This window comes from Pan paniscus, chromosome 18 (genome assembly GCF_029289425.2).
Source record: "Pan paniscus chromosome 18, NHGRI_mPanPan1-v2.0_pri, whole genome shotgun sequence".
Taxonomy (NCBI): domain Eukaryota; kingdom Metazoa; phylum Chordata; class Mammalia; order Primates; family Hominidae; genus Pan; species Pan paniscus.
This window is the reverse complement of record NC_073267.2, coordinates 11,064,384-11,131,190: the sequence shown is the minus strand read 5'-3', so window position 1 is coordinate 11,131,190 and position 66,807 is coordinate 11,064,384. Positions and strand designations below refer to the sequence as shown.

Here is a 66,807-nt window from a genome sequence, read left to right as displayed (position 1 = left end):
TCACTTGAGCCCAGGAGTTCGAGACCAGCCTGGGCAAAATAGTGAGACTTCGTCTCTGCATAAAATAAGAAAATTAGCCGAACATGGTGGCACACACCTGTAGTCCCAGCTACTCAGGTGGCTGAGGCAGGAGGATCACTTGAGCCCAGGAATTTGAGGCTGTGGTGAGCTATGATCTCACCACTGCATTCCAGCCTGAGCCACAGAGCGAGACCTCCATTTCTAAATAAAATAAAATAAAAATTAAATTAAAATTTAAAAGACTAATAGGAACACTGGTTGTTCACCCACTGTGTGAAGACATTGGTGGAAAAGCCACGGGTAAGATAAGATGAAACCTCTGCTCTCGGTAAGCTTGTGTTCTATTGGGGAATGAAGACAATAAGCAAGAAAGCACACACTTGAAAAAAATACAAATCTAATTACAGATTGGAAAAAGCATTATGGAAGAAAAGCCCCTCACGTGAGCATCTCCACTGTGCTGGTTGCTGAAGGCAGAGGCTGGAGTCTGGAGGCTGAGGCTGCCTTATCTTGGACCCCCACCTCTCAGAGGACATCAAACAACGGAGGAACGAACAAGAGCAAACAGACATAGCCTGTGTCCAAGAGGATTTTAATCCCACATTACGAGGGAATTCCAGAATGTCAACATATAAGGCCTTTAAAATCAAGAATCTCATTCATCCAGAATAGTTTACATACCTTCCTGCCAGGAGGAGAGAATGGGGAGGAATTCCTAGGCCTCCTCCCACCACGTCATTCTTTGAATTTTGAACTGTTGGACCATGCATGGGGCAGTAGGGTAGAAATGGAAGGCATCCTCACTTCCCCAGATCCAAAGATTTGTAAGGATGCGAGAGTCTGGCCAGAGTCCTAAGGTTGAAGTTGCCTGCGGCGGGGTAGGCAACTGAGGTCACTTGGATTAGGAAGATATTTCCATGGTTTTATAGCCTAAGAGACACCTCACAAAAAGATACCCGGCAATCTTGGAAAGAAAAATAAAACACATATCGGTATGAAGAAGGATAATGAGCAGAACTGACCAGGGTTGGCTAGTGAGTTCCATCAGATCAAGGGGTTTTGGGGACAAGTTGGTTCACTCACTGCTATATTCCCAAAGTCTCCAATAATGTCTGGCACATGGGAGATTCAAAGTATGTATACATTGAGTGAATAATTGGAAAAAAATCACCTTTTTGGCAGAAGGGAAATAATTTTTTTGTAAAATTAAAAAAATATATTTAGAAAAGTACAAGGATGGCGCAGTGGCTCATGCATGTAATCCTGGCACTTTGAGAGGCTGAGATGTGGGGACTGCCTGAGCTCAGGAGTTCGAGACCAGCCTGAGCAACATAGTGAAATCTCGTTTCTAACAAAAATGTAAAAATTAGCTGGGTGTGGTGGCAGGTGCCTGTAATCCCAGCTACTCAGGAGGCTGAGGCACAAGAATTGCTTGAACCTGGGAGGTGGAAGTTGCAGTGACCTGGGATCATGCCACTGTCTCCAGCCTGGGCAAACGAGTGGGATTCTGTGTAAGAAAGAAAAGAAAAGTACAAGGATGCTCTCATAGACTGAGGGATCGCTTTTATGACTGTACTTGGGATCCTGGGAAAATGACAGCCCACTCCTGGGACATTATTAACAACAGAAACATCTTTTTTTCTTCTTCTTTGCAAAACTTTTTAGTGCCAAACTGTTCTTTTCAGAAGACAGGCCAAGAGAACTGGCCTCCATCCTCCTTGCCACTCTGGGGACACCTGGGGACTTTCTTCTGTGACTTGCCAAGAACATCCCATGAGCCATGCTGGGTTCCAGACGTTTGGGTAGTAATGACTCTGGTGATGGAGCACAACCCCCACCCCCTGCTTCCTGTTATCCTTTCTGACCGTATTTCAGGGAAATTCAAATCTGGGAGAGCTCTGAAGCTCCATTCCTGTGGTGCCAAACCTCCTGATGAAAACAGAACCAGAGTCAAGCAGCCAGATGTTTCTATAATGGGAAAAACCCGGGCACAGCCACTTACCTTTGTTCTACTCACAGACATTTGCATTCATTTCATGTGATGGCTTTAGGAGACACGAAACAGCCTAAAACAGCATGGTTTGGGGCTGTTTCTCCAGAAGTTTGGAAATTCTGTGGTTGTTGCCTTTGGTGCTTAGTCAAACCTTTGTCATAAGTCAAACGGACACTATTTGTACTGTTCATTCTTATTGCATTTGCAGGATGTTTTATGACAGCAGTTTGTAGGTATTTCTGTGACAGAAATCAGAGACAAAAGGAAGCAGGAAAGGTCAGACTCAAAAGGTATGGCTTTACCCCCTGACTCCTGGTGAGAAGCTATGAGACCCAGAGCTCTGAGCTTTAAGTCGGACGATACTAGGGCTTGAAATCATTATCCCCATCCTTCCCCCAACCCAGTCAGTGGAGGTGGGTGGCAGGGAGGAAATGGCCTCAAGAAAGCATGTTTCTCAGGTCCCACTCTAAGGAATTCAGATTTCCTGACTCTTCATACAGTAAGGACTTGGGGGCTACCCAACCATCTGTCTCACACCAAGATGGCAGCCAGCTGAGCCACACTTAGAAGTGCCTTTGTGGCTGGGCGCTCTGGCTCACACCTATAACCCCAGTACTTTGGGAGGCCGAGGTGGGTGGATCACCTGAGGTCAGGAGTTCGAGACCAGCCCGGCCAACATGGTGAAACCCCTGTCTCTACTAAAAATACAAAAATTAGCCAGGCATGGTGGTAGGTGCCTGTAATCCCAGCTACTCGGGAGGCTGAGGCAGGAGAATTGCTTGAACCTAGGAGGCTGAGGTTGCAGTGAGCCGAGACTGTGCCACTGCACTCCAGCCTGGGCAAGAGAGCAAGACTCTGTCTCAAAAAAAAGGAAAAAAAAAGAAGCAAGTCATTAGGTGCAGCCCACTCTCAAGGGGAGAGAATTACACAAAGGCATGAATACCAGGAGGCAGGGGCATGGGGGTCATCTTAGCAGCCTATGAACAGTTTGTTTTCAGTGGAAGCAGCCACTGAATGGAAGTTAGTAAAACCCCTGGCATCTGTTAAGATTCAGCTAACCCACCAACTAAAAGTGGGTTATGATGGTTGAATCACATTCATATTCAATCTATTCCCATCAGGAGTTTGTGGCTATTTGAAAATATCTCCATCCTTCTTAACAAGAGTCCACGTTGTCTTCTCCATGACCTATGCTGCTACAACGTTGAGTTCTGTTTGGCTTTCTTAAGGTTGGGGATCAGATTTGCACCCAGGCATGGGCACCCCTAGTCATTCCTTCTAAGAACAAGAAAGAGTGAACAGGATCCAGGTACAAGAGACTGCAGAACCCTAAAATGTTCAAGCCAGGAAAGACACATGAGAGATCACTGCATAATCAATTATCTTCTATCCCACCCTGAACCAAGCCCCCATCCTTGATGACTTTCCATACCTTCAAATGCCTTCCTTACAGTTCTTTCTCTCTCTCCATATAGAACAGCTACTGCTGTGAAACAAACAACCATGAGCTGCAGTGGCATGCAACAATTAGCATGCATTTCTCATTTACATGTCTGTGGCTTGACTGGAGTAGCTCTGTGTCTCTGACAGAAGTTCTGTAGGTCCTCTAGGGTAGCTCTACTTCACATGTCTTTCATTTTCTGGGACCACTAAGCTGCCAGAGGTATACTATGCTCATGGAAATGGCAAAAGAGAGAGAGGGCAAATCCTACCACCCAGGCACCCTTTCTTTCTTTGTGTGTGTGTCATCTTTGCTAATATCTCATTGGGCAAAGCAAGTCACATGACCAAGCTCAAGATCAAATTGAGGAATATATTCCTCTCATCACAAGGCTATGGCCAGGGTCAGGATGTATACTATTAGTATAAGGGGCTGAAGGACTGGGACCAGAACTCCATCAAAAACACTCTTACTTTCCCCCACACCAAGTTCATTATGGAAACACCAGAAGCAGGAATACAAGCAGGTATGAGGCAGGTTTCTGTCTCCCATCTTCCTAGAGGGACAGGAGTATATTTAAAGACAGAAAACAAAGAATAGCAAGTAGCAGGTGAATGGGACAGACAGGTTGGGCTCTGGAGAGGGTTTAGAAACAAGGGAGAGGAGCAATTGTCCTGTTTTTTTCTCTGGGTCTTGGAGAGGGATCTTGGGGGTCTGGACGGGTTCTTTCAGGTTGGGACACACCCCACCAGCTGGTGGCTTGGGAGACAGTACAGGGAGGAGGCATCTCCTGGCTCTGAATCAGAGTGAGAACATGACTGTCTTTTCCAATGATCTTGCAATAGTTCTGATAACAGAAGAAAGACTTCTCTGTGTTAGCATGCTTTTAACATCTTACTGATCACTCCCACTGTTTTTTTAAGAGACAGGGTCTTGCTATGTTGCCTAGGCTGCCTCGGAACTCTCAGGCTCAAGCGATCCTCCAACCTCAGCCTCCCGAGCAGCTGGGATTACAGGTAAGCACCACCGCACCTGGCTCCCTTTTTAATAGACCCTAAACCTCAGACTCATGGACTCTTTCGGGCAACAGTATCTGGCTACAATTTACTAACACTGTTTTATTTCAATAGTGTTTATATTCATAAGTTTGTCTTCTATTTTTGGCAGATGGCACTGGTTTCCTGTTTACCATGGCAATATAGGGCTTTCTTTTCAAATAAACATATTAAAATCAACGGAGTTAATTTAAAGAAAACAATTAAGTGAATACCAGTTCAGGTGGAAGGTGGATATGGCAAAAATTAGAGCTTGAGTGTGGTTAGCATTTGGTAAATAGTGATAGAGTGGAAAGAGGAGAATGGGGTTTGCTGCAGTGAGTCTGGGTTCAAATCCAAACTTTATCAACTGCATAGAGACTTTGGGTAAGTTACTGGTGTAGCTTCTCTGAGCCTTAGTTTCTTCATGGATAAAATGAGGGTAACTTGTTTTGCAGGGCTGCCGTGTTCTATTGAAGGTTATGTTTGTAAAGTAACCGGCACACACTAAGCCCTCAGCAAATGCAGAAACCTGCCTGCTCCATCCCCTACCTGGCCTTTCCATTCTGGGAGACTCTGGAGTTTTCTCTGTCCTCCATATGGCCATAGGCAGGTAGGTGGGCCCTTCCTGGTCCTCCTCTATAGCAACCAGACCTCACCCTCCTCCCCTTTTATGGAGGAAGAGGACTCAGTTCATATTAGTGCCTTCCTGTCCCCTCTCCAGCTCCAAACACACACACACACACACATACACACACACACACACATACACACACACAATTATCTTGGGGGATGGGAGTCTTGGTTAACTGTAGAATTAAAGGAGATTTGGCAGGTCAGACCCTAGGCCAACTTGGGAAGCTCAAGGCCTGGGGGAGGGGGTGGCCCTTTAGAGGGGATCTCAAATCCCCCAAGGATCTCTAATTTAGAGCCAACAAGGCCCTCTCGTGACAGAGCTCCTCAGCAGGATTAAAAAAAGATGCTCAACAGAAAATACAAACATGGAGTCCAACCAGAGCACAGGATTGCACAATAAATTAACATTTCTTAAAAGGGTTTCTCATTCTCTTGTCAGTAGCACAAGTCAATTGCCTTGTATTCTGGGGTATGTGCAAGTAACATGAACTTGTTAAATTAAAAGTTTAAAATATACTGTTATATGTTGTGACCCTGTTTTGGAATTTCTTCAATTTGTAAAAATACACTGACTCCCACTCCCTCCTTCCACACACACACGATGGGGCTCAGGCACCTCTGGTCTCCTCCCCCATCCTCCCAAGAGCCCCTAGAGCAGATCAGCCCTCCCAGTTTCCAGATGGGGAAACTGAGGCTGGAAAGAAAGGCAGTTCCTTTGATGTCATTTCCAGGGACACTAAATACCAGGACTGTGGGTTGAAAGGCTGTGGGGAGTGCTTTGTGTGAGTGTGTGTGTGTGTGTGTGTGTGTACTGGTGGGGTGGGGGGAGTGAACGGGGGGTCCTGGAAGAGTCTGAAGACTGGTTGCTGGGCATCTCGCACCAAGGCCAGGACTCCAGGTAGATGATAAAAATAACAATGGCTGACGTCTACGGAGCAGGTACCATGAGCCAAACATTGTGGACGTATTATCACCTTCCGACCTATAATCACTCCCATTCCCAGAAGAGGAAACTGAGACAGAGGAGATTATGGACGAGCTCAGGAAGTTCATAAAAGGCCACAGAAGGGGTTCTAGAGCAGGGAGCCCGGATTCCAAAACTCCTTAGGGAAGAGGAAGAAAAGGGGAGAAGAGGAGAGGAAAGAGAACGAGAGGGATGTGGAAACCTGCAGAGAAGGGAAGCCCCTTGCTCCCAGGAGCCTCCCTTTCTCCCTTTTCCCCCGGGCCCGTGCCACCGGCTCCGCCCCAAAGTTGGCCACAGAGCCGCAGGGAGGCGGGCGGGGACGGTGGTGGGGGGGCGCCAGGGCGCTCCCGGCCTCGGCCTTTCCCTCCAGGGCCCCCTCCTTTCGCCGGCGGCCCCTCCCACTCGGCTCTCCTGGCTCCTGGCGTCACGGCCCGGGAGGCGGGATCGGGGAAGGAGGGGCCCCGCCGCCTAGAGGGTGGAGGGAGGGCGCGCAGTCCCAGCCCAGAGCTTCAAAACAGCCCGGCGGCCTCGCCTCGCACCCCCAGCCAGTCCGTCGATCCAGCCGCCAGCGCAACCGCCAGCGCCGGGTGAGTTGTGGGCGCACCCAGGGCGCGGGGCGACATCGGGGGGCCCCGGGATCGTGTACGCCCGGGCAGCAGGGACGCGACCCCTCCACTTACTGGACCGGGAGCAGCCCCCGGAATTGGTGACAGTAACGGGAGGGCCGAGGTGCCACCCATGCCGCCGACCTCTGGTCTGCGCCACGCTCGCTCCGGCCCCAGAATTCCACTTCGCCATCCCGGGACAGCTTCCCACGCCTTTTGAGCCGAAGCAGGCGGGAAAAGTTTGGGGAGGAGTCAGGGCGCCTCCCCTCGCCCCGCCGGACTTACACCCGGGGCTCTCGGAGTCCAGGGAGATCCCCAGGTCGCGTGAGGGATTCCCGGGCAGCGTCCCCAGACTCGCCTCGCGGGCAGGACTGGTGCGCCAGGCCGGGCCAGCGGGTCCTCCTGGGCTGCGTACCCCTCTAGGCCCCCGCCGCTGCTCCGTCGCGCCCCCGAGCGGCGAGGAGCGACTTCTTGGGGGTCAGGAACGGTGGAGGAGCCGGGAAGCGCTGCTGGGATGACACCTCTCTCCCTGCCAACTCTAGTAGGGCTTGGGGGGCTTTAAAGAGGCGAGACCACACCCATGGGTTCCAGAGGGAGGAGTGGCTGCAGCTCGTAGTGTGTATTCTACGCCCTCCCCAAATCCAGAGATCTGAGCACGCTCCAGGGAGGTCTTTTAGGTGAAGATGTGGGGCTGGACATGGGGACTCCGAAGACACCACAGGGCAAAGCTCTCCCTCCAGGCCAGCTTCAGTTTTGGGGAAGGGAGCACTGCCCCTCCCAAGCTTTGAGGGTGTGTGTGTGTGTGTGTGTGTGTGTGTGCGTGCGTGCACCTTGATCTTATAATTCAGCTGTGTCTAAATAAGGGGCTTGGAGAGGGACTTAAGAAGCCTCCAGTTCAAATACAGTGTGATTCCACTTTTATGAGACACCTACAATAGGCAAATTTTATAGACAGAAAGTAGAATGATGGTTGCCAGGGGCTGGGGGTACCTGGGAACCGGGAGTTACTGTTTAATGGGACAGAGTTTTTGTTGGGGAGGATGAAGAAGTTTTGGGTATACATAGTGGCAATGGTTACACAGTATCGTGAAGGTATTTCATGCCACTGAGTTGTATGCTTATCATCGGTTAAAATGATGATTATGATGTTATGCATATTTTATCATAAAAATTTTTAAAAGCCACCTTTAGCCACCTCTGCACTCCAGTCTGAATCAGAGAGAAATCTAAGAACCGACACATTATTGCTGGGCACCTCTTCCTGGAATTCGGCCTTCAGTTAAGAAAGCTTAAAGAGGACGAGGAAGGGACGGGGTCCTGGTTTCCCAGGAGTCACACAAGGGGAAGGATGGCGACCTGAGCTGCTGGAGGTTTGCAGTTGGCTGGTGCTCGCCCTCCATCTCCGTTTCTCCCTGGGAGCCTCACCCCTGAGCTGTTTCCAGCACACTCTCCTGTTGCAAGTAGGGAAACAGGCTAGAGATCTAAGTCAGTTTGCTCAAGGCCACTGAGCTGGTAAATGCAAAGAACTAGACCTTGAACCTCCATCTGCCTCCCAAGCCCTCCCCTTCTTTCCACCTGGAGATGCCCTGCTGGTTTGCAGGGAATGAGGGGAGACCCTTCTTGGGAAAACAGGGCGTGGATGCCCACGGGGGCCTTGGCAAATGCCAAGACCACAGCCCAGGGAGAGGCGTGGAGGTGGCAGGAAGGTGCAGAACCTGTTTTCCCACTGAGGGTTTTTGGATCTCACCACCTCCATCCCATGGGGAACCAGGGAGTCGAGTAGGAGGCAGAGGGCTGGCCACATAGCCTGGAGCCTCCTCTGCCCCTCAAGTGGAGAGACTGAGGTGCGCCTGAAATCCAGAGAATGTGTTTGTGTTGGAAACCACGGAGTCGACCAGCTGAGTGGGTGAGGGCAGGGCCAGGCGGAAGCGTCCCTGTGAGGAGGGTGAGGCTTGGGGCTGACACTGCCCCACCTCGGGCCGGAGGAGGGGGTGCACCTGCTCTGGCTGGCACCACCCCAGATTAGGGTCTAGCTAATGAGGGGCTAAAAGGGCTTGGTGGCATTTTATTGTGGCTATGGAGCATATCCATTTAGCAACCCGTCCCTGCTTCTCCACCCCTACCCCAGTAATGGCACTTAAATCCTTTCTTCCTGGAATGGAAGTGAATGTTTCACCTCAGTTTCTTTTCTCTGCCTCTCACATATCTTCGTAGTAGGAGCTAAAACCACATGCATATGTGCACAGACTCCCTATTTTCCAGCAACAGGTAATTAACAGGGAGGATCAACCAGCCCATTTTTCACCCTAGGCATAGAGTGACACTCTCCTGCCCTCGCCTCTGATATACAGCCTTCCAGGTCAGTGAGGGCACAGCAAAGGCCACTTCTTTGTCATAGTAAACTCCGCCAGACGGGACCAGGAAGGGAAGTCTGTCGAGATGAAAATATATAAATGTCCTTCCAGGCCAGATGGGCTGGCGCTGGACTGCTGGCTGCTTGGCGAGGTTTGTTTGGGAAGCAGAAGTCCAGCCTCCCTCCTTTTGCCGGGGTAGGGGGTCAGATAATTGTGTGTGGGGGGGTGGGGGGGGCAACATTGGCTGCTTCCCAGCTCTGTGGCCAAGTGGGGACTCTGACACAGGCTACAGGGGCTAAGGTGGGGACAGGGCGGGGCTCTCCAGCCACGGGAGTTCCAGAGGGGAGGCGGTGATGTTACTTACCCAAAGGTGGGGTGGGGCCCAGGCACTGGGATTAAGGGAGCAGATCTCTCCCAGAGGAGAGAGTTAAAGGCCAGCCTCGGGATGCCTGTGCAGGAGGGGTGTGTGTGTGTGTGTGTCGGGGTGTCTCAGGAGGGCAGGTGATTGGCAGCAGCAGCTGGAATGAAGGAAGAGGGCAGTTGGCATCATAGAAGGGATGGAGGCCTGACTCTTGGACGATGGCCTCAGCATGTGCAGGGAAGGAATGGGGATTGGTGTGGTGGTGACAGGCAAAGCAGTCTCCCCTTCTCACCCCAGGAGTGGTGAAGCCTGGCTCCCTGCAGAAGTTAGCCAAAGAATGCAATTTCAGCAGCACTGTGGCAGGAATCAGATGCATCTGGCTCTTGTTAGGGACAGGCCAGGGGGGAGTCTAAAAATATCAGAGGCAGAGCTGCCACCCAGCCAGAGAGTGCCGGGCTGGTAACCTGACACCTGAGCAGAGGCTGGTGGTGGTGATGAGGGCACCCGTCCTGCACGGCTCCAGAGGTACTCATGCTCCTTCAGGTGCCTGAAAGGGTGAGAGCTCACTGCATTCGGGACAGCCCTGGGCTAAGATTGGAGAATTTCAGGGCATAAGGACCTTAGAAGTCCCAGTATGACACTGACAGCTAGGGACACTCAGAGAGGTGGAGTGACTTGCCCAGGTCACACAGCAATTTGGCAGCCGACCCAGGACTAGATCTAGGCCACAGCTGAGGGGAGTTCAGTGGGATTCCAGGCCCAGGTCCCCGGGGCCTGGGACCCTTATAGCACGTGTCATCTGTCCAGGATGCTGGATTTCCGTGCTCCCGTGCTGATGGGACAACGGTGAGCAAGAGCTCCGCTCAGGCAGTAGGTCACTTCCCACTGAGCACTGGGTCGCTCCCGGGCAAAGCTGTTGAACCCTGGGAATGCTGGCCCATCTTGGGGCAGGATATAAGGAGGAAGGAGGCTGGAGGAGAACTGGCCAAATGAGTCTCTCCCTCCTTCCTGTGCAGAGACACTGTTGGTTTTGTTCATGCAGTATCTCCGGTGCTTAATGAGTAGTTGCTAAAATGAATAGTTGAATTCCTGGGGCCCTCATCTTCCTTGGCAAGCTGGCCTTCTGTTGATCTAAAAGGGACTGAGGATGAAGAAGAGACTTCTCCAGTTCCTGCTCTTTAGGGACAGGCTAGATGACATCAGCTTCTAGAAGCTTCCTGGAACTCTGGGTCCAGAGCTGAGGGAGGGGTCACCAGGGTGATATTTGACGCCATGATTGTCCTGAGAAATCTAGGATGCAAAATCGCCATCACCATGCAGGATATACAGACAGACAAGCCAAGCGTCTCAGTGCACACCGCTCATGGTCTAAGATCAAGCAAGTTTTTCCCAATAGCAAAGTCGTGCACTTTGAAGATTTCTCTTTTGATGACCTGATCACAAACTTCTCTGAACTGTCTTTCCTCAAAATGCAATGAATTTAAGAAATTTGCAGTGAATAAATAAGAACCAAAGTTTTTTTGTTGATCTTATGAATGTTTTCCAAAATGTGCTACCACTGGCGGCACACAAGATAATTCTCAAAGGCCCATGGCATAAAAACAGAAAAGAATAATTGTGTCTTCTTCTTGATTGGTATTGGGGGAAAAAATGTAAGTAGCACACAAACCCATGGTTTCACAGATACTTCTGCTTGGGTTGAAACAAAAGTTGATCCTGTAAACTTTAAAACGTTTTAAGATACTCAAAGAATTTAGTTAATAAGTACAGTGGTCCTTGCTTTTGGCAAAAATCTGAGTACTAGAGTGCCTGCTTTTGGGGAGATGGTTTTATAAGAGGGGCTGGGATGGACGTGTCACACTTTTTGGAAACATGACTCATCCTGAAATATCTGAGAGCTTCCAGACCAAGCCCCTCTTTTGCAAAGAGGCCCCTATGTTCAGCTTCAGACCGAGACCTGCCACTTAGCTTCCAGGGGAGTCCCTTCATCTTTAATGAGGGTCATGATTCCACTCTGATGACCTTTGCCAGTTGTCTGTGGATCATAAGAGATGATATATTGATGCACATGGAAGTGGCTTGATTTGTTTGTGGTTTGCTTGAACCAAAGGAAGGCTGAGGGAGAGGCTGGCTTCCTCACTTTAATCTTGATGGGTTATTATTAAGCAACTCTGTGCAGTGAGCCGCTGCAGGCTTTGGCAATACAATGGGGAATTTTCCTGTCTTCAGAGGAGGTTATCATCTAGCGATGGGGGTGACAAGTCCAAGAATGCAAGCTCCTCACGCCTGTAATCCCAGCACTTTGGGAGGCCGAGGCAGGTGGATCACGAGGTCAGGAGATCGAGACCATCCTGGCTAACACGATGAAGCCCTGTCTCTACTAAAAATACAAAAAAATTAGCCCGGTGTGGTGGCAGGCGCCTGTAGTCCCAGCTACTTGGGAGGCTGAGGCAGGAAAATGGCGTGAACCCGGGAGGCGGAGCTTGCAGTGAGCCAAGATCACGCCACTGCACTCCAGCCTGGGCGACAGAGCGAGACTCTGTCTCAAAAAAAAAAAAAAAAAAAAAAAAAAAAGAATGCAAGCTCCAGGACCAAGGCCACCAGATGTGGTTTCAGGGAAGCCCACCATATGTGGTGTGCAAAGGTTTCCTTAAGCCTGTAGTGTTGGAGATGGGCTTGGGAGGATATTTCAAATTCCCCAAGCAGTGATGGTTTCAGAAAGGTCGGGCAACAAGGAACAGTGAGAGAGTAGGCAGAGGTTAGCTGGATGTGGTGGCACACACCTGTATTCCCAGCTACTCAGGAGGCTGAGGCGGGAGGATTGCTTGAGCCCAGGGCTTCGAGGCTGCCACTTCAAGTCTGCGGCCACTTTGAGGATGCAGTGAGCTATGATTGTTCCACATACTCCAGCCTGGGAGACACAGTGAAACCCATCTCTTAAATTAAAAAAAATACATATACGGGCCGGGCATGGTGGCTCACGCCTATAATCCCAGCACTTTGGGAGGCTGAGGTGGGCGGATGGTGAGGTCAGGAGATCGAGACCATCCTGGCTAACATGGTGAAACCCTGTCTCTACTAAAAATACAAAAAATTAGCTGGCATGGTGGCACGCACCTGTAGTCCCAGCTACTTGGGAGGCTGAGGCAGGAGAATGGTGTGAACCCAGAGCTTGCAGTGAGCCGAGATTGTGCCACTGCACTCCAGCCTGGGTGACAGAGCGAGACTCCATCTCAAAAAAAAAAAAAGTATAATTTTTAAAAAGAAAAGGCAGTGATTGCGAGCAGGGACCCTGCTGGAGGAGCAGTGGGTGCCTGGTTTGTCTTTAGTGCTGAGTGTATGAAGGGAGGGAGATGGAGCAGGGAGGGATGAGGGGGGCCACAGTGTGAACTGGGCTTCCCTTCCACATCCCCAGGAACCTGGCTAAGGAAGCAGGCGTGAGGATGCTCACGGAGCATTACTGGAATAGAATATCCAATGATAGGTAAGAAATAGAGAAAAGGAAAAGTGGAAGCAACCTAAATATCCATCAGCCATTTTGCAGAATATTTTACAGCAGTTAAAAAGAACAAGGGGCCGGGCGCAGTAGCTCAAGCCTCTAATCCCAGCACTTTGGGAGGCCAAGGCAGGCAGATCACTTGAGTTCAGGAGTTCAAGATCAGCCTGGTCAGTATAGTGAAACCCCATCTCTACCAAAAATACAAAAATTAGTTGGGCGTGGTGGTGTGCACCTGTAATCCCAGCTACTTGGGAGGCTGAGGCACAAGAATCGCTTGAACCCAGGAGATGGGGGTGGCAGTGAGCCGAGATCATGCCACTGCACTCCAGCCTGGGTGACAGAGCCAGACTCTGTCTCAAAAAAAAAAAAAAAAAAAGGTTTATCCATTGTACCAATATGGAAAGAGCTTTATGGCATTACTGAATTTAAAAAAAGAACAACCAGGAGAAGTATATGTGGAAAAGTGTATTATTCATATAAACATAAACAGAAATTCTTGTTGTATTTTCTGTGGCCTCACATGTTTATACGAGGAACAATGTCTGGAAGGAGACATCGGAGTAGGTCCATGTGGTTGTCTCTGATGGGATGGTAGGGAAGGAACTGGATTGAAAGGATACAATCTTATCTCAAGCCTTATCTGTAACCAAGAGAGTATCTTCAGGAATTACTGACTTCAATAATAATGCCCTCATTTTCCCTGAGCTTGGTAAGCAATGGAGGTTGTGCAGGTGTGAGGATGGGGAGAGATGATGCCTTTGGCTGTGGGGGGTCAGAGACTCCATGGATGGACCAGTTAGGGACTGTTTTGAAAATCCAGAGACAAGGAAATGGTGACCAGTGTGAGCAGGTGTCATCCAGTCCACATGGAGCATCCCCCTTGGAACATCACATTGCAGATGCCAATGAACATAATGTGTTTCCAGTCTGGGTGCTGTTCACGGGGGTTAACCGTGGCCAGGTGTGGTGGCTCAGGCCTGTAATTTTAGAATTTTGGGAGGGTTAGGCAGGAGAATTGCTTGAGCACAGGAGTTTTGAGACCAGCCTGGGCAACATAATGAGACCCTGTCTCTACAAAAAAATACCAAAATTAGCCAAGCATGGTGACACGCACCTGTAGCCCCAGCTGCTCTGAAGGCTGAGGTGGGAGGATCGCTTGAGTCCAGGAGTTTGAGGCTGCAGTGAGCTGAGTTTGTGCCACTGCACCCTAGCCTGGGTGACAGAGCAAGACCCCATCTCTTAAAACAAAAACAAAAACAAAACAAAATAAACCCATGCTGACCACTCCCTTTCACTGTGAAGTGAGGGTTCTGTTTCTCTCATAGAACTGATGGAGGAGATGCTTTGGAGTCTCAGTTGTCTTATAGTGGACATTTGTCTTTGGAGTGGGGATGGGAGTTTCTCTAACTCATCACAGTTTTCCAGCCTTGAGGTCCTCATCCGTCCCAGAATGAGTGCTTAGTAACTGTGGCATGAATAACATGGTGTCTGCTGAGGGGTGACAGGTGCATTCTGAAGACAGTAGGCAGATGCCAGTGGGATCAGAGAATTGGATTGCGGGGTGCTACAGGGGGGCTGTGTACAGACATGTGGAGGGTCGAGGGGGTGCTATTTGGAAACTAACTCCCAGGCTGTGACATTTATTCTGGAGATAATCCTTAATTCCTGAACTTGGGAGTTCTGTGACAGGTCATCTATTCTGATTTATTCCTCACGTGTTCATTCTAATATTTATTGGCTGCTTACTATGTGCCGGGTAGTGAACAAAAATGGACTCGGCCCCTGTAATGGAATTTATCTAGCAATGGATGGAAGATCATCTACGGGAGGGTCAAGAGAAACCTAAATCTTTTTTTTTTTTTTTTTTTTTTTTTGAGACAGGATCTCGCTGGGTCACCCAGGCTGGAGTGTAGTGGTGCAGTCACAGCTCACGGCAGCCGCGAACACCTGGGCTCAAGTGATCCTCTGTCCTCAGCCTCCTGAGTAGCTGGGACCACAGGTGCACCCAGCTAATTTTTAAATTTTTTGTAGAGACTGGGGTCTCGCTTTGTCACCCAGGCAGCTCTCAAATTCCTGGCCTCAAGTGATCCTCCCTCCTCAGCCTCCCAAAGTGCTGGGATTACAGGTGTGAACCACTGTGCCCAGCTGCAACCTAAATCTTTTAAGGGTCTTTGCCCTTGTCTGTCTAGGGTACAGAAGAAAAATGAAAAATCCCCTCTTTCTCCTGCTCCCTCATTGACTTTTTTGAATATATTTAGATCATCAGGTGATATGATGTTTTGAGTAAAATGTGGCCAGGGAGCCTTGAGTCCTCTCTGTTATTAATGTGGAAAGTGTCTTGAAATTCAGATGGATGGTCATGAGCCCTAAAGCCCAGGGCCTAGAGCCCAGGAGAGGCTGACAGCAGTGGACCAGGCTGGTGTTTGAGCCAACAGTGGTGGCCTCTCAGTATACACCACCACCACCCATCACTGGCTTACAGTGGAAGCCTGGAGCAGTCCTCTGTCTCTTCATGCAAACCTTCAGTCCTTCTGGAATCCATCCCCTCTCTTCATCTCAGTGGCTTCTATCTTGGCCCAGACCGCTGCCATCTTTTGCCTTGACAATTGCACAAGCTCCATGACCTGTGTCCCCGCAGCCACTATGGCCTTGCAGTCCGTTTCCCATATGTATCCAGAAGGATCTGATAGAGAGACAAAGCTGACCAAGTCACTCTTCCCCTGCCCCACTTAAAATTCTTCAGTAGTTTCAACTGCTCCTAAGCAAAAACCAGGCCTTACATGATCTGACTCAGAGGTCCTTGACTGACTGCCCTTCAGAATCTCCTCAGGAATCTGGATAGAATGCTGATTTCCTGTCCCCACCTGAAAGTAATGATATCAGAATCTCTGGAGGCAGGGGCCAGGGCACAGGGGTTTAAGGTGCCCCCAGTGTGGTTGGTGGTGAGACGTACTGGTCTAACCCCTTCTCTGGACTCATCACTCTCCCCTGTTGCTTTCTCCTCTAGCCCACTCTTTTTTCTTAGTTCCTGCAACTCTTTTTTTTTTTTTTTTTTTTTTTTTGAGACCGAGTCTTGCTCTGTCACCAGGCTGGAGTGCAGTGGCGTGATCTCAGCTCACTGCAGCTGCCGACTCCCTGGTTCAAGCGATTCTCCTGCCTCAGCCTCCAAAGTAGCTGGGACTACAGGTGCACACCACCACGCCCAGCTAATTTTTGTATTTTTAGTAGAGGCAGGGTTTCACCGTGTTGGCCAGGCTGGTTTCTATCTCTTGACCTCATGATCCACCCGCCTCAGCCTCCCAAAGTGCTGGGATTACAGGCATGAGCCACCGGACCCTGCCAGTTCCTGCAACTCTTAATCCTCTCTCACCACTGCTTCTACCTGCTCTTTCCCTCGCCCTTCTTCTTCTTCCACATTGCCTTCCTCTTTCTGTCCAGCTAATTCTTTATCCTTTAAGACCTTTAAGACTCATACCAGGCCAGGCATGGTGGCTCATGCCTATAATCCCAGCACTTCGGAAGGCCGAGGCAGGAGGATCCTTCAGGCCAGGAGTTTGAGACCAGCCTGGGCAACATAGTGAGACCCCATCTCTACAAAAAAATAAAATAAAAATTAGCCAGCCAGATGTGGTAGCTCATGCCTGTAATCCCAGCACTTTGGGAGGCCGAGGTGGGTGGATCACTTGAGGTTAGGAGTTCAAGACCAGCCTGGCCAACGTAAAGAAACCCTGTTTCTACTGAAAATACAAAAATTAGCCAGGTGTGGTGGCACATGCCTGTAGTCCCAGCTACTCGGGAGGCTGAGGCAGGGGAATTGCTTGAATTCAAGAGGCAGAGGTGACAGTGAGTTGAGATCACGCCACTGCATTCAAGCTCTGGGTGACGGGGCAAGACTCTGTCTCAAAAAATAAAATGAAATAAACATTAGCTGGGTGTGGCGGTGTGCACCTGTCGTCCTAGGTACTCCAGAGGCTAAGGTGGGAGGATTGCTTGAGGCTAGGAATTCAAGGCTACAGTGAGCTGTGATTGCACCACTGCACTCCAGCCTGGGTGACAGAGTGAGACTCTGTCTTTAAAAAAAAAAAAAAAAAAAAAGCCACCATTTTTTCAGGGACACTTTCTAGCCCTAAGTTAAGTCAGGTTTTCTCCTCTGCCATTAGTTCTGATGGCATTTGTTTAAGCCCAGCAAGAGCTGGCAGGCACAGGGACCATTGCTTCCTATCTGATAGTTCACCAGGGCACCCCAGTAACCATCGCGATGTATCCCCAGCGTCTCAGCAGACCCAGGGGAGGAGTGGGAGAAGGGAGGCTTGGGTGAGCATTGAAGGGGAGGCTGCAAGGGCAGGGGGTTTGGAAGCCCTGAGAAGTCACTAGGGTCAGGGCAGCTGCTCCCTCTCCCTCCTGCAGTTGGCTCTGTCTGGAGCCACATCAGGCCCGCGTGGCGTGATCAGCATCTGTTTATACCAGTGTGACATGGGGCCACATTCTTCCCAGACCAGAGCCTGAGAGAGGCTTAATCATCGACACACCCAGAATGGGGTCTGCACGCCCGCAGGCATTTGGAAATGACTCCTGTAGCATACAGGCGATGTTAAAGACTGTATTATGCTCGTGTTCATTTCGGTGTATTACTTAAATGTCCCTTGGCAAGTGATGCTGATTTTCCATTTACAGCGTAATGCATGTTTAAAAATGAATCGGGCTGGGTGTGGTGGCTCATGCCTGTAAACTCAGCACTTTGGGAGGTTGAGGTGAGAGGATCACTTGAGCCCAGGAGTTCAAGACCAGTTCAAGGAACATAGGGAGACCCCCATCTCTACAAAAAATAAAAAAGTTACCCAGGTATGGTGGCATGCACCTGTAGGAGGCTGAGGCAAAAGGATCACCTGAGCCCAGGAGGTCAAGGCTGCAGCAAGCTGTGATAATGCCACTGCATTCCAGCCTGGGCAGCAGAGCGAGACCCTGTTTTAAAAACAAAAAACAAAACAGAATAAATATTTTAAAAATGAATCAATTTAAGCTTAATGTGTTTTAAGGAAAGCTGTTGAATAGTGAGTAGAACAGGTGGTGCACCCACAGAAATGATCACAGTGGTGTGATTGACACTGAGGGCCCACCCAGGTCCCATTTGCTGGATCATGTACTCCTCACCTCCAGCTGTCATGAGTGCAGGCTTCGAATGAATTTCTTCTTGGTTTCACCCAAGAGTATACCTTAGAAAATTCCTAGCACAGCTGGGCGCGGTGGCTCACGCCTGTAATCCCAACCCTTTGGGAGGCCAAGGTGGGTGGATCACCTGAGGTCAGGAGTTCTAGACCAGCCTGGCCAACATGGCGAAACCCCATCTCTACTAAAAATACAAAAAATTAGCCTGGCGTGGTGGCAGGCGCATGTAATCCCAGCTACTCAGGAGGCTGAGGCAGAAGAATTGCTTGAACCCGGGAGGCAGAGCTTGCAGTGAGCCGACATTGCGCCACTGTACTCCAGCTTGGGTGACAAGAGTGAAATTCCATCTCAAAAAAAAAAAAAAAAAGAAAAAAGAAAATCCTAGCACAAGAATCCACACCCCTCCCTTTGCTTCTAGGTAACTGGACCTAAGGCAGTGATGCTCAGGGAATGCAGCTTTAATCCGACCGTCCTCTTGGTCTCTGTCGGAGGAACTGTGGGCCCAGTGAGCAGGTGCCACTTGCCCCAGGTTACCCTGTGACACCCTGGCAGGGCCAGTTGGAGGAAACAAAAGATAAAGATGCACCAACGACTTTTCTTCACTCACTGGTGTGTTAGTGGGACCGGATTTGCCACTCTAGCAGCAGGGTCTTGGTGTTGGGAAAGTAAGTCTGTTCTTTTTCCCAGGAGGCATCGTGAAAAAAGCATTTAGTTCTCTCTCTGGAACCAAGCAATCTGAGAGGCACCTGTGAATACACATGTAAATATATAATAATACATAAATATATACATATATAAAATACATATATTGGTGTATATGCTATACTTGACCTCAATTCACCAGGAACGTGAGGCAGCTGGTGCTTTGAATGTTTTCATTTAAGGACCAAGGGAAGTGGTTTGCAAACCTTGCTGTTTATTGGAATCACTGGGCATCTTTTAGCACCTATTGGTGGGGGCTGTCCCCAGAGGTTCTGATTTAATTGGTTTAGAGTAAAGCCCCAATGCTGTGCCCTTCTACTTCCTGCAGCCTGATTTTTCTGCAGCCCTGGTATTGCTGTAAATTGATCATGCCTAAGCCTTTGCTGTGTTTTCTGTGTCTGTCTTCCTTTATTCTATAGCTCTGGGCTTCCTGAGGCAAGACGGTGGTGAAGGGTATGAGTGTTCCACTCCCAGCTCTGCCACTTACTGGGGGTGTGACCTTTGACAAGCTACCTAACCTCGCTACCCCTCCGTTTTCTCATCTATAAAATGGGGATTGCAGTGAACCCAAGCAGACAATATTCTGGTGGAGACTCTCTCCAATGCCTCAATTCTTCCATTTCCCTCTTGCTTTTGTGGTATTTCATGCTGCGCACAGCGGGAGTCCATGTACAACCCTGGGAGGATGTGAATCAAGGAGAGCTTTGGTTTGCTGTATGAGGGTGTTACGGCCCTGGCAGTCCTCTTTGGGGAAACCCGAGTCTCTCCACTTTGCCTTTTCCTCAGGGGGTCTTAGGGCTCCTCGAGAACCAGTGTCCCATCCTGCTAAAGCCCCACCTTGGACTTGACCCTCCACACCTGGCCTTACCTTGAGCTTCCTGGCCCTCCCTGGGCTGTGGAGCGAATGCCCGGCTCACCCACCCTGGTGTGTTCCAGAGCCTGGTCTAAGCCCCTGCTCCCCCCGCCCCAAGCATCCTCATTGTGTTTTTCCCACAGTTTGCAAGCAGATCATGAGCCATGGAACTATTCATGCTCCCTGCCCTCAGAGGAGTCAGAGAGCTGGAGGCCGTGGGGCTGCCAAGGGGAAGAGAATGCTATATTGTCATCTCAAGGCTTGAGGCTTCTTGGCGAGACCTGGAGTGGGGAGGAGAACACTCTTGAAAACAGCATCCCTCACTCCACTGATAATGACTTAATATCTGCTGTGGGCCAGGCACTGTGCTGGGCACGGGGACAGAGCAGTGATGAGACAGACATAAATCCCTGCCCGCTGGGAGCTTCCATTCCAGACAGCAAGACACAAAACAGAAGTGCACAGCGATACATAAGAAAATGGCAGATAATGTTTAGTGCTTCAAGAGCTGAAGGCAGGCGGATCACGTAGACCAGAAAAGTGGGGGAGGCTTCTCTGCTGACTTAGGAGTTGGGGCTGAATGAAGACAAGAAGTCAGTTACACCAAGATCTAAGAACATTCCAGAAAGAGGGATACGCACATGCAAAGGTCCACTACTCTGAGGGGTGGGAGGTGAGCTTGGTTTGTTGGGGAGAAAGAAGGGGCTCTGGTTTGAGGCATGAAACCAACCTGACAGTTTTTTTTTTCGCTCTCTGTGAGGGCCGCCACCTTGTGGTCCATGTCTTTCTGTCCTCCCACAGTGCCTGCAAAGAGCCTCGCATGCTCTGTGTACTCAGTGAACACACTGATGGACAGGTAGTCACCTGTGAAAATGGTGACACACACGCCCCACCTCTTGGGGCATTCAGAGAAGTGGAGAACTGGCTTCCTGGTTGGAGACCACTGAAGACAGAACTGGAATCAATAGAAGAGAGATCCCTGTTTAATGCTGTTTTCTGCACAGTGGGATTCATGATGCTGGGGTGATTTTAGATGGCTCTGTCATCACATGACCTTAAATCACTGGTGGGAAAGCGATTCCCTTTTCAGTTCTCTTTCAGTTCTTCTGATTCCATGAAGGGGGGAATCTTAGCTGAGGCTAAGGTGTTTAGTGCCTCTTTAACTCTAGTTTCCCCTCTTTAACTTAGAGCAGGTCTGCAGCTTAGTTCCTATGGCAGGCAACAGCCTTGAACCAGAATTTGTGAACTTTGGGGGCAGGGGGTATTTATTTTCACAATTAATTTCTATTTATGGCAAATGATGCTGATTTTCCATTCCCAGGGAGCCAAAAGATTTCTTTTTAAAATATATTTATTTATGTTAGAAAGTGGGTTAAGGACAATTATGAAGGAAAATCTTTCAGCTGTACTCGAGAAGGTGGTAGACAAATGACTGAAGTTTGGGAACCCTTGTTCTGAAGCTTAGGGTCCGGTAATCAGATGTGGTCTTGGCAATGGTGAGGTCCCCAGTCCCGGGGCATGTTCAGATGGAAACTGGATGCTAGAAAAATAATCCAGGCAGAGGCTGGGGGTGGGGTGTTCTCATGGTCACACCAGCGCCTTTCAGCTGAGACTGCATGAGTGCGTGATTCCCATTGTGTTGAGTCAGTTTCCCAGTTGCACAGCTGCACAATGTCATTGAGCAGATGCAATATCATCAGAAGCACTCCAATGGGACAGGCAAGGGGTTGGGAGGTTGTCTTTCTTTCCAGCATGGCCACCTCATAGCCCCCTAGGCATGCTGGTAGGGAAATGTTACTGTGGGATTCCAAGTGCATCGGAATGGGTTCCCATGGTGCTGGCTCAGCATCTGCCCTAGTGCTAAATTTTTCATGGTGATACCACTTCCTGTTGGATCCCTCCCCACCTCAAGTCCCTGGTTAAGGGGCTCAACCTTCCAGCTCTGAGGTTGGTGAGTCCATATGGGCTGGGTACCCTGAGAGAGTGATGCTATATTAGGGTTCTGCAGAGAAACCAAAGGGGTGCATATATATTTAGAGAGAGAGTTTGTTTTAGGGAATTTGCTCATGGGATTATGGAGGCTGGCAAGTTCAAAATCTGCAGGGCGGGCCAGCAGGCTTGGAGATCCGTGGATGAGCTGATGATGTAGTTCAAGTCTGAAGGTCATTTGCTGGCAGAATTCCTTCTTGTTCGGAGGAAGTCAGCCTTTTGTTCTACCAGGCCTTCAACTGATTGGATGAGGCATAGCCCGTTAGGGAGGGCAATCTGCTTGACTCAGAGTCCACTGATTCAAATGTGAATCTCATCCCAATGCACCTTCACAGAAACACTGTGACCCAGACAAGTTGACGCATTAAGTGAACTATCTGAGATGCTTTCGTTGGACCAGACACATAGCATTAAGTAACATAGAATCCTTTTCAAATCACTCCCTTTTAAATTCTCTTTCACCTCTTCCAAGAGGAAATCTCAGTTTTGTGCAAATATGACTTTAAAACTTCCCAAACATGAGTGACATCTTGTTTTAGCAAAGAAATAGAAACCCAGCCTTGGACTTGGAGGTTTTGAGCAGCAAGAGCTTGGAGCTGGAATTTAATAACAATGTTTTGTTTTCATTGTTTATTTTTTCCAGCACCTTCTATTTATGGCAGGTGATGCTGACTTTCCATCTCAGTTGCGATATAAGGTTGCCTTTTATAAAAATATAAGTTTAAAAAGTGAGTAAGCTAAACAGGAATGGCAGATTTGGGGAAATGTCGACATAAGCGTTGCTGGGACAGTGCCTGAAATGTCTCCTACTTGTCCACATGCCCCGAGCTGCCTGTTTGCATTTCCTTCCCTCCTGGAGGCTGCCCTGGTGGTTTATTTCCATTTGGTGGCTTCCTTTCTGAGAATGGTGGTGGTGGATGGGAGGAGAGAACACTGGCTTTCTGGGGAAGAAAAAGGCCTGGGGGTATCTATTCTATGACAGATTCCTTGACTACAATGCTGGTGATGATTGATAATGAGGTAGGAGGTGGGACTGGGAGGTAGGGCCCACATATCAGACCACCAAACTAGCTAAAATAGGGACAGGGCAGAATTACCTTTTTTTTTTTTTTTTTTTTTTTTTGAGACAGAGTCTCACTCTGTCGCTGAGGCTGGAGTGCAGTGGCGCAATCTCAGCTCACTGCAACCTCCACCTCCCAGGTTCAAGCAATTCTCCTGCCTCAGCCTCCCAAGTAGCTGGGATTACAGGTGCCTGTCACCACACCCAGCTAATTTTTATATTTTTAGGAGAGACAGGGTTTCACCATGTTGGCCAGGCTGGTCTTGAACTCCTGACCTCAGGTGATCCACCCACCTCGACCTACCAAAACGTTGGGATTACAGGCGTGAGCCACTGTGCCTGGCCAGAATTACCTTTCCATAAGACATGTCCACACAGAAGTGACTGCACCTTTCCACGGCAACTGCCTGATGCCTCACTTTTCCTAGAAATTTATGCATAACCCACTCCCTAATTTGCATATACTTAAAAGTGGTGAACTACCTCCAGGCATACTGCCTATGGGGTAGCCCTGCTCCCCAAGGAGCAGTCCCTCTGCTGCTGTTGTACATTGCCACTTCAAGAAAAGTTCCTAACACCACTGGTTCACCCTTGAATTCTTTACTGGGTGAAGCCAAGAACCCTCCTGGGTGAAGCCCCAATTTGGGGGCTCGCCTGCCCTGTGTCAGTAACACTTCATAGCATTTGCTACATGCCAGATGCTGTTCTAACTACTTTCACTTCATTATCTCCCAACAGTCCAAGGGGTAGGGATACCAATGTTATCCCCACTTTAGAGTGGAGAAATAGGGACACTGAGTGGTTGTTAGTCTACAGTCCAGTCAGTCTGGCTCAAGTCTGTGCCCTTACCTCATTTCACTCAAATTACTTCCTGCTCATCTTCTACCCTGTGACCCCTTCCTATGTTAACTTCCAGGTTAACCAGGTGGGGCCCTGGTTTCCTAGTCTTGAGACTCCTTGGGCCTGGCTGAGTTGTCGACAGTGATGTACAGTCTTTAACTCGCCAGCAAAGATCCATCTATAAAAATGATAGGTCTTGTCACTTATGAAAGAGGAAAAAGTAGCTGGGTGCAGTGGCTCATGCCTATAGTCCCAGCACTTTGGGAGACCAAGGCGGGTGGATCATTTGAGGTCAGGAGTTTGAGAACAGCCTGGCCAACATGGTGAAACCCCATCTGTACTGAAAATACAAAAATTAGCTGGATGTGGTGGTGCGTGCCTGTAGTTCCAGCTACTTGGGAGACTGAGGCAGGAGAATCACTTGAATGCAGGAGACAGAGGTTGCAGTGAGCTGAGATCGTGCCACTGCACTCCAGCCTAGGTGACAGAGTGAGACTCCATTTCAAAATAATAATAATAATAATAATAATAATAAAGAGGAAAAGCTGTTAAACCAAGAGTGACTGATGGGCCTGGGGATTACTTGAAAGTCACCAAGACAAGGTGCTCTGTGAAGGAAAGAATATTCCTAAACTAATGGGTGTGAGGCTGGGGAACACCCTGCATTTGACACCTGCCTCACCCCGAGCAACGTAATCCACATCAACCTCACTCTCATGCTGACATGCTGTGTGCCTGTAGGTATATCGTTAACCCTCTCTGGGCTGCAGTGTGGTTTTACTGGGTAGCATAATTATAGGAGCTCCTTGGATGACAGCAGCCAGCAGTGAGCTCTTTAATTGACAGGGTCAGGCAGCAGTCATTGGCAGGATGGCAGTTATTAGCTGCTCTGTGAAAGCTGCACAAACTAGCAAACATTTAACAAGTATTTGCTGAGCAACCTTGGGCACTGGGGAAGGTCAGTGAGTCATGGTTTCTGTACTTGAGGAACTCTAAATCTAATACAGCAGTATCTCCACTGTATCAGTTAGCTCTTGCTGGGTAACAAACCACCCCAGAATGTAATGGCTTAAAATAGAAAACACTGATTTTGTTCATGATTCTGTAGGTGGGGAATTTGGGCTGAGCTCAGGTGGGTGGTTTTTCTGATTTCAGCTGGGCTCATTCATGTGTCTGTGGTCAGCTAGTGGGTCAGCTGGGGGCTGGCTGGTCTAGGGTATCCTTCACTGGTAAACCTTGTCTGTCTTCCAAGTGGTATCTTATCTTCCAGCAGGCCAGCCTGGGCTTGTTCACACAGTTACTGGGCAGAGAGAGAGAGAGAGAGTGGACATGCATGAGGCTTCTTGAGGCTTTGGCCCAGAATTGGCACAATGTCACACTTCTGCCACCTTTTATTGATAAAAAAAATCACAAGGCCAGCTGGGCGTCAGCAGGTGGAGAAATAGATTGGATTGTACCTCTTGATAGGAGGATTTGATCTGCTAAAATTTTGTTTAATTTTTTTTTCACTCATGCACATGTGGGATATTGGTCTGTCTTTCCTTTCTTGTGTAATGTCTTTGTCTGGTTTTGGAATCAAGGCAATGCTGGCCTCACAGAATGAGGTGGGGTGTCCCCTTCTCTTCAATTTCCTGGAACAGTTTGTTTAGAATTGGTATTATTCTTCCTTAAGTGTTTGCCAGAATTCACCCATGAAGCCATCTGGGCCTGGAGTTTCCTCTATGAGAAGAGACTCCAGGCCCTGGATAAACCCTTTTTTTCTCCTTTTATTGCCAGATTTTAAAGAAAAGTCTAGCTTCATTTTTTACTTGTTATTAGCCCTTTAGCTCCTTGAAATCTGGCTTCTTTAGTCATTCATTCAACACATATTCACTGAGCACCATCTATAAGGAAGACGTGCTCTAAGTGCTGTGAATACTGTCCTGCAAAAACATGCCAGGCACCTGACACTGTAGCAGGCAGATATGTAATATCCAAGTAAACAACTACAAGGCAACATCAGGCCCTGAGAGATGCTACAGGAAGAAAAATGAAGGGCTTTAGTTCCCTTCCCTAAAACTGTGGTTGCCAATTCGGCCAATGAGCTAATTCTCCCTCCTTGTCCCATTTTTCTAGTCTTTTCTCTCTTGGCTTCTGGGTCCCACCATATGCTCTTGGTTGCCCTCCCACCTCTGTGCCCACTCCTCCGTCTCCTTCCCTGGCCTTCTCTCTTCCATCCTTTCTTCTCCCTTAATGCTTTCTCCCTGAGCAGGATTTCTCATCTACCAGTGGCTTTGTCTGCCACCTGTGTACCCATGACACCAGGATTCCTGGTTCTAGCCCGTTTTCTCCTGAGTGACAGTCCTGACTATATTTCCAACTACCTGAATGCATTTCTACCATGTCACCAATTTCTAAAACCAAATGAACTGTTTCCCTCATCCTTCAAACATGCTACTTCTGCTTCCCGTCCCAGTGCAGATCATGGCACTAGAATCATGTGTCCCGTTCCCCAGCCCATCATCAAGTCCTGTTGCTTCTGCTTCTGGAAGCTCTCTTGGCTCCCTCCCTTCTGTCCACCCCTCTGTTCCCAACTCATTTGAGACCCTCATCATTTCTCAACAGGGCTGCTCCAACAGCTTCCCCACATTTGCCTCCTGCTACTCCATCCTTCTGACTGTGGAATGGTTTTCTTCTAGAAGCAGATCATGCCTTTTCTGCTTACAAAGCTTCCCCAGCCCCCTTGGCCTCCAGGATAACATTTGCTCTCCTTTGTGTGGTCTCCAAGGCCCTTAAGCTTCTTGGTCAGTGGAGAACCCTGGTCCATCTTGGGGCCCAGCCCGGCACGTGCTCTCCTAAGTGTGCCACTCTGCACTGTGGGGCATCCCGAACTCCTTGCCTGTGACACCCTCTCCCCACCACTCCGCCCATCCTTAGAGACCCAGCTCAGGTGTTGCTTCTTCCATGAAGCTTCTGATGCTGCTCCCACCCCAACACAGGGCCAATCACACCACAAGTGTCTCCCATCACGTGCCATCACGTCATGTCCATCCGTTTACACACCCTTGCCCTTTAGGGACCCGGCAGCCCCAGGGCACACAGAGCATGCCTTACTCATGCCCAGTACATAGCAGGTGCTCAATAAATGCTGGGTGAATAACTGCTTCATTTTTAAAGAACGGGCAATGGGACAGTGATCGGAAGCCTGCCACCTGCAAATTGGATGATGTGAACAAACTCCTTAACTTTGATTTCTCACCCACAAAGTGGATCACAGTCCTTGCCTGTCCTTCTGACAGGACTGTCCCCTCACTGACAGGTACTACCCTGCGTGCAGCGGTGGGAAGAGCCGTCAGCCTGGAGGACTCGGGGATGACCTGTGTTCTCTGCTTCCCTTGTCCCCACTGTGCTTTGCAAAGCATGTTCCCAGGATGTGGGACCTGGAGGAATAACTTAGCAGTGGCCAGCATCTGAAGCTATGTGCGTGAGCCTAGGACTTTTGCTAGATCCCTGATCAGCTCTTAAAGTAACAGGACCCCAAAAGGGAAGGGAAATTCAGATTTAAGTGGGCTAGATAATGGTTTCTCTGGTGCCACGCTGCTTGGGTTCAGATGCCAGCTCCAGCTTTTACTAGCTGTGTGACATTGGGGAAGTTGTCTAACCTCTCTGGGCCTTATTTTCTTTACCTGTAAAACAAGGCTGCTGGGCACGGTGGCTCACACCTGTAATCCCAGCACTTTGGGAGGCTGAGGCAGGCAGATCACATGAGGTCAGGAGTTCAAGACCAGCCTGGCCAACATGGTGACACTCCGTCTTTACTAAAAATACAAAAACTAGCCAGGCATGGTGGCAGGTGCCTGTAATCCCAGCTACTTGGGAGGTTGAGGCAGGAGAATTGCTTGAACCTGGAAGATGGAGGTTACAGTGAGCTGAGATCGCACCATGGCACTCTAGCCTGGGCAACACAGCGAGACTCTGTCTCAAAAAAATAAAAATAAAGCAAGGCTAATTTAAAAACCTTCATCAGAGTTGGTGAGTAATGAATAAATTAATCCAGGCAAAAGGGCTTGGAACAGTGCCTGGGACACACTAGACAACTAATGTTGGCTATCATTATTGTTGAAATTGTGGTTGTTATTATTCCAAGAGATTGGAAGACCCAGGGCTGCACAGACAGAATGATCCTCAGTGGCTTCTGCCCTGGGGCACTGCCAAATTCCAGTGTCCCGCCTGTTGCCATTTCCGGAGAGAGCCAAATGCTGACTTTGTGCCCAGAGCTCCAGCCACAGTGAGCATGGAGCTGGGCGGCCCAGGGTAAATGGACTTCCTCCTTCCCCATGGCATCTCAGACGCCTGAATACTCCTGGCTGGCTGGTGTCCAGATACTAGGGCAGGAGGCTGGGCTGACCTCTGCCTTCCTGAAAACAGAGGCCAAAGCCACCGTCCCCTCGGAGTGCTCTGGGCAGTGGGAGGGGCCTGGGTTCTGGCCAGCCTGAGGTTGAACCACCAGCCCCGGAGCAGGCCTGGGAGTCCTTGCAGGGTGGCCTGGGTGTCTGCTCACCAGCCCGGCCCTCCCCAGGGTTCTGGGCCAGAGCCTCCCTGGCCGTTGGAGCGGGAGCTGTGGGTGGAACACTTCTGAATTGGGAGATTGCCTCGGACCTCCAGACGCCAAACATCTCAGGTCCGTATTGAAAGGTTCCACACCTCGGGATTGTCCTCTTGCCTACAGTTCCGGGAAAAGGCTCCAACTCAGACTGGGAATCGGCTGTGGTTTAAATAGTAGGAAGAACTCCCGAGGGTGGGAATGGAGTTGGGCGGACGGAGCGGTCATCTTAACAGCACGTTCTCCCTCCGCGGGAAGCCAGCTGGGCTCTCTGACTCTTGTTCCCTGGCACGTAAGGGAGCATGTGCCAAAGTGACTTCCTTTGGCAACAGCAAGCAGGGGATGGGGCTCACGGGTGGAGATTCGTGGTTATTATGAAGAAGAGGACAGCAGTGGACCCTTACCCTGTCCGTGGGCAGATCCCACAGACTTTTGTTTATCCACGAGAACCTCATGGTGACTTTCCACGAGCAACAGCAAACCAAATGTTGCTTCTGGAAGAGGGAGGGCCAGTGAGCCTCCAGAAGGTTGTTTGTGTTTCTCAACACCCAGAGCTAGACGTGCGACACACACATACACACGCGTGCGCGCGCACAGACACACACACACACACACACTTTAAGCAAACATTGGACTAAGGCATAGCTGGACGGCACCTCTACTTAGGAAACAGCGAGGAGATGTCAATTCTCTTTGTTATCTGGGGTCAGGATGGACATTTCTGGGAGCACTATCCTTCTTCCTGTCAAACTGTAGAACTTGAAACTCCAGCTGGGCACCTTGGCTCATGCCTGTGATCCCAGCACTTTGGGAGGCCAAGGTGGGAGGATGGCTTGAGGCCAGGAGTTTGAGACCAGCCTGGGCAACACAGCAAGACTCCATTTCTACAAAAAATAAAATTAGGCGGGCATGGTGGTGCACAGCTGTAGTCCCAGCTACTGGGGAGGCTGAGGCAGGAGGATCACTTGAGCCCAAGAGTTCGAGGTTGCCGTAAGCAATGTTTGAGCCACTGCACTCCGGCCTGGGCAACAGAGAGAGATCCTGTTTAAAAAAAAAAAACAAAACTTGAAACTCACTGAGCCACAAATGTTCCACTTTGTGTGCAGAATTTCCATAACGCCACCCACAGTTCCCAGTGTCTCACCCCTTTCTCCTCCCTCTTGTTCCTCCTCCACAGCCCCACTCTCTCCAGTTCTGATGCCCGGAGGTTTCTTGTTGCTGCTTGAAAAACCCATTTGCTGTTCTTCTACCCTGGTTATGGGTTCTTTTTCCCTTAAAAAGAAACTTATGTCTGAAGTTGTAATTTCCTGTGTTTTATATTATTTTATGTGATTATTTTTATGGGTATTTCACAGAATGGGGAGTATTCAGGCCTTGAATCTGAAGACAGCTCACCATGGTACCTATAATGCATCGAGTCAAGGTTGGGGCATCCAGGCCATTTAGTGTACACAGTGAGATCCACCTCACCGAGTTTCTGGATACTCAGAAAAAGTGATTCATTTAGAAGTTAATTTTGAAAAGAGAATTGAACCCATTCTACCACATGTGCTTAGTTCCTTTTAGATATCAAGGAAAAACTTTATCCATAATCCAAACCAGTCTCAAAGTTAGATCAAAAAAGACAGCAAGCGCTTCAGCTTGGCCGGTGAGCTAACAGGATGAAAAATGCAGCCAACCCTATGCAGCCTAAAGCATGGGGTTTTTTTGTTTGTTTTCTGGGTTTTTTTTTTTGAGATGGAGTCTCACTCTGTCACCCCGGCTGGAGTGCAGTGGTGGGATCTCGGCTCAATGCAACCTCCACCTCCTGGGTTCAGGCGATTCTCATGCCTCAGCCTCCCAAGTAGCTGGGACGATAGGCATCTGCCACCGTGCCTGGATAATATTTGTATTTTTAGTAGAGACAGCGTTTTGCCATGTTGGCCAGGCTGGTCTCGAACTTCTGGCCTCAAGCGATCTGCCCGCCTCAGCCTCCCAAAGTGCTGGGATTATAGCCATGAGCCACTGAACCCAGCCTAAAGCACGATTAGCCCAGTCATCCCTCAACGTTAGCGAATGGGCCAGCGCAGAGAGAGGTTACCTTCACAGATTCCCCCTGCCTGGTACAAAGCTCCGTGGACACAAAGATGATTTGATACTGCCTTGTGCCCTCTCTGCTGATCTTAATTAGGCTGCTGCGTGGTTTTCACCAGGCCCTAAGCATGTGAGAGGAAAGAGAGTCGTAGAAAAATGCCCTGTATTTGGAACTGGAAAACTAGTGAGTTCCAGTCCTGTGAATTTTGGCAAATCACCCAGAGCCATTAGGACTCTTGGTTTCTCATCTGTAAAATGGGGATAATGATACCTTGCTCTGCCAGCATCATAAGATTGACATGAAAATCCTGTGCAGGATGTGCTGTGTAAGCTGAAGCTTGACCTTTAGTCATGAGGAGTCTCGTTTTCATGTGGCATGACCCCTGTGGGCACCCCTTCCCCAGGGATCTGCCTTATTGCCTACTTATCTTGGGGTTATGTTGAACCCCTGTATCCTGCCCACAGTTAGAAGTGAATTTGCTATCTTCCCTGAAAAGTGCCACACATGGATTGCTTGTCCTACTTGTCCTGTGACAGCAGCAGTTGCTGAGGCTGCACCTGGCAGGCAGCAGGGAAAGGCAGAGTCAGGAGAGAGACTGGCTGGAGAATGTGCACTGCAAAGAATCAGGCCAACCACAGGCTTGTAACCAAAACCATACATTTGTTGCATTTGGGGTTCTGCAACAGAAGACTTGAAATGATTTTTAAAAAAATTGGAAGGAACTGAAGCAATATGGAAAATAGATGGAACCACAGACAAGAAGGAAGGAAAGATGGAAGGAAGAAAAGAAGGAAGGAAACTGGAAATACTAGGGGAAAAGGAGTTTTTCAAGGAAAAGTGCAATCATAGTACACTATTTGGCTCTGTAGAGTACAATATTTATATAGCAATCATGTAAATGACAATTATTGATCTAAATGTAGACTGTATTGAGATGATGGAAGGAAGGAGATGGGGTGCAAATGATGGTGAAAAAGAGACATTTTTCCCTAAGCAGGAAGTTAATAATGAAGTTAACCAAGAAATAGAAGTGCATGAGTATTGTTTGGAAATATGGAGACGGGAAGTAGAGTAGAAACAGCTGAAAAGATTAAAAGTGATTGCTTTGGTGAGGTGTCGTGGCTCATGCCTGTAATCTCAGCACTTTGGGAGGCCGAGGCAGGTGGATCACCTGAGATTGGGAGTTCAAGACCAGCCTGACTAACATGGAGAAACCCCATCTCTACTAAAAATACAGAATTAGCCAGGCGTGGTGGCGCATGCCTGTAATCCCAGCTACTTGGGAGGCTGAGGCATGAGAATTGCTTGGACTCAGGAGGCAGAGGTTGTGGTGAGCTGAGATCGCTCCATTGTACTCCAGCCTGGGAAAAAAAACAAAACTGCATCTCAAAAAAAAAAAAAAAAAAAAAAGTGACTGCTTCCAGGTTGTAGGACTGAGGTATGACAGAAGACTGTTTTTCACCATATGCCTTTTGGTTCTGTTATCTTCTTTTAAAAATCATCATTTTATGTAGATCAAAACATTTTTTAAAAGAGAAGTTCTGCAAATCATAGGACTTTGATTTCTACACAGAAACTTGAACACTTCATCTAGTGCAGTCTCCTACCTTCAGGTGGGTAAGCGCCCAAACTCAGGTGGCCTTTTAGAATGTTCTGCTTGGCCCCTAAAGAAATTGAAGAAGGAAAAAAGCAGTTTGTATTCCACAGAGAAAGTTATGCTTCAAAGTGGCAGAGGCTTTTGGGGAACATCACTGACTCTTGAAAGATTGTCTTGGGCATTCTGAGGAGTCTCCCACTGAGATAGGGTGATTGGAGTAGTAGCCAGGAGACCCTGGTCTAGTCCTGACCTTGTTCCTGCTTTGCTGTGAGATGGAGCAAGTCTTGGCCTTCCTTCGTTTCTGTTAATACCTCTGGACAATAGGGCTTTGAGTTTTCCAAGGGCCTTTACAGCTCTACATTTCTAGAACTGGACAATGATAGCAAATAGCTGTCAGAGGGGGAGAGACAATAAACAACTGAACGAATAAGATGCTTTCAGACCATGCAATCCTCCAAAGAAAATAAACTAGGGGGATGGGCTAGATTATGCTGGAGGGGGCGTGGTTACTTTACACGGTATGCTCAGGGGTGCTTTTCTGGGGAGATGATGTTTGAATTAAGACCTAGACAATGCCAGAGAGCCAGCTGAGGGTGAAACGGAGAGACCGCTCCAGGGAACCGTGTTCAGAGGAACTGAGACAAGACTAGTTCCCCTAAAGCAGCAGAGCACTGAAGCCTGCAGGCACAAGGGCAGGTATAGGGGTTGGGGTGTGGTAGGGGAAGGAGATGGATCTGTATTTACTGTTACATTTTTCGAAGGGAAAATAACTTTTTGTGAATGGCAAGGATTAATTCTGATGCCACCTTGGGCTTGGTGGACCAGCCTTCATCCAACACACAGCCCTGGGAACTGTTTGTTTGTTCTTTCGTATCATCAGAGAGGGCAGGATGCAACATGGGTGTATGTAGTGGCAAGGAGACAGCACCACTTGGAAAAGCCCTGGGGAAGCTGGTCTCTAGGGACCAGAATTATATTTCTTCGGGGCAACTTATGTCAGGAGCCAAAGACATAACATCAAGGCTTCTCCACCCACTCACATAAATGCTTAAGAGTTGATCCAGTGCTTGGTCGGGCATGGTGGCTCACACCTGTAATCCTAGTGCTCTGGGAGGCCAAGGCTGGTGGATCACCTGGGGTTAGGACGTCGAGACGAGCCTGGCCAACATAGTGAAACCCTGTCTTTACTAAAAATACAAAAATTAGCTGGGCATGGTGGCGCATGCCTGTAATCCCAGCTACTCAGGAGGCTGAGGCAGGAGAATCGCTTGAACTCGGGAGGTGGAGGTTGCAGTGAGCCGATATCACGTCACTGCACTCCAGCCTGGGTGACAGAGCGAGACTCCGTCTCAAAAAAAAAAAAGAAAGAAAGAAAGAAAAAAAAGGTTTTGATACTGTCTGAAGACCCTCTGAAGATCAGGGCTGACACAGTATGAACAGTGTCCAGTATACATGGCAGTAAATTAAATTGTTTAAATCACAAGTAAAATAAATGCACATACTCTTTGATTCAACGCCTTCACTATTAGGAATCTATCTTTAAATGTATCAATGCAATGTGTGCAAAGAAATAAGTGGAAGGTTGCTCGTTGGCAGTGCCGTATGGAGCCGCAGAAAGTCTGGAAGCGACCTAAATGGCTACCAATAGGGAACCAGTTAAGTAAATTGTGGTGTAGCCGCACAACAAAACACCAGGCAGCCATTCAAGGAATGAGGTGGATTCGTAGGCACAGGGAAAGAATGTTCTCTGAGGGATATTATTAGAAAAGCTAGGTTGGAGGATGGGGCTTAGACTTGTGGCCAAAGGAGCTTGCTGGAGCTCCCAGCTCCACGCTCTTGTCCCCTACTAGCCTTCGGCCCCTCCAGCCAAAGAAAGTTGACTGGGGCTTGGTGGGAGCAGCCATGCCCAGGAGAAGGTGCCGGGAAGGGCAAAGCACTGCACCGGGGCCTGAATAAATGCACTCCACCAATCCAGAAAGCGGACAGTGGCGTTTCCTCCAATCAGGTGTGAAGAGATGAGTGAGGGGCGGGACGAGGCAGAGAGTGTTACTCTGGTACGGCTACCGCCACACGGAAACGTGGAGTGAAGAATAAGTGTTCTCGCAATAAATATCTCTGGAAGGAGGCACAGGAAACTGAGAAGCGTGGTTGCTTCTAAGAGGGCAGTGGCTGACTGGCGTCGGGAATAGTGGCGCAGAAGGGAGACTTATTTTGGTATAGAGATGCAGGAGTAAAGGGTTATTTTTATTCCCTCTTAAACATTCGGGGGATTTCCGCTACTTGTGAATAACTTCCTCCAAAGCCTCGGGTGAAGTCACCAGCAATGTCCTGGGTTCACAAGTCCTAAAATTGAGCTACCCCATTTTGGTTTTTACTGGAGATCTGAATTCCAGATGTCATAGGAGACCTTTACTTCTCTGTTATTTTTCGGAGTGCCTAATGGTTGAAACCAACCTCTAACTGCCATTTCCCTTACACTGTACTAGAAACCTTACTTGACTTCTCGTGAAAACGTATCCCTTTCTCTGTAGAAGCTTGTTCCTGATGTCTGAAATGTCCAACTGAAACCATTCCCAGAGCTTAAAGCAGTACTTCCCAGACATCAGCATTTGACAACCACCCTGAGGATTTCTACTGACACTGAGGACCACCTGTCCTTTTACTTACATAACATTTTCCCTAAATTGTTCACTTTTAAAGCTTCAATAACTTGGCTTTAAAATACTTTATATCACTACTATACGTGGTGTTTCTTCCTTATAAAAAGAAAGAACGTTAAAAATGAATACAATAAACTCAGAATGATGTTATTAAATTCTAGCTACAAATACATTTTAACCAAAGATCTGCTTTCTCTTTTTGTCAAAAAGAAATTAGCAAGTATTGGAGACTGACTAGCACCAAACTGGGTCTTTTCCTTGGTGAACTCAGTAGGATTGGAATGGGAACTTTTTCACCATGTGGTTCAGTGTTGCTTAATGCCCTATCAATGCACTGTCCAAAATCATGCCTTATAACATTTTAATTCCATCCTTTGGGAAAGAATGGGTTAAAACCTTTTTTCTTTTTAATTATTATTTTCTAGAAAGTTTTAGTTACATGTCCATATGCATTTGTGTCATCCTAGCTGGAGAACATATGAAGCTATTATCACCCTGGAGTTAATGGCCCTGGTGAAGTTGGCATTTGGGCATTCCTGCTGATGTTAAAGTAACAGGGCATTCAGCGTGGTACATGAGCCCTTTTCCCCCCCAGGGTCAGAAATGCATCTATTAAAAAAAAAAAAGGAATGCATCATTTTGGAGGCAGCAGTATATGATGGCAGCTAAGAATGACGCAGGCCTAAACAAAGGGGAATTTGTCTTTTTTGAAAGAATTAGAAGAATCTCTAAGCTGGTTCATTGGGTCCTTCTAATTGGTGATGCACAGAATCACAGCCAGGACCTCTCAGACTGAGTTCTGCAGCCATACAGCTCCTGGCTCATTGTTAGTGCGTCCTGGGTCTCAAGGAGTGGACCCTGTACGAGCCCATGAGCCTTGATCCATTCCGTGGGGGGATAATGGGGATGAGAATGAGCGTAGTTGGAGAGGAGAGCTGGCAGTGAAAAGGTGGAGGGTTTGTGCAGTCAGTGCATGTCCACTAGAGGAGGGGGAATAGTTGGTACCAGAAAAAGGCCTTTTAAAATGATCCTATTTTGCGCTGGGGATGGTTGCTCACATCTGTAATCCCAGCACTTCGGGAGACCAAGGCAGGCAGATCACATGAGGTCAAGGGTTTGAGACCAGCCTGGCCAACACAGTGAAACTCTGTCTCTACTAAAAATGCAAAAATTAGCCAGGTGTAGTAGCACGTGCCTGTAGTCCCAGCTACTGGGGAGGCTGAGGCAGGAGAATCGCTTGAACCCGGGAGGCAGAGGTTGCAGTGAGCCGAGATTGTGCCACTGCACTCCAGCCTGGGAAGCAGAGCAAGACTCTGTCTCAAAAACAAACAAACGAAAATCCTATTTCAGAAATATCAGTGAATGCTTAAACTCTGAGTGAAAGTTTCTTGAGAGAGGATCTTTACGTTATCTCAAAATACCTTCCCACACATGCCACATCATGGATGGACCTTTGAAACACTGTGCTAAATGAAAGAAGACAGACACAAAAGGCCACACTATTGTATGAGTCCAACGATATGAAATATCTAAAATAGACAAATCCATAGAAACAGAAAGTATATTATTTGTTGCTGGGGGTTAGGGGGAAGGGAGAATAGGGAATAACTGCTTAGTGAGTACACAATTTACTTTGGGGGTGATGAAACGTTCTAGAACTGGATAGTGGTGATGGATATACAATATTGGGAATGTAATGTGTCTCATTTACACTAATAGTAAATTTTATGTGTATTTTATCAAATATCACTTCTACAATTTTTTTTTTTTTTTTTTGAGATGGAATCTCTCTCTGTCACCCAGGCTGGAGTGCAGTGGCGCATTCTTGGCTCAATGCAACCTCTGCCTTCTGGATTCAAGTGATTCTCCTGCCTCAGCCTCCTGAGTACCTGGAATTACAGGTGCCCACCACCACACCCGGCTAATTTTTGTGTTTTTAGTAGAGACAGGGTTTCACTATGTTGGCCAGGCTGGTCTCGAACTCCAGACCTCAGGTGATCCACCCACCTCGGCCTCCCAAAGTGCCGGGATTACAAGCATGAGGCACCATGCCCAGCCTTACAAAGTATTTTTTAATGACAAAGGGGAAATGTACAGTGAAAGAATCTGGCAGAACACAACCCAGTGATCAAAGTTAGCATCACCAATGATGGGACAAACTGGCATACTGCACCTCCTGGTGGGATCCATTGAGGACACATGGCTCATATGCCATTCCTGCTTAAAAAATATAATCTGGATCGAATCATCAGGAAACATCGAACACAAATTTGAGGGACATTCTACAAAATAAGTGGTCAATATTCTTAAATAATATCAATGTTATGAAAAACAAAGACAGACCTGAGGAAGTATTCCAGATTAAAGGGGACTAAAGAGACCTGAAACTAAAATGCAGTGTATCAGCTTGTATTGGATCCTGGGGCAGGAAAAAGAAAGCCATGTAGAACATTATTGGGATAATTGGGGAAATTTGACTATGGACTGTAGATATGATAGTTATATTGTATCACGTTAAATTTCTCCATTGTGATCATCATAGTGTGGTTATGTAAGAAAATGCGCAACCAGGTGCGGTGGCGCATGCCTGTAATCCCAGCACTTTGGGAGGCCGAGGCAGGCGGATCACCTGAGGTCAGGAGTTCGAGACCAGCCTGGCCAACATAGTGAAACCCTGTCTGTACTAAAAATACAAAAATTAGCTGGGCGTGGTGACATGTGCCTGTAGTCCCAGCTACTCAGAAGGCTGAGGCAGGAGAATCACTTGAACCTGGGAGGCAGAGGATGCAGTGAGCTGAGATCGCACCACTGTACTCCAGCCTGGGCAACAGAGTGAGACTCTGTCTCAAAAAAAAAAAAAAAAAAGAAAAGAAAAGAAAAGAAAGAAAATGTCCTTGGTTTTTCAGAAATACACACTAAAGCACTTAGTTGTATGGTTTAGGCAACTTACTCTCAAGTGGTTCAGAAAGAGAGAGAGAGAGAGTGTGTGTGTGTGTGTGTGTGTGTGTGTGCGCGTGCATTAATCCATTTAAAACTGGGGCTACAATTTCATCCCAGTGAACAGAAGGTCTGATTTGCACTGTACTTCAAAACATGAAACTACAAATTAATTTTTTTCCAAAAAAATGTAGTAACTATCTCGTCACAAATTGTTGGAATAAAAGAAGAATGAACCAAGTGTTGATATTAGGAGGCTGCATCTTCCAACCAGATCATTTGATGTGACATCTTCCTTTGACATTTGAGTTTTGTTGACCAAGATGATGGTTATAAAATACTCAAAGATTTTATCAATTTTTCCCAGTGTGACTTTTAATTGTTTGATAGTTAAAGCATTCTTTTGAATGCTTTTTCCTCATTTATTGGGAACTTCTCCAGCTCAGACAAGTCCTCATGTATTCGTGCCCTCAGTGGCTTTTCATCTGATCTCCCATGACATTTTTATCAACTTTGGACAACTGTAGTTCTGTTGTAAGACTTCCAATTTTACTTTGCAATTGCTTCCTCTTGTATGTCACTCAAACTGTCCTGCCAAAGTAAAGCATTACCCTGAAATCTCAGTGGTTTAACATCCAGAGGTTTATTAATTCCCCAATCATAATATCTGTCCAAGGTGTGAGGCTTCAACCTACTATGGCTGCACCATCCCCAGCTACCTCCTTAGGGAGAGGGAGCATGGAGAACTCATACCTGCTGTCTTCTGCATCAGCCCGGAAATGGCCATGTCATGCAGTTCTGGCCCATTGGTTTGAATTAGTCACAAGTACCTGCTGCCCTCTTCAACAGCCTGGAAATGGCCATGTCATGAAGTTCTGGCCTATTAGTAATGAGTTCCCCATCTAGCTGCAAGGGAGTCCAGGAAATATAGTCTTCCTGTGTGATCAGAGAGGGGAAAATGAAATGGCAGCTGTCTGCCACTTGTTGTATTTTTTTGGGGTCCAGTGTTGTTCAAATGGGAATATATATTAAGAAGAATGGTGTCTGAGTGGGTATTTATTTTATTTTATTTTATTTTTATTTCTTTGAGATGTGGTCTTGCTGTGTCACCCAGGCTAGTGTGCAGTGATGAGATCATGGTTTATTGCAGCCTCCACCTCCTGGGCTCAAGCAATCCTTCTGTCTTAGTTTACCAAGTAGGTGGGACCACAGGCACCTGCCATAACACTAGGCTAGTTTTCCAAATGTTTTGTAGAGATGGAGTTTTGCTCTGTTGCCCAAGCTGGTCTCAAACTCCTGGGCTTAATTAACATCCTCTTGCCTTGGCCTCCCAAAGTGGTGAGATTACAGGCGTGAGCCACCATGCCCAGCTGGGGATTAATTTTATAAATGGTCAGATCGTTAGGAAATATTTCTGTATTGTGATCACTTTTGCTTTGTTATGAAGTAGGGGCTCTGATCAGGAATCCTCAGAAAATGAGCTTCTGAGCATGGGGAATCAGGAACAGCATCTTAGCACACACAGAGCCACTCCTTCCTGCCCAAGAGGCGTGATGCTTTTCTCAATTAGGGATTCTAATGGGTCCTCACCCTCCTCCTCCACAAGGAATATTTGGCGTCTGGATGCAACAGCAGACAGCCCCTCTCATGCCAGACTTTTGTCCAGTAAAGTCTCCAGGCGAGTAAAGATGGGGAGCACTGTTTTTGCTTTTCTAAGACCCCATGAAATGTTGCCTTTTCTTTTTAACAGACAGAGCCTTGCTTTGTTGCCCAGGCTGGAGTGCAGTGGCGCAATTATGGCTCACTGCATCCTCAACCTCCCAGTCTCAAGCAATCTTCCTGCCTCAGCCTCCTAAGTAGCTGGGACTGCAGGTATGACGACCACGCCCAGCTAATTTTCTTTTATTGTTTTTATAGACAGTGTCTTACTATGTTGCCCGGGCTGGTCTCAATCTCCTGGGCTCAAATGATCTTCCTGCCTTCTCCCAAAGTTCCAGGATTATAGGCATGAGCCACCACGCCCAGCTAAAAGGTGTTTATTTTTTATTGTAATTTTGTTTTGTCATTGACAGATTTTGAATTTCTCTTTCTTACCCTCTTCAGCACATCCCGCTCTGGGCTTTAAACGTGACCCCTCACCTCGACTCGCCCTGCCCTGTGAAAATGTTGGTGCTTCTTGCTTTCATCATCGCCTTCCACATCACCTCTGCAGCCTTGCTGTTCATTGCCACCATCGACAATGTAAGTTTCCTTTCCTGCCACTCACACAGAAACCTGGGTCCTGGAGTCAATAGAAGTGGGTTGTATTGGTCTGTTCTCATGCTGCTGATAAAGGCATACCAGAGACTAGGTAATTTATAAGGAAAATGAGGTCTAATGGACTCACAATTCCACATGTCTGGGAGGCCTCTGCAGAAGGCAAAGGAGGAGCAAAGCCACATCTTACATGGCGGCAGGCAAGAGAGCGTGTGCAGGGGAACTGCCCTTTATAAAACCGTCAGATCTCGTGAGACTTATTCACTACCACAAGAACAGTACGGGATAAACTTGCCCCCATGATTCAGTTACCTCCCACCGGGTCCCTCCCACGACATGTGGGAATTATGGGAATACAATTCGAGATTTGGGTGGGGACACAGCCAAACCATATCACAGGTTGAGAACCCTGCCAAAGTTCTCAACGTTGAACCTGCCAAGGTTCAACCATGATTCGGGGTTGTCCTCCCTGCGAAGGCACACCCATCTTCTGACCCAAGGGCTGAGGACTCTTGGCCTAAATGTGAAGGTTCAGGCCGTCCCATGTTCAGGTTTTGGTAGCAGGTCCTGGCAGGCAGGGACGTTTGTCCTCCCATCCATGATTCTTTCATAGAGCCTGGCTCTAGGAAGCCCTTTGAGGATGTTGTGTGACTTCAGCTTTCCTCTAGATCAGAGTTCTCGACCTTGCCACTATTGTCATTTTGGGCTGGATAATCCTTTGTTGTGGGGGCCTCCCTGTGCATTGTAGGAAGTTCAGCAACGTGTCTGGCCTTATCTGCTAGATGCAGTAGCACCCCCACCCCTGGTTATGACAACCCAAAATATCTTCAGACATTGTCAAATGTCCCATGGAGAACAAAATCACCCTCTGTTGAGGACCACTGCTCTAGATCTTCCATGTGACCCATCCCAGGTGACCTCCGCCCCCAACCCCTGACACCTCCTTATCAACCAGGGTCCCTTGTTGCTAGCCCACCCGGCCATGTCCTCCCCAGCAGAGCTCATACATGGAACTTTGCAGACTCTACCTATGCCCCTATGAAAAATTTAATGTTTCCCTTTAGTATCCAGCTTGCAGCCATATGGCAGGAATGTATTGGATAAATAACCTCTTGGCATAGATTAATATCCCTCCAAACAGGGAGTGACATCAGGGAAGCTTCTTAACAGCCTATACACTGTTCCAAAGGCCTGGCTTCCATCCTGCTCATTTTAGACTGCAGAGATAATTAAAGGGCAGAAACATTGCTCAGAAAGCCAAAAAGTACACCATACGAGTGGCCACCAACTCTGCCTACATATACGGTTCCCGTTGATGGATCATCATGACAATAATAACATAAACTATAATGCCTGTCACTTAGCGATTACTGTGGCCCTTTTATGCGTGTCATCTCATGTGATCCCCACCCCAGCTGTACCAGGTAGGGCACCGACATCTCCTTGCACCGGGTTACAGGTGAAGGAACTGAGCCTCAGCGCCATTCGGGCACTTGGCAGAGTTTACAGTGCAGTAAGCAGCAGAGCCAGGATTTGAGCCATTCCAGAGGCTCCTGGTCCTAGAGCCTGTCAGGGGAGATGAGCACAATAATCGCATTTGGGTTCTGGAGCTTCTTGCTGAGCTGCTGTGAGTGGCCTGGGCAGGGACCACATTGATGCTATGGATTATAGCAGTGGTCTCCAACCTTTTTGGCACCAGGGACCGGTTTCATGGAAGATAATTTTTCTACAGACTGGGGAGGGGGCATTGCAGGGGGATGGTTTCAGAATGATTCAAGTGCATTACATTTATTGTGCACTTTATTATTATTACATTGTAATATATAATGAAATAATTATATAACTCGTCATAATGTGGAATCAGTGGGAGCCCTGAGCTTGTTGTTCTGGACTAGACGGTCCCATCTGGGGGTGATGGGAGACAGTGACAGATCATCAGGCATTAGAGTCTCATAAGGAGCGTGCAGCCTAGATCCCTGGCATGCACAGTTCACAATAAGGTTGACACTCCGATAAGAATCTAATGCCCCTGGTGACCTGACAGGAGGCAGAGCTCAGGCCGTAATGTGAGTGATGGGGAGCAGCTGTAAATACAGATGAAGCTGCCTTCACTGGCTGCTCACCTCCTGCTGCGTGGCCTGGTTCCTAACAGGCTACAGACAGGTACCAGTCCATGGCCCATGGGTTGGGGAATCCTAGATTATAGTATTTGGACCCACCATTCCAGGAGCTCACTGTGAAATAAATGGGACCGAATGTTCTTTTAGAATCTCCTTTTTCTATTTCTTCCCATCTAGTCCTTTGGGATCCTGAAAAGGTCCCAGACTTAGTGAAAAGGATAGACAGACATTAGGGGCAGGAAAACCATCAGCCTTAGTGAATCGTATCCAGCACCCCCAGGGTATATTATCATGGCACATACTAAGAAGACGCAGATGGACTTTTTGTCCATCGGTGAGTCTGAGGGTGTTCATTATGCATTTGGAATTGTGCTTGGCAACTGGAAAGTAGAAGGAAGGCCATCTTGGGCAGTGGGGGAAGGGCAGCAGCCACCAAAGCACAGAGGGAAATGAATGCTTTTGGCTGAAGACAGGAGAATCTTGTCTGGTCATCCCATCCATTGCAATGTTTGTTTGTTTGTTTGTGACAGGGTCTCTCTCTGTCACCCAGGCTGGAGTGTAATGTTGCGATCACGGCTCACTGCAGCCTCTACTGCTCAGGCTCAAGCGATCCTCCCACCTCAGACTCCTGAGTAGCTGGGACTACAGTCACACACCACCATGCCTGACTAATTTTTTGTATTTTTTTGTAGAGATGGGTTGCCCTGGCTGGTCTCAAACTCCTGGGCTCAAGCAATCCTCCCACCTCGGCCTCCCAAAGTGCTGAAATTATAGGCATGTGCCACTGTGCCCACCCCTGATTGCTATTATTTCCACCAACTCAGCCTCATCTTTTCTCCCATACTCTCTGAGGGCCTGGACCACCTCTTATCCTTTGGGAGAAAGTAGCAGGGCATCACCTGGAGCCAGTTAGAAATGCAGAATCCTGGCCAGGCGTGGTGGCTCATGCCTGTAATCCCAGCACTTTGGGAGGCCAAGGCAGGTGGATCACCTGAGGTCAGAAGTTTGAGACTAGCCTGACCAACATGGCGAAACCCTGTCTCTACTAAAAATACAAAAATGAGCCAGGTGTGGTGGTGCATGCCTCTAAATCCCAGCTACTCGTGAGACTGAGGCAGGAGAATTGCTTGAACCCTGTATGGGAGGTTGCAGTGAGCCAAGATCATGCATCGCACTCCAGCCTGGGCAACAAGAGTGAAACTCCGTCTCAAAAAAAACAAAAAAAGAAAAAAAAAAGAAATGTAGAATCCCGGCTGGGCACAGTGGCTCATGCTTGTAATCCCAGCACTGTGGGAGGCTGAGGTGGGTGGATCACCTGAGGTCAGGAGTTCAAGACTAGCCTGACAACATAGTAAACCCTGACTCTACAAAAAATACAAAAAGTAGGCGTGGTGATGTGCACCTGTAGTCCCAGATACTCAGGAGGCTGAGGTGGGAGGATTGCTCGAGCCCAAGAGATGGAGGCTGCAGTGAGCCAAGACTGTGCCACTGCCCTCCAGCCTGGATGACAGAGCAAGACCCTGTCTCAAAAAAATAAATAAATAGAAAAGAAAGAAATGCAGAGTCCCAGTCCCCACCCCAGACCTCCTGAGTCAGTCTGCATTAGAATAAGCTCCTCAGGCAATTCTCACATGTGTTGCAGTTTGAGAATCCCGGAAGCCCACCATGCCTCGTGCCTAATTAGCAGTCAGTGTTTGCATCATGAACGGATGGCCTTTCTCTATTTCCATTTTGTGTTACAGGCCTGGTGGGTAGGAGATGAGTTTTTTGCAGATGTCTGGAGAATATGTACCAACAACACGAATTGCACAGTCATCAATGACAGCTTTCAAGGTAAGTGTGAATGAAGGAAGCTGACTGAGAAGCACTGAGGGAGGAAGGAATGGTCAGGAGTGAGGCTTCGGGTTCCCCGACTCCGTACCCTCTCCTCCACTCACTGCATACTCCGGTGGGCCTGGCCGCGTTTTCTCAGTGTGTGCTGGAGCGGAGGACAGCACAAGCTGGAGATGCCAGGGGTGTGGAGAAGCCGGAGGCTGGAGGGAGACCAACTCCAGCTAAGTTGGACCTCATGCCTTCTCTTCTCTGCCTCTTGGCACAGCCGAGTTTCCCGTTCTCATCCTTTCTCCAGCTTCAGCTCTCATCTAGAATTTTCTCTTCCCTTCTTTTTTTATCCAAGCCTTGCCTCTAAATGGGCTCAGAGACCATAATTTACTCTCCAGTCACTTTTCCCTGTCCAGCAGTAAGAAATCCGAGATCTGGCAGGGCTCAGTGGCTCATGCCTGTAATCCCAGCACTTTGGGAGGCAGAGGCGGATGGATCACTTGAGGTCAGGAGTTTGAGACCAGCCTGGTCAATATGGCGAAACCCCATCTCTACTAAAAATACAAAACTTAGCTGGGCGTGGTGGTGCACGCCTGTAATCCCAGCCACTGAGGAGGCTGAAGCAAGAGAATTGCTTGAATCCAGGAGGCGGAGGTTGCGGTGAGCCGAGATCACGCCACTGCGCTCCACCCTGGGTGACAGAGTGAGACCCTGTCTCAAAAACAAACAAAAATCCAAGATCTGGCTTCCGTTCCTAGACAAGCTGTGTAGCCTTGCATTGGGCATGTCAATTTCAACATCCTCAGCTGTAGAACAGAAGTAATAATGATGCCTTTGCTGTGCCCACCTCTTCAATGAGCTAAAATACATGAAAAGGCTTTAAAATACAGAAAATCCCATTCAAAAACATGCTAACCACTGTTTTTCATTATGAAGTGAATGGTTCTGTTTTTCCTCATAGAACTGATGAAATAGATACTTTGGGATCCCAGTTGCCTGATAAAATACAGTATACCCGGTTAAATTAGAGATTTCAGATAAACAATAAGTACTCTTTTTTAGTATGACTATGGCCCAAATATTAATATAAGATGGGACATACTTATGCTAAAAAATATTTGGTTTTGTTGGTGAGGGGGGGGAGTTTAGTTTTTTGGGTTTTTTTTGTTTGTTTTTGAGACAGGGTCTCACTCTGTCACCCAGGCTTGAGTGCAGTGGTGCAATCACGACTCACTGCAGCCTTGACCTCCCGGGCTCAAGTGATCCTCCCATCTCAGCCTCTCAAGTAGCTGGGACTACAGGCACTCACCACCATGCCCAGCTAATTTTTGTAATTTTTGTAGAGATGGAGTTTCACCATGTTGCCCAGGCTGGTCTCGAACTCCTGGGCTCCAGAGATCTGCCCACCTCAGCCTAAAGGAGGAGGAGGAGCCACCATGCCTCTCCTAAAATTTATTTGTTGTCCATCGGATATTCATGTACTGGGCATCCTGTCTTTGTGTTTGTTTTGGTTTGTTTGCCAAATCTGACAATCCTATTAGGGAGCAAAGGAGCCTACTCCCTGGGTCCCAGATTCTCACCACACTCAGTAACAATATCCATATTCATCATAAAAGCAGCAAAAATACCAGTAGAAGGCACCATTTACTTAAAGTTTACTGTGAGGCATGGGTCTAAGTCCTTTACATAGGTGATCTCATAGCCCCATCAGGCAGGGACCATAGGCCCCATTTTAAGATGGGGAAACTGAGGCAGAGAGCAGTTAAGTTACCCAAGGCCACATAGCCAGGAGCGAATGATGGCGGCAGGATTCCAGTCTAGGTGTGACCAGCTCTAAAGCCAGTGCCCTTAACCACGGAATACCATCGGTGCTCCCTTCCGTCTCGTCTGTTATTCTGCCATGCTAACCTCTGGCCCTGGGAACAGCCCTCCTTCCCTGTGCTCTGCAAGCCCCAGCTGTCGCCAGTGTGCAAGGCCAGCTGGGAGGGCTTGCTGTGCTCTGTGGCTGTTTTTCTGAATCCTCCACATGGGATTATTCACTTATTTTTCTTTAAAACAGGGGTTGGCGAACCGCTGGCCAAATTCAGTCCAAGGCCTGTTTTTGTTTGGCCCGGGAGCTAAGAACAGTTTTTACATTTTTGAAAGTTGTTTACACACACACACACACACACACACACACCCCTAAAAACAAAACAAAAAGAACATTCGACAAGAGACCATATGGTTCACAAAACCTAAAATATTCACTGTCTGTCCCTCTACTGAAAAAGTTTGCCAACTTTTTTTACTTTAAAAAGTTTACTTTTAAAATAGCCCACTTTTCTGTACATAAATCTCCTGTATTTATTTAGTGGAGACAGGGTCTTGCTATGTTGCCCAGGCTGGTTTTTCATGCCTGGCTTCAAGTGATCCTCCCACCTTGGCCTCCCAAAGTGCTGGGGTTTATAGGCATGAGCCTCTGCACTCACCCATAAATCTATTTTCTTTTTTTTTTTTTTCCGTTTGAATCAGGGTCTCGCTTTGTCACTCTGGCTGGAGTGCAGTGGTGCAATCACAGCTCACTGTAACCTCTGCCCCCCAGGTTCAAGTGATCCTCCCACCTCAGCCTCCCCAGTAGCTGGGATTATGGATGTGTGCCACCACACCTGGCTAATTTTTGTATTTTCTGTAGAGACAGGGTTTTACCATGTTGCCCATGCTGGTCTTGAACTCCTGAGCTCAAGCGATTCTCCCACTTCACCCACTATGGCCTCCCAAACCATAAGTCTATGTTAAAGAGAATGTCACATCCCTCCCATGAGTGTTATCACTCATATAAACTAGTATCACTTGCCATAAAAGAAGGGAAGCTTTCTGAAAATACTAGATGGAAAGCCCAATGATGTTATCAAAGTCTGGGCAGACACACTTCCCTCCTGAAGCCTCTAAGCCTGTTTCTGGTCCTTTTCATGTTAAAAAACAAACAACCCCAAACACCCAGATATTAGCGGGTGTTTTTAAAGCACAAAAGCAGCTGGTGGAGAACTCCTCCTTGAGGTCCTTAGAGAAATCTATTTATTTATTTATTTATTTATTTATTTATTTATTTATTTTTGAGACAGAGTCTCGCTCTGTCACCCAGGCTGGAGTGCAGTGGCGCAATCTCTGTTCGCTGCAGTCCCCGCCTTCTGGGTTCAAGCCATCCTCCTGCCTCAAACTCCCAAGTAGCTGGGATTACAGGTATGTGCCACCACACCCAGCTAATTTTTGTATTTTTAGTAGAGACAGGGTTTTGCCATATTGGCCAGGCTGGTCTCAAACTCCTGACCTCAGGTGATCCACCTGCCTCTGCCTCCCATACTGCTGGGATTACAGGCGTGAGTCACCATGCCCAGCCCTTAGAGGAATTTAAACTGAGCAAAGTGAGCATCCCTCTCATTCCGTGAATTTGTGTAGTTTCCTGTCCTCATTGGGTTCCACATACACCCGTCTCAGGGGCTGCCTGGCAGGCACATCCTGCACCCCCTCCCAGCTTTGAGAAACCCTGTTCTAGGAACATCTATTCATCCTTTCCCCCAAAGACATGTTTTCCCCATTTGCCCCATCATGGGTCACTTGTTGCTGAAAATACAGATTCCTGGTGCCCACTCCAGGACAATGGTAGCAGAATCTCCAGGGGGAGAGGCCTAAGAATCTGTATTTTTAATAAGCAATCCCAGGTGATCCCTGGGATTGGGCAGATTTGGGAAGTACTGCTGTAAGCCAGAGGGTCACCACTTGGGCTCCATGTTGGAATTCCCTCGGTGGCTTTACGAAGCCCTCGTGCCCGCTCTCAATGCCCGACGTTCTGATTTATTTCATCTCAGTAGAGCCTGCTGGGTTTTCTTTTTCTTTTTCTTTTTTTTAATGGAGTTATAATTTACAAACAAGGAAACGCAGGCTTCTTAAGGGCTCAGTTTGGTGGGTTTTGACAATCGTATAAACACCCATGTAACCACCATCCAAAAGAAGACAGAGAACATTGCCAACTCTCCAGAAAGTTCCTCGGGCCCCCTTCCACACAGTTGCTACTGCTTTCTGCCCCGAGGGCAACCACTTCTGACTTCTGTCACTATAACTCACTTCCACCTGTTCCTGGGCCTCATGGGAATGGGGTCATGTGGTGTGTGTCATAGTGGGGGAGCCAGTCTGACTCCTTTCGCTCCCCATAAGGAACTGGGGGAAAGGCTAGATGCTCTCCAAGTAACCATAATCTGTAGCCAGAATGGATTAAATCCACAGCTCTAGACGTTTCATTAAGTACTTACCACTTATGTTCACTCCAGTGAGTTTTCAGGCAAAACTGCAAAATTGAAGGGAAAAAAAGACAGAAAGAAAAAGAAAAGGAAGGCGTGTCCTTAGATTTTCTGTGCAGCGTGGACGCTGTCCCCTCACCTTATCTTTTGGCCTCATCCTGGTGGTAACATTCAGCATTCAGCTCTTACACAGGACTCCCACCTTGCCTGCACCCTCCAAACCCCCTTATGTAGGAGTTTACTCTCCCTTCCCAGCCCGATGAGGAAGGAGCTATTAGTATCCCCATTTTAGAGTTCAAGACCACCGTGAGCAACATAGCGAGACTCCATCCCTACAAAAATTTTTTAAAAATTAGCCAGACATGCCTGTAGTCCCAGCTACACAGGAGGCTGAGGCAGGAGGATCACTTGGGCCCAAGAGTTCAAGGCTGCAGTGAGCTACGGTTGTGCCACTACACTCCAGCCTGGATGTCAGAGTGAGACCCTGTCTCAAAAAATATATCTATATCCCCATTTTACAGGTGAGGAAACTGAGGCCCACGAAGGTAACCCATGTGCAGGATGCCTTCCCTATGGCCACATAGCTTTCTACACATAGCCTCACTGTGACCTGCCCCCATGTGACACCCTCCACCCTAGGCCTCCCTTCTCCACTGAAACTTCTCTGTACTGAGCCCCAAACCTTCATACCCCAGTCTCTGTTAAGGCTGACCTGAAAAGAAAGGAGCTTTCCTCCTCTTTGTAAGCAGTGACCGTGAAGATCAGCCTCCGATACCTACAGGCTACTATGGAGTCCACAGAGCACTTCACAAGGTCACAGTCCCATGAGCCCTGAGTCCATGGGAATCCCTCTCTAAAATGGAGACCCCCAAGACCCCATCCTGATTTCTTGAGTCACAATCTACCATGTTGGAACCTGAGGTTTGTCCTTCAAAAGATTCCCCTGTCCATGAGCCAAGCATGTGGGATCTGTGACCCAGACCAGGAAGAATGCAGAGCAGGTGGTTCTTGCCTCGTCTTCCAGATAAGGGGGTCGAGGATTGTCCAGTCAAATGGACACTGGAGGTGAAGGGCAGGGGGTCTGGAAGACTCCTTGGCTGCCCTTGTGCTCAGACCATGTAGACGACTGCCTGAACCCCTTCCTGTTTGCCTCCTGTCACCCCTACTCTGGAGCTGCTGCGGTCACTGTGTACCCCGCAGTGCCGGCTGGCCAAGGTCCTCAGTCCTGCGCCCCTGCCCTTTTCCCGCAGAGTACTCCACGCTGCAGGCAGTCCAGGCCACCATGATCCTCTCCACCATTCTCTGCTGCATCGCCTTCTTCATCTTCGTGCTCCAGCTCTTCCGCCTGAAGCAGGGAGAGAGGTTTGTCCTAACCTCCATCATCCAGCTAATGTCATGTAAGTACATCAACGGGCTTCCCTAACAAGGGGCTTTCTGGAATAAGCACTCCCTTCCCAGCCGCCAGGAGGGAAGCCAGGAGGAGGGAGAATTTGGAAAGGAGAAATTGGCAGCCGCGCGGTGCTGTGTGCCGGTGTGTGTTTGCATGTGTGTGTGTGTGTGGGCGCATGCATGCTGTACCACAGTGGGACCTTTATATTTGGGAGTTTGGATTGAGTTGGGAGTCCAGGGAAGGCATCCTGGAGACATGAAGCCAGAGGATCTGGAGGGTGAGTAGGAGTTGCTGTCGACAGTGTTGTGTCTCAATAGAGAGAGGAGGGAACAGTGTCCTGGGTAGAGGGAACAGCATGACGGAAGCCCTGTGATAGGAGGGACGGAGAGCTGCCCAGTGGGGCTGGAGTGCAGTGGGAAGTGAACCAGCAGGGCGGGCAGGGCCATGCCCCATGGAGTCTTGCAGGCCATAGAAAGGATTTGGGGTCTTTGTTCTAAGCTGATGGGAAGCCATCAACAGGTTTCAAGCTGGTGGGTGACAGAGGTGCCCACGTTGCACCAGGCCTGTGCTGGCTGCAGGGGCTCAAGAGATGAACAAGGCACAGCCTCAGTCCTGGAGGAACTTGGAGGAAGCAGAGGTCTCAGAGCATTTTTTTCTACTTAGGAATTTTAGCAAGGCTTAAGTCAGATCAGAAGTCAGAAGCCACACCATGATCATTTGTTGTTTGTCAGTGACGATTTAAAGCTTTCTGATGACAAAATACAGAAGTCCCTTCTAGGGTGCTTTCCAATCAGGAGTTAACGAGTGGCTTGGTGAAGGCAAGAAATCTGGGTGTGGGAGCCAACTTAGGCTGCTTGGCCCTAACCACTCTAACTGCCACCTCCTTCCAGCCCTCCACCTCCCGGGCCAGGGTCAAGTCCAAACCTGCCATGCCCTCAGGATGACCCTGAGACGTGTCATCAGTGCAGTGCAGTGACAACTTGTTCTAGTTTGCCTGGGACCATCCTCTGTTTTAAAACTGAAAGTCCCGGTCTGGTGCAGGAGCACTTTGGGAGGCCCATGCAGGAGGACTGCTTGAGCCCAGGAGTTCAAGACCAGCCTGGGCAACGTAGTGAGACCTCCTCTATACAAAAAGAAAAAAAATTAGCCAAGCATGGCGGAGCACACCTGTAGTCCCAGCTACTTGGGAGGCTGGAGTGGAAGATCATTTGAGCCTGAGAGGAAGGCTGCAGTGAGCTGTGGGGTGCTGTACCACTTGTATTAGTCCATTCTCATGCTGCTAATAAAGACATACCCGAGACTGGGTAATTTGTAAAGGAAAGAGGCTTAATGGACTCACAGTTCCACATGGCTGGGGAGGCTCACAGTCATGGCGGAAGACAAAGGAAGAACAAAAGGGCTTACATGGCAGCGGGAAAGAGAGTGTGTGCAGGGGAACTCCCATTTATAAAACCATCATATCTTGTGAGACTTACTCACTACCACAAGAACAGTATGGGGGAACCGCCCTCATGATTCAATGATCTCCACCTAGCCCCGTCCTTGACATGTGGGGATTATTACAATTCAAGGTGAGATTTGGGTGGGGACACAGCCAAACCATAGCACCACTGTACTCCAGCCCGAGGGATACAGTGAGACTCTTCCTTGAAAAAATAATAAAATAAATAGAGTAGAATACAATACAATACAATATAAAATAAAAACACTGAAAGTCCCGCATCCTAGGAAACCCCAGTCCAGGGCAAAGTGGGGTGGTTGGTCACACTCAGCGTCCCCTCCCCTTGGGGCACTTTTACTGGACAGCCAGGTACCACCACTTCTAGGTACAGGTGGAGAATGAGAGTGTTTTCAAGTGCAAAAGACTCCAGAGGGTCACTTGATCTTGAGAACCCCCCAAGTCCACCACAGTCCTTCCGGGGACCTTTCTAAAGTGCAGACTCCCAAGGCCCCAGCCTGCCCTCTTGAATCAGCATCTGCTGGGTTACAGCCTGGGGATTTGTACTCCTGTCCCTGAGCCAAGCGTTGGAGAGCAACAAGCCAGAACAAATGAGGCCTAAAGGGAGAACGCGTTCTTCCCAAGGACCCTGGGCGAGGTAGGAGGTGTCTGATCCCCCTCCTTTACTGTCTCTGTATCTGCCAGTTAGAGGCATGGACCCCCCACCCTCACCGACCCCATTAAAGGCAATTGAATCCTGTCATTTAACTTGGGGTGGGGGGACTTGGGTGGTTACTCTGTTGCCCAGGCTGAAGTACAGTGGCGTGATCATGGCTCACTGCAGCCTCGGCCTCCAGGGCTCAAGCAATGCTCCCACCTCAGCCTCCCAAGGAACTGGGACTACAGACATGTGCCATTATGCCTGGCTAATTTTTGTAGAGATGGGGTTTCACTATGTTGTGCAGGCTGGTCTCGCAATCTGCCAGCGTCAGCCTCTCAAAGTGTTGGGATTCCGAGCATGAGCCACCGCACCCAGCTTCTGAAGTTTATTTTCTGTTATTGTCTATGTTTGTCTGTTGATCTGTAAGGCTGCTTAGTCAAAATTGATTACCCTAATATATGTATTTAGGAATTTTATATATATAAATTTTCACATATATGAAAATTCCCCCATATTTTAATATGAAAGTCACGTCTTCCCATTTTCTTTGCATAGCATCCCATTCTCCCCAACTCCTGTGGCCATTTTCTGGTCCAAAGACCTGGCCCTCCCTGTTCCGCTTCAAACTGCAGAGTGTTTAATGCTGTATCAGGCAGGGATCTTTAGACGCAAGCAGCAGATACTCTAACTCATGTGAGAGATGGGATTCTGGGGGTAGCCTGCAAGAATCAAAGGAAAAGCTGAAAAACCAGGTCTTGGAAAGAAGATCCAGGCACCAGCAACTGATAGGCAGCGGCTCCAGGGAGGTGCTGTCAGAATCAAGGAACCCTGACGGGGTCACTGTTTAGACTCAGGTTTCCAGGAGTGAGAGTCTGATTGGCGGAGATTGTCTACGCGCTTGGCCCCTGGCCAGAGAATGTCTGAGCATCTTGAAGGATAGTCCCACCAAAACTGCCTGGCCAGGAGAGAGATAGGTCCCCCAAGGAAAACCACAGAACCTAACCTCATCTTAGCTCTAATGTCTGTAAATATTGGGACAGCAAGTATTTCTTTTTTTATTTTTTGAGATAGGGTTTCGCTCTGTCACCCAAGCTGGAGTGCAGTGGCTCGCTGCAACCTCCGCCTTCCGGGTTCAGGCGATTCTCGTGCCGCAGCCTCCCAAGTAGCTGGGACTACAGGTGTGCACCATCACACCCAGCTAATTTTTGTGTTTTTAGTAGAGGTGAGGTTTTGCTATGTTGGCCAGGCTGGTCTCGAACTCCTGGGCTCAAGTGATCTGCCCGCTTCAACCTCCCAAAGTGGTGGGATTACAGGCATGATCCAACGCACCCAGCCAAGGACGACAAGTACTAAAATTAGGGTGCTTTTGGCCTTATGTGAGAGAAAATCGAATTAACTGTGATTTCAGCCACAAAGATAGTTACTATTTTTACATAACAAGTACTCTGGAGGTAGAAAAGTTTCTAGAGCTGATTTAGCAGCATCTGCGTCAAGCACTTCCGCTCACTCCATCCTTCTATTCTGTCATCTTTAGTGTTGGTGTTGACCCCTTCGTGGCTCCAAAAAGTTTGCTGCAACTCCAGATATTTCATCCTGCCCCGACAATATTTAAAGCAGTCAGCAAGAGAAAGGAGAGCAATTTAAAAAAGCTTTCTCCTCCCTCATTGCTCTCTTTTCAGGCAGTCATATTTTTCTTTTTTTTTTGAGAGGAAGTTTTTGCTGTTGTGCGGGCTGGAGTGCAGTGGTGCGATCTTGGCTCACTGCAACCTCTGCCTCGTGAGTTAAAGCGATTCTCCTGCCTCAGCCTCCCTAGTAGCTGGGATTACAGGCACCTACCACCACACCCGGCTAATTTTTTGTATTTTTAGTAGAGACGGGGTTTCACCATGTTGGCCAGGCTGGTCTGGAACTACTGACCTCAGGTGACCCACCTACCTTGGCCTCACAAAGTGCTGGGATTACAGGCATGAGTCACCGTGTCCGGCCCAGGGAGTCATATTTTTCACTGAAGGTTTTCTGTGGTCAGAACTGGGATACATACTGACCCATCAGCTATAACAAGTAAACAGGAACCAGATTGCCAAGAAGAAGGTTGGCAAACTATGGCCCATAGGTCAAATCTGGCGTGCCACATGTTTTTGTAAATAAAATCTTATTGTAACACTGCCACTATTATTCATTTTTGTATTGTCTATAGGTGATGTCATGCTACTGTGGCAGACTTGTGTGACCATGGCCCACAGAAAACCTAAACTGCTTACTGTCTGGCCCTTTACAGGGTACGTCTGTGGACCTCTGGCTTAGACAAATTATGTTCACCCTCTGGGTTGGTGATGTGGCTGCCCAAACAAAACTGGGTTTAGTTAGCCAGAATGGGAAGCAAAATAGCTACAGGGTAGGTGACAATATCCTTCCACAAAATATCAGTTGTAATTTTTCCAATAGACTAAAATAAATACCTATTAATAATAAGAGCTTAAGGCTGCACGCGGTGGCTCACGTCTGTAATCCCAGCACTTTGGGAGGCCGAGGCAGGAGGATTGCTTGAGCTCAGGAGTTCAAGACCAGCCTGGGTGACATGGCAAAATCCTGTCTCTACAACAAAATAATAATAAACAAAGAATAAAAGCTGAAGTTTGTCTTCAACTCTGGCCGTATGCCCCTGGGCTACCCAGGGTGCACTGTGGTCCATGATTTATTGAAAATTCACCTTTCTTCCTGACAGGTCTGTGTGTCATGATTGCGGCCTCCATTTATACAGACAGGCGTGAAGACATTCACCACAAAAATGCGAAATTCTATCCCGTGACCAGAGAAGGCAGCTACGGCTACTCCTACATCCTGGCGTGGGTGGCCTTCGCCTGCACCTTCATCAGCGGCATGATGTACCTGATACTGAGGAAGCGCAAATAGAGTTCCGGAGCTGGGTTGCTTCTGCTGCAGTACAGAATCCACTTTCAGATAACCATTTTGTATATAATCATTATTTTTTGAGGTTTTTCTAGCAAACGTATTGTTTCCTTTAAAAGCCAAAAAAAAAGAAAAAAGAAAAAAAAATCCAAAAGAGAGAAGAGTTTTTGCATTCTTGAGATCAGAGAATAGACTATGAAGGCTGGTATTCAGAACTGCTGCCCACTCAAAAGTCTCAACAAGACACAAGCAAAAATCCAGCAATGCTCAAATCCAAAAGCACTCGGCAGGACATTTCTTAACCATGGGGCTGTGATGGGAGGAGATGAGAGGCTGGGAAAGCTGGGTCTCTGGGGACGTGCTTCCTATGGGTTTCAGCTGGCCCAAGCCCCTCCCGAATCTCTCTGCTAGTGGTGGGTGGAAGAGGGTGAGGTGGGGTATAGGAGAAGAATGACAGCTTCCTGAGAGGTTTCACCCAAGTTCCAAGTGAGAAGCAGGTGTAGTCCCTGGCATTCTGTCTGTGTCCAAACCAGAGCCCAACCAACCCTCTGGTATTGGGGTGGGTCAGAAAAAGTCTCACCTCAATTTGCCGACAGTGTCACCTGCTTGCCTTAGGAATGGTGATCCTTTACCTGCGTGCCAGATTTAGATTCATCTTTAGGCAAAACCTACAGCGCCCCCCCTCACCCCAGACCTACAGAATCAGAGTCTTCAAGGGATGGGGCCAGGGAATCTGCATTTCTAATGCGCTCCCTGGGCAACACTTCAGATGCGTTGAAGTTGGGGACCACGGTGCCTGGGCCAGGTCAGCAGAGCTGCCTCATAAATGCTAGGATGTCATCATGTGGAGATGGGGAGGTGAATGTAACCCCCACAGCAGGCCAAAACCTTGGCCTCCATCGCCACAGCTGTCTACATCTAGGGCCCCCAAACTCCATTCCTGAGCCATGTGAACTCATAGACACCTTCAGGGTGTGGGGTACAGCCTCCTTCCCATCTTATCCTAGAAGGCCTCTCCCTTCTTGTCCAGCCCTTTATGCTATACCTGGCTGGCCTCTCACCCCTATTTCTAGAGCCTCAGAGGACCCATCCACCATTCATTCATTCATTCATTCATTCATTCATCAACATAAATCATAACTTGCATGCATGTGCCAGGCACAGGGGATACCCTCTCGAGACAATCTCCTCCTAGGGCTCATGGCCTAGTGGAGGAGACAGATTAAAACTTAATTAGAAAAACTGGCTGGGTACAGTGGCTCATGCTTGTAATCCCAGCACTTTGGGAGGCTGAGGCGGGTGGATCACCTGAGGTCAGGAGTTCAAGACCAGCCTGGCCAAAATGGTGAAACCTGTCTCTACTAAAAATACAAAAATGAGCTGGGCATGGTGGTGTATGCCTGTAATCCCAGCTGTCAGGTGGCTGAGGCAGGAGAATCACTTGAACTGGGAGGCGGAGGTTGCAGTGAGCCGAGACCGTGCCACTGCACTCCAGCCTGGGTGACAGAGTGAGACTCCATCTCAAAAAAAGAAAAAAAAGAAAAGAAACTAATTACACACTGTGATGGAGGCTGCAAAGAACATCACTAAGAATTCAAAATCCGCTGGGTGCGGTGGCTCACACCTGTAATCCCAGCACTTTGGGAGGCTGAGGCAGGTGGATCACAAGGTCAGGAGTTCAAGACCAGCCTGGCCAACATGGTGAAACCCTGTCTCTACTGAAAATACAACAAAATTAGCCAGGCGTGGTGGCAGGTGCCTGTAATCCCAGCTACTTGGGAGGCTGAGGCAGGAGAATCGCTTGAACCTGGGAGGCGGAGGTTGCAGTGAGCCGAGATTCACCACTGCACTCCAGCCCAGGCGACAGTCTGAGACTCCATCTCAAAAATAAAACGATTTAAAATCGAGGCCCGTGGCATGGGAGGGAGGCTGCTTTACGCGTGCCTATTATTAAATGCTCCTGGAGGCATTTAGGCATTTAGATCAGTCTAAATATAGCTCCATTCAGTTCGTGCAGATGACAGTTATTGGGCAGTACCTGTCTGTGTAACACCCAGAAAACATGTCTGTGGAGGGGCCCATGGTCCCGACAGTAAATGCGGTGAGAGGGTCCCATAGAGCTGGAGTTTTCAAGCTTTAGGGGTTCCCGTGCCGCTTGGGACAGGCTGATTCAGAGGGTCTGGGTGAATGATTTCCAGGTGATTTTAAGACTGTGCTGAGAAATAGGGCTTTTGGGGCCTTGTCCTTCAGGATCAAAGCATGGTGTGCTGTGTGGCAATGCAGACCACCCAGGAACCATCCCAGGAGATAAGCTCTTTGCACCTCATTGTCTTTTTCTGCTTATGTTGGAGCAGGATGCTGGGGGCTGTCCTGGGATGGGGTGTGGGACCTCGTGCTATTTAAATACTTTTGCACTTGACCTTCTGCTGAGTGGAGTGGTGGTGTGCCATCAGCTCAGTTCCAGTGGAGCTGAAGAGACATCTGGTTTGAGTAGTTTTAGGGCCACCATGGATATCTCTTCAATGCAGGATTGGCTCTTTCCATCTACTCTTTCATTCATTTGTTTTTGACAGATAGTATTAAATGTTTACCATGTTCCAGGCACTGTGTGAGGCTCTGAAAATACAGGGGTGAGCAAATCCAGATATCCTCCCTGCCATCATGAAGTTTGGAGTCTATGAGATAGGACCCCCTCCCTATGGAGAAGCCACCAATGCAGTACAGGGTGACCTGGGGCCAGAGACAGGACAAATGTCACCTCCTGCCTCCATGAGATACTGTCACTAGTCATATTGTGGGCAAGAATGTGGCTTACACCCCTAGAGTTAACAGGATGCTACCCAAGCTCATGGAGGAAGTTGAATCTTAAGTTCCCTTGAAACTTTCTACCTTGGTGGCTTTTCTATAATTTTCTTTTTTCTTTTTCTTTCTTTTTTTTTTTTTTGAGACTGAGTTTTGCTCTTGTTGCCCAGGCTGGAGTGCAGTGTCACCAGCTTGGCTCACCGCAACCTCTGCCTCCTGGGTTCAAGTGATTCTCCTGCCTCAGCCTCCCGAGTAGCTGGGATTACAGGCATGTCCCACCATGCCCAGCTAATTTTTGTATTTTTAGTAGAGATGGGGTTTCTCCATGTTGGTCAGGCTGGTTTCGAACTCCCAACCTCAGGTGATCCACCCACCTCAGCCTTCCAAAGTGCTGGGATTACAGGCATGAGCCACTGCGTCTGGCCTTCTATAATTTTCTGGTAGTCACAATGGAAACAAACAAAACACCTTAGAACCAGAGATCGACCCCCTCAAGCAATACATCAATTCCCTTCACAAGAAACGTCGGGGCTACATGAGTATCTGTGTTGAATGCGGTCTGAAATGATCCTATGGATTTTCCCGGCTGGTTGCCACTACAGTACAACATTCAGTGCCCACATCCACCTGTGCCATTAAGCTTTTTTGAGACATGAGAGATGCCTCTTCCCTGCTGTATGACATGCATTGGGGAAATTGGAAAGAAATGACAAAATCAGGGAGAAAACATCCAAGCTTCTTACCTGTAGATAGAATCAGCCCTCACTTGGTGCTTATTACCAGTTATTCAAGAACAATAACAACAACAAAATTAGTAGACATCCAAGAAGCACATATTAGGACCAAAGATAGCATCAACTGTATTTGAAGGAACTGTAGTTTGCGCATTTTATGACATTTTTATAAAGTACTGTAATTCTTTCATTGAGGGGCTATGTGATGGAGACAGACTAACTCATTTTGTTATTTGCATTAAAATGATTTTGGGCCTCTGTTCAAATGAGTTTGGAGAATGCTTGACTTGTTGGTCTGTGTGAATGTGTATATATATATACCTGAATACAGGAACATCGGAGACCTACTCACTCCCACACACTCTGCTATAGTTTGCGTGCTTTTGTGCACACCCCTCATGAAAAGGCTGGCGCTCTAGGACGCTCTGTGTTCACTGATGATGAAGAAACCTAGAACTCCAAGCCTGTTTGTAAACACACTAAACACCATGGCCTAGATAGAAACTGTATCGTAGTTTAAAATCTGCCTTGCAGGATGTTACTAAACTCGCTAATAGTTTAAAGGTTACTTACAATAGAGCAAGTTGGACAATTTTGTGGTGTTGGGGAAATGTTAGGGCAAGGCCTAGAGGTTCATTTTGAATCTTGGTTTGTGATTTTAGGGTAGTTAGAAACTTTCTACTTAATGTACCTTTAAAATAGTCCATTTTCTATGTTTTGTATAATCTGAAACTGTACATGGAAAATAAAGTTTAAAACCAGATTGCCCAGAGCAAGACTCTAATGTTCCCAACGGTGATGACATCTAGGGCAGAATGCTGCCATTTTGAGGGGCAGGGGGTCAGCTGATTTCTCATCAAGATAATAATGTATGGTTTTTACACTAAGCAATTGATAAATGGACAATTTATCACTGGACAATCTCCCTCTGCTTCTTTAATGGGGCCAGCTTTGCAGCCCTGCAGCCTGGGTAGTCGCACACAATTCCATGCATCCAAGGCCCCCATGCTTGGGAGAATGATCTGCTAGTGCCATTTTAAATTATTTTATATGTATTTCTTGTAGAGACAGAGTCTCGCTGTGTTGCCTACACTGGTCTAGAACTCCTGGCCTCAAGCGATCCTCCTGCCTCGGCCTCCCAAACTGCTGGGATTGCAGGTGTGAGCCACTCACTGTGTCCGGCATAAAGTAGAACATTCTTACAAGAAACAAATATTTCGTAGTCATGGAGAAGAACGCTCCTAAAATGTATGTATTCGTTCATTCATCTATCCATTCATTCATTCTTTTATGGGGCGGGGGGTCTGTTGCCTATGCTGGTTTTGAACTCCTGGGCTCATGTGATCCTCCCACCTTGGCTCCCAAAAGCATTGAGATTGCAGGTGGGAGCCACTGCGCCCGGCTTTAAAGTTCTTCGTATTTGAACAAGCAGCCCCATATTTTCACTTCTCAGGGATCCCCACAAATGACTGATCCTGTTTGTTTTTTTAACCTTCCTGTTCATTGTTACTAGATCGTGTTCTTTCATTTCATTTGTATTTAATAAAGACCTCTGCTTTAAAGGATGAGGTCATGATGGAATGAGACTATCTTCTACCACATATTCTGCTGAAAACTGAAAAATTCAGACAGAGAAGGAGAGAGAGAGAGAGACAGACAGATCCCTTTAGCTTTTATCTAAGGAATGCCAAAGGTAGCAAAAACTATCTTTGTATCTTGAGAACACTCATTTCCATACTGTCACACAGGGTTTACAAACTAAAATCTTCAGAGGCTACTGTCTGCCTTCTTTGTGTTTCTAGATTGGATTTTTTTTTTTGTCCATATGGCTGGGGGATGGTGATCACCCCAGAACACTCAATTTCATATTTCTTCCATTCAGGAAATCAGCCTCTCATTCATTCATTCACCAAATATTTGCGTAGCTGTAATGGTACAAGCATTGTGCTAGGTGTTATGGTGACATCCTGTGCCTTTGTCTCCATTACATACTAGGAACTTTTGGAAGGACATGATTGAAGCTTTACCACCCATTACCAGGCCATAAGGAGCCCCAGCTGGACACAACTGAGATCACAACACATCACCCATCGCCCTGGAGTGGGAGCCGCCTTGATGAACTCAGTCCCTGCCTTGATCTAGATAATATTAGTCTCAGTTTCAAGTTTCCAGGGCTAGATTCTGATGAGTCTGTCTTGAGTAACACACTCACTCATCATTGCCCCAGTACTTGGCTGGAGTCAGGAGTGAGATCAAAGTATGCAAACATGAGGGTCGCGGTGCAGTGGCTGATGCCTGTAATCCCAGCACTTTGGGAAGTGAAGGCAGAAGGATCACTTGATGCCAGGAGTCTGAGATCAGCGTGGGCAGCACAGCGAGACCCCATCTCTATAAAAACTAAAAAATTAGCTAGGCATGGTGGTGTGCTCCTGTAGTCCCAGCTTCTCAGGAGGCTGAGGTGGAGAATCGCTTGAGCTTGGGAGGTCCAGGCTGCAGTGAGCTGTGATGACTCCACTGCACTCTAGCCTGGGTAACAGAAACTCTGTTTCAAAAAATAAAAATTCTTATACATTCGTGAAATGAACTAACCCCTTCCCAAGAGGGATCTAACCTGAAGTCTCAACCGGTTTCCTCTTCCAGCTCCCACTCCAGGGCGATGGGTGATGTGCTGTATCTCAGTCGAGTCCAGTTGGGGCTCCTTATGGCCTGGTAATGGGTGGCTAAAGGTTCAATCATGTCCTCTCAAAAGCCCCTAGTATGTAGTGGAGACAAAGGCACAGGATGTCACCATGAATTGTCCCCTTGGAAAAGGGACAGGAAGAGAACCAATGTCCAGTGGCCACAGGTTCATTATTGGTCACAAATACCAGGAAGCCCCTTCCCTGGCGGGAGGGAGATTGGTGGCTGCTCAATCTGTTGCTCTTGGTTCTGCTTAGTGGAACCATCTCCCTCATCCACTGTCCCCTGTGGTCAGATTTAAGATGGGTAGTGTGGAGCAGGCCCTTTCTTTCTTTTTTTTTTTTTGAGACGGAGTCTCACTGTCTCCCAGGCTGCAGTGCAATGGCGCGATCTCGGCTCACTGCAAGCTCCGCCCCCCGGGTTCACGCCATTCTCCTGCCTCATCCTCCCGAGTAGCTGGGACTACAGGCGGCCGCCACCACGCCCGGCTAATTTTTTTTTTTTTTTTTTGTATTTTTAGTAGAGATGGTGTTTCACCTTGTTCGCCAGGATGGTCTCGATCTCCTGACCTCGTGATCCGCCCGCCTCTGCCTCCCAAAGTGCTAGGATTACAGGCGTGAGCCACCGCGCCCGGCCAAACGAAGCGTGCATTGGCCGGAAACTTTCTTTCTTCCTCTGGGTGTGAGGCCTAGTGTCTCAGAGGTAATTTTCAGGGTTGTATAGTTACAGGCTCTTCTCAGTCACAGATGGGGTTCCTTTGGCCATGCAAGATCTTGTCTCGACCCAATTTCTTCAAGTTTTTTTTTCAAAGCACAAAACATTTATTATCACAGAGATTTTGACAGTCAGGAATCCAGTAGTGGCTTATCTAGGTAGTTCTGCCTATGGCTTTTATGTGATGGGCCTAATAATTTGAGCCTCAGAATTCCTGGCCCCATGCCTCTGAGCTTTACTGCAGCCTTGAGGCAATAACTGCAAAGCCCTTCTAATCTGAGCTATCTCTCTATGCCTGTCCCTCTGTCTGATGAAAAATGCTAAAGGATCTAACATATCTTTTGCTGGAATCCCATACATCTTATCTTCTGCTTAGCTTTTTGCCGCCACACTATTGATCCTTCATTTATAGCAGGGCTTAGCAGATTACTTGCTTTTATATGGTTTACAAGCTGAGAATTTGTGTTCTTAAAAAGTTGTGAAAATGGTTGGGCACGGTGACTCATACCAGTAATCCCAGCACTTTGGGAGAGTGAGACGGGAGGATCGCTTGAGCCCAGGAGTTTGAGACCAGCCTGGGCCACATAGCAAGACACTGTTTCTACCAAAAAAAAAAAAAAATGCTGTGAATGGTGGCGCAGGCCTGTGGTCCCAGCTACTTGAAAGGCTTAGACAGGAAGATTGCTTGAGCTTGGGAGGTGAAGGCTGCAGTGAGCCGTGATCTTGCTGCTGTACTCCAGCCTGGGCAACAGAGTGAGACTCTGTTTCATCAAAAAGGAAAAAAATGTTTTAGGCCGGGGCAAGTGGCCCACACCTGTAATCCCAGCATTTTGGGAGGCCGAGGTGGGTGGGTCACTTGAGGTCAGGAGTTTGATACCAGCCTGGCCAACATGGTGAAACCTCATCTCTACTAAAAATACAAAAATTAGCCAGGTGTGGTGGCAGGTGCCTGTAATCCCAGCTACTTGGGAGGCTGAGGCAGGAGAATCGTTTGAACCAGGGAGGTGGAGGTTGCAGTGAGCTGAGATCACACCACTGCACTCCAGCCTGGGCAACAGAGCAACACTCCGCCTTTAAAAAAAAAAAAATTGTAAAATAATGCAAAGAAGAATATACAACAGACTTTATTCGGGCTGGGCGTGGTGGCTCATGCCTGTAATCTCTGCACTCTGGGAGGCCCAGGTGGGTGAATCACCTGAGGTCAGGAGTTTGAGACTAGCCTGGCCAACATGATGAAATCCCATCTCTACTAAAAATACAAAAAACTAGCCAGGTGTGGTGGCGGGCACCTGTAATCCCAGCTAGTAGGGAGGCTGAGGCAGGAGAATCGCTTGAACCTGGGAGGCAGAGGTTGCAGTGAGCCGAGATCGCGCCACTGCACTCCAGCCTGGGTGACAAGAGCGAAACTCTGTCTCAAAAAAAAAAAAAAACAAACCTCACGTGGCCTGCAACGCCTGAAATATGTACTATCGGCACTTCACAGAGAAAGTTTGTCAACTCCTGGTCTTGCACTTGTCTATTTCTATAACTCTCTAAATCTTTGGATTCTCCATCACTGTAGATTGCAGGCTTCAGGCAGAAGGAATCTTAGCAAAGCTGCATTTTCTTCCATTTTGCCATTGGACCATGTTTGACCCAAGATTTACTTTTTCTTGTTGGATCTTACTGAAGACTCTAAGAAGTTGAACTTGCCAACATCCTGATATATTTCTACAGTTTCTCCTGATACTACAGCATCCACAGGTTCATGGTTGGTGTAAAATAGGTGACAGTTTGAACCAGGCTTCAACTATGGCCCGTGGGCCACATCCAGCCCACCACCTGATTTTGTAAATTAAATTTTATTGGGACACAGCCACACCCACTCATTTACATAGTGTTCAGGGATGCTTTCCAAAGCAGAGTTGGGTAGTTCCAATAGAGACCATATAGACCACAAAGTCTGAAATATTTACTATCTGGCTCTTTCCAGAAAAAGTTTGTCAAACCAAATGTTTTGCCATAGCGTGACAAGAGTAATAGCTTCCCAGCCTGAATAACAGTATCTCCACTGCCCTCTGACCTGACACTGCCATTCAGCCAATTCCATGTGAGAGTGTCTGTTGCTTGCAGCACTAACACAAGCTACCAAACTTAGTATTAGTCAAGGTTCTTAGTTGCAAGCAATAGTGACTCTGGCTGATTTAAACAGAAAAGAAATTTACTAAAGGGAAAGGTAGTAGTGCCCAGGCTTGACAGCATGTGCCAAATCCCCCCTAGTTGCCTCAGATCGTTCCACAGAACAATTTGGTAAGAAAACCACTGCTGTCAGGGCCGGGCACAGTGGCTCACGCCTGTAATCCCAGCACTTTGGGAGACCAAGGTGGGCGGATCACCAGGTCAAGAGATCAAGACCATCTTGGCCAACATGGTGAAACCCCGTCTCTACTAAAAATACAAAAATTAGCTGGACATGGGTGTGCATGCCTGTACTCCCAGCTACTTTTGAAGCTGAGGCAACAGAATCGCTTGAACCCGGGAGGCGGAGGTTGCAGTGAGCTGAGATGGCACCACTGTACTCCAGCCTGATGGCAGAGTGACACTCTGTCTCAAAAAACAAAAAACAAACAAAAAAAGAAAACCACTGCCATCACCACAAGATGGTATGGTTTGCAGCCAATATTTGCACCTGTGCTATCCCTCCTTCTGTGGATTGGGAGCCTGGCATGGTGCCTCTGACTGGTGAAGCCTGGATCACATGACCATGTCCTGGCTGCAGGGAAGGCTGGGAAATGATGAGCAGCCATCTTCAGTTTACATCATGGTGGTTAGTTCTGCAACCCACCAAGACTCAGAAGGAAAGGAATTCCCCAACGTAGGAAGGAAGTTCAGATGTTGGGCAAACAAAATATCAAATGTCTACTAAATCCTATCAGAAGCCCAGTTCCCTGTCTACCCACAGCTAATTTCAAACTATATTCATCCATATCTCACCTACATATTCTTTGCTATGTTATGTACAGTCTGCACTGTTGTTACATACTTAGTTTTTTTTTTTTTTTTTTGAGACAGGGTCTCACTCTGTCACCCAAGCTGGAGTGCGGTGACAAAATCATAGCTCACTGCAGCTTCAACCTCCTGGGCTCAAGTAATCTTCCCATCTAAGCCTCCCAAGTAGCAGGGACCATGGGCGTGCACCACCACACCAGGCTAATTTTTAATTTTTATTTTTGTAGAGATAGGGTCTTACTATGTTTCCCAGGCAATCTGGAATTCCTGGGCTCAAGCGAGCTTCCACCTTGGTCTCCCAAAGTTTGTTTCCTGTTTTTTTTTTTTGAGACGGAGTCTCACTCTGTCACTCAGGCTGGAGTGCAGTGGCATGATCTTGGCTAATTGCAACCTTCACCTCCCAGGTTCAAGCAATTCTCCTGCCTGAGTCTCCTGAGTAGCTGGGATTACAGGCATGTGCCATCACCTCCAGCTAATTTTTGTTTTGTTTTTTTTTTTTTGAGACAGAGTCTCGCTCTGTCGCCCAGGCTGGAGTGCAGTGGCGCGATCTCGGCTCACTGCAATCTCTGCCTCCCAGGTTCAAGCGATTCTCCTGCGTCAGCCTCCTGAGTAGCTGAGATTATAGGCACCCCCACCACTTCCAGCTAATTTTCATATTTTTAGTAGAGACAGGGTTTCACAATGTTGGTCAGGCTGGTCTCGAACTCCTGACCTCATGATCTGGCTGCCTCGGCCTCCCAAAGTGCTGAGATTACAGGCGTAAGCCACCACGCCCAACCCACCCCCAGCTAATTTTTGTATTTTTAGTAGAAACGGGGTTTCACCATGTTGGCCAGGGTGGTTTCAAACTCCTCACCTGAAATGATCTGCCCATCTCAGCCTCCCAAAGTGTTGGGATTACAGGCATGAGCCACCACGCCCAGACCCAAAGTGTTTTACATGTCAACATGTAGAATGAATCTCTACTCCTCCCTCATAACATGTATCTCAAAAATTTCCTGCTTCCAATGCATTTGCTTCATGGCCAGGGGAAGCCAAGCGTCCAGAAAGTGGAAGAGCGGGTACTACTACCACCCCCTAGTGGTGGCATGTGACAACACGGTACAGCAATAAAACATTGACACAAAGATACCAGTTGCACATCCAACTTAGCCAAACCCAACGCAGTTGATAAAAGCTAAGGTGTACAAATCCTGATTAATTTAGAATTAAATCTGTTACTGCTAGAACATGGCTATGTACCTATTTTCATTTATCTCAATTTATTAATATATAGCCATGGGATTAGCCATGTGATTTTTGTACTTTTGTTAGTAGTATATTACTACATTGAGACAGATTTACAGTTTGCAACGGAATGTCTGTGTAGAATTGACTATACTTGCATGAGAAAAAGAACATATTTTCAGTACAAACCTATTATGAACTCTTTATTCATTCATTAATTATTTGTTTTTGAGACAGGGTCCTGCTCTGTCGCCCAAGCTGGAGTGCAGTAGTGAGATCTCAGCTCACTGCAACCTTTGCCTCCTGGGCTCAAATGATCCTCCCACCTCAGCTCCCGAGTAGGTGGGAGGATCACAGGCACATGCCACCACGCCGGGCTAATTTTTGTATTTTTTGTAGAGACAGGATTTCGCCATGTTGCCCAGGCTGGTCTTGAACTTCTGGGCTCAAGTGATGCCCCTGTCTCAGACTCCCAAAGTGCTGGGATTACAGGCATGAGCTACCACACCCGTCCTTGAACTCATTTTAAATAGGTGTGTTATGAAAAGTCTCTGTGAGTGTTTTCTTTCAAAAGTTTCTTTCTTTGTAAAGTTTTTCTTGTAAGAACTCCATATTGTATACCTGTAGGGCAGAGTTTTGCAGCATCAGTACAATTGACATTTGGGCTGCAGAATTATTGGTGGGGACTGTCCCGTACACCGTAGGATGTGTGGCAGCATCCCTGGCCTCTACCCACTAGATGTCAACAGTGCACCCCACCCCCCACCACTGCTGTGACAACCAAAGATATCTCCAGACATTGCCAAATGCCCTCTACAAGGGGTAGGGACAAAATTGCCTCCAAGGGAGAGCCACTGCTGTTGGGTCCTGTATACACCAGGAAATACGGTGATTGGCAACCATGATGGTGGGGCTACTTGGGGGCTGTTGGAAATTGCCAGCGAAGGTGGTTGGCCTAGAGTAGCTCACACCCATTTGGAAGGAAAGCCAATGACAGTCTCCCCCAACAGGGCCCTTGTTGTCTCTCTGAACACACAGGAGAACAGCACGGGATGTTCCCCATCCCAAAGCTGAAATGGCACATTTGCTCAATATTTGTCATCAGCTAAAACAAACAGACCAGAGGAACCAGGAAGAAACGGCTTCTCTGTGTTTGTAGAAGGACAATAGTGTAATTTCACCAGGGTCTTGAACACATGTAAGGGAAGAGAGGTGTTACTTCACCTTGGCACAGGGTTACTTTAAAGCACAGATTTTTTGTGCTTATTTTTTATTTTTTTGGCCAGGAAGGGAAGTTCAATTGCTGTGGTCTGCCATTGCCCCATCCAGAAAGAAATGATGGCAAGCCAGATGTGGTGGCTTAAGCTTGTAAGCCTGGCACTTTGCGGGACTGAGGTAGGAGGATTACCTGAGCTCAGGAGTTCA

The 66,807-nt window shown here is 47.9% G+C and overlaps 1 protein-coding gene across 1 annotated transcript; it reads left to right on the top strand.

Moving 5' to 3' along the window:
* The first annotated feature begins 6,398 nt into the window (after nt 1–6,398).
* EMP2 (epithelial membrane protein 2) lies at nt 6,399–58,537 on the top strand. Its single transcript, XM_003808291.5, has 5 exons — nt 6,399–6,676; nt 39,472–39,609; nt 43,487–43,577; nt 49,090–49,236; nt 54,054–58,537. Exons 2-5 carry the CDS (start codon nt 39,532–39,534, stop codon nt 54,239–54,241), a joined length of 504 nt encoding a protein of 167 aa, XP_003808339.1. The 5' UTR covers nt 6,399–6,676; nt 39,472–39,531; the 3' UTR covers nt 54,242–58,537.
* The last annotated feature ends 8,270 nt before the right edge of the window (nt 58,538–66,807 follow it).

Coding starts and splice junctions, on each gene's coding strand:
- EMP2 (XM_003808291.5), top strand. CDS start 39,532: ATGTTGGTGCTTCTTGCTTTCATCATCGCCTTCCACATCACCTCTGCA. Junction 39,610..43,486: donor TCATTGCCACCATCGACAAT/GTAAGTTTCCTT, acceptor TTTGTGTTACAG/GCCTGGTGGGTAGGAGATGA. Junction 49,237..54,053: donor CATCATCCAGCTAATGTCAT/GTAAGTACATCA, acceptor TCTTCCTGACAG/GTCTGTGTGTCATGATTGCG.